This window comes from Calonectris borealis, chromosome 4 (assembly GCF_964195595.1).
Source record: "Calonectris borealis chromosome 4, bCalBor7.hap1.2, whole genome shotgun sequence".
Lineage (NCBI taxonomy): Eukaryota > Metazoa > Chordata > Aves > Procellariiformes > Procellariidae > Calonectris > Calonectris borealis.
In genome coordinates, this window is record NC_134315.1 from 12,278,074 (window position 1) to 12,350,162 (window position 72,089).

Consider the following 72,089-nt stretch of genomic DNA (forward strand, 5'->3'; position numbering starts at 1 on the left):
GGTTTAGTGGTGGACTTGGCAGTGTTAGATTTACGGTTGGACTCAATGATCTTAAAGGTCTTTTCCAACCTAAATGATTCTATGATTCTATTCTTGATGTTTCTTAATGGAAGTGGAAGTGCACAGATACAGTAAAATATTCACAGAATTCAAAACAATTTCAGCTAAGATACAATTCTAAAAATGGATATGTATGGACATGTGTCAATGCTTCCTCTTTCTCCCACCAATTCATTTTGTCTTCCTCTTCCACAACACAAGGCAGCAGGCAGAACCAGAATTCTAGGTTGCAAGACTCAGCTTTGGAATAAAGCTGACCAGATTTACCTCGGGTACAATGCAAAAATGTGAATGCAAAAATATGCTATTCTACTGAGCAACAAAATATATTGATTTCAGCAAAGTTTGTGTCAGGAGGTAAACAAACACTAACTAGCTTTTACACCCAATAGCTTTACGGCTATAATGCAGGTCTGAAATATTAATGGAGGAATGCTGTTCCCTCAAGCAGATGGCGCAAGAACTTGAATCTCTGTCTTCCATAACTCAGTGTCAAGTTCTTCAAAATACCTGGACTATGCCAGTTCTTTCCTCAGATTATTTCTACAACAGAGTTACTCCTGATTTAAAGGAATATTCAGGACTTGGGCCATAACCAGAATTTTTCATTTTACAAAGGTACAATTCTTCTGCAGTCTTGAGGAAAAAAAAAAAAAACAGTGTGTGGAGTCCTATTGAATCCCAATATAAAAGCACATGTAGCTTCCTTCCATTTTCATCTATTTTGTCCACTTCTTAAGGCTTTGGTATATCAATAGATTTTAACCTGACAGGAATAAAGATTAAAGTACTTTTTTTTTTTTGCTATTTTCCACAGTGCCTCACAAACACAATGGTTCATACTAGCAGTGCTGTACTACACCAGCTTGTTATAAAACTTATCAAAGCTGCAGGCATGTGGATGAAATTCCCAGGAGTCTTATACTGGCATTTTCAACAAATGTGACAATGTTTAGCACTCCCAGGGGCCAGCAAATATTAAATGGCATTTTTCAGAAACTGCTGAGGCAATTTATTTACTGTTGCAGTGAAATTCCAGGAGCCAACATATGAAAAAAACAGCATGTGTTCTTATGCTGTACTGTAGAACTTCTTTTCCTGACTTACTTGCTCAAATCCTCCCCCCCCCCCTTACACAGACAGTTTGATTCTGCTTTCCTTGAGTCAGTGCAAACCCAAGATAAGTCCCTTAAAGCCACTGGGAAAACCAACACAGTGGAAATGAAAGTGGTCAAATATAAGGCTGCAGAAACAGTATGAAGCTTCTATGATGGGAGCCATTTTGGTTATAGTTATTAGTTATATAGAACACTCTCGGCAAGCACATAAAAAAAAAATTAACCCCACCTTGTGCAGTGGAAGGGCTGATCTGACAGAGATCACTGCTGAGCTGCTCAGGGACAGAGATGTGCAAAGCCCTTTGGATGGCTGTAGAGGAAGGAGTGCATGCACACAGCCGAGAGCTCTCTCCTAAGCTGTTTGCTCAGGAGCACTTTATGCAGATGCTGAACCAAAGGAACAGAGAGAGCTTGGCTTGCGGGATGGACAAGTCGCCATGGGTTGAACTCAGACATGACCAGAGCAGCTGCAGCGGGGCAAATTGCTCTGGCATTATGGCACAGTGCCTCTCGGCTCTGCAAATCCCCTCCTATGGGATGGACATAACTTATCTCCTCATGGACATGCAGCAGACCAGTCCCCATAATTCAGGGCAACAGCCCTGTGTTGTACAGAGTTGACCCTGCTTCCCCTGGCCCAGCCCTTTAACCTTCACGTATTAATCTGTGTGCGGCACGTTCTTGCTTGAATACCTTAAGCAATAGTTTGCCTTTCCCTAAGCTATCACTGCAGAGAAGTTTCTTCACACCCCCGCTAACAGGTACAGCTTCTATTGGTGAAGGTAATCAACTGGCACCATCTGCTTCGACGAATAAATAGCAAGATATTTTCTACAGCAATTCTGTAATATCTAGGTACTGTCCTCTCATCACACCCATCCCTTTCCCCTGCCTATCCACCCATCCACCCACACCCACATCCATCCGCAGGAACATGTTCTTGCAGAAAAAACTCTGGCTCAGAAGCAACTTCACTCTAAGAAATTGAATTGGCAGGTAATAAATAGGCCTGTACTATGCTGCTTTCATAAAAACCCTCTCTGGGGCTAAGACATTTAAATGTGAACACAGGTTATTGTGCATGCACAGCTATTCCAGAGTCTCTATTATCACGCACCTTTCACTGCGTGATAATAGAGTGTATTAAAAAAAAACCAACATGAAAAAGCCCCCTTTTCATTAGGGTAAAGAAAGAAAATCAAGGTACTGCCAGGACAAAATTGACACTGTATAATGCAAACTCTGCGCACTGGCATAGCAGGGGTTCCCACAGTAAGTGATGTTGCTTAGAAACAATAATAACATGTAGCCCCAAATCATCCCCTCCGATTATGCAGGAAGAGAGCCTCAGTCTCCCACCAGAAGCATAGAAGTGAAGAATATCGCACCCCTCCATGGGTCTCACTCTCACCCTTACTTGGGAAGGGCTTTCATCTGGAGAACGTGGGATAAGTCAGTCCCCAGTTCTGTCAGGAACACTGCCACAAACAAATGCTGTCAAAGTCAATAAGATCTTCAGAAATGCACAGGAATGGGGAACTGAAGCACAAGCTGGGAATGATGGCCCTTTAAAGCCATTCCCCTCACCCAGCTCCACACCTACCTTTGCCCACCTATGTAGAAGGCCACAGGCTATCTTCCCCAATACACTATGGTGGAATAACCTTGCCCTGATCTCTCCCGTGTCTGTGGTCACAGGGACTTGAGTAACCCTTGGACTGGACTCTTGCTTGTTTCCCACATAACATTTTTGCGTGTTGCTTCCTCAAACTTTGGTCCTGAGGGAGGATGGTGGGCATGTACGTCTTTCACAGGTAGTGAAAGAAGAGATGTCACCTGCTCCTTCTCTCCACAAGGGCTCTGCGAGATTATCTACAGCTGAAGCTCTCTGTTGTACCTGGCTGAGCACAGCCACCCAAAAGTACCAGCAAACTTACCCTGCTCTGTCTGACCTTCACTTAGAAGCCCAGTGCAAATCAATTATTCTCAGACCAACATTTTTTCCTCCTTATGTTGATGAGGTCCCTTGAGTTTTGTAACCTCTGCAATTTCTTTGGAGGTCCGTTAAAAATTATTAATTTATTCTGAATTTAGAATTCTTATTTTTGATAATTATGTTCATTTTTGTGCCTCTTAAGGTCATTTAGGGTTTTGTCTCTTTCCTGGATAATTGTTTTCATTAACATAGCAGTAGCCTTGGAAACAGCTAAGCAGAGATTTGTACCCATCATCTAGCTTTATGTAATGAGTTAAGCAAGTAAAAATACACTGGTCTGTTGTCGTACACAGACCAGTTCTGGGCAACTGCTGTCTAGAGCTGCTGTGAGCTCTCCCTGCCACTCCAATACAGGCCCAGCTGCTGGTACTTTTGACACAGCAACTTCAAAAATAAAAGGAAAAGGCATCTGAAAAATGCCTTTATTCCTCACAAAAAAGTGTTCCAGAGTTGGGAAAGCTCTCTCACTAGCTGGGCTAATTCAGGTGTAAATCTAGGATAGGAAAACCTTGGGTTAAATTCCCTAATTTGCCCGAGTAATCTGGGGTAAAAAATATGCCTTGTTTTAACCCAAATAGGGGTCTGAGCCTGCAGAGGTCAGTAACCAAATTGCTGGGTAACAGAAGTCAGCCATTTCTTGTCTACGGTTTAGTGAAACATTTGGAAAGCTTTTATTTTGTTCTGACATTGAAGAGAAACAAATTTAACATCCTGAAATGTCTCACAAAATTGTTTTCTGTCCATTCCTGATTAGCACCCATCAGTTGTACCCTCGTTATCTTGTATTTTTTTATCCATCCTTACCCAAGCTCCCACTCCTCTCACTTACTTGCACAATTTGCTGTGTCCCATCTCATATTAACATCATCAAATCTATGTGCAGGAGAGATCAAAATCGCTGTCTTTTAGTCTCTGCCTATATGCCACTCTGCTAGGGGCCCCTATACATTAACCTTATAGAAATAGTAAATAATTATACTTCTCAGTGCTATTCAAGCAACATGTGAAATGCGCAAATTCCTTAAAAATCGTCTTCTGTGAGCATGAGATATTGTCATCTTTGGTTATGTGCCTGATCATTCAGGGTCAGTGATGGGAAGGAGGCACCGTACCTGGTGAGAAATGTGCCAGCTTTTGCTCGGAGCAGGAGCAGGTGGCACCCCGCTTGCTGGAGCTCAGTCATTAACCTTTGAGCGCTGCATTGGGTGGAGGGCAGGGAAGGACCTCAGACACGAGTCATGGTGGACTGGGAGTAAACTACGTGAAGTACAGGCTCTGCTGCAGAAGAGTAATCACCAACCATGACAGTATATCAACATAACCGATTGCTGGCCTCAGTAACCAGGACATTTATGAGCAGCATTTCTCATTGTTTATGAATGGATATATCTAGTAAAAATGTGCCAGGAACAGCTCTTCAAGCTCATTTTATAAAATCCTCCACGTTCTTTGAGATTCTGTATGTGCTATTCCTTTCCATTATATTGCATAATTATATTTGAAAACAAGGCGTTTGCTAACTTTAAATGGGTTTATGCATAACAGCTTAAAAGACAGTATTGACTTGAAAGTTGTGTTGGTTTTTTTAATTAGCTAATGTTAAAAATCAATGATCAAGGTATATTTAGAGGATTTATAGATCATAAAACCAAATAAAGGGAACAGCTGTGATAATTTATTCTGACATTCTGTCAAAAATGGCTATGATATTATCTTGTTTGGACTACAGCATAAATAAAAATTCAATCTTGATGATAGAAAAGTCTTATGCCGGGAATGTATTGCAGGTAATCTACCAAATTTGTCCTGGCTGATTGCTCTCACTGTTGAAAAAGGTATGGCTCATTTCTGAACTGCATGTGTTCAGCTTTAGCTTCAGCCAGGGGATTGCTTTTACATTTCTTCACCAGATTAAAGAGTCAGTTACCTAAATTCTGCTTCTGTAAACTAACAGATTAAGTTCACCAATTTCCAGTCCTTAATTTGAGCCCTCTCCAGCTGAACATGATCTTTCACAGTGGAAATCACAATTAAGCACAGATGGGCTCACAACAGGTAATACCCACCACGCTGATTATGGAGATACTCTGTTATATGCTGAAGACTTATATTAAACAACATCACCCTATGGCAGCAGATACAGCTGATTTCAAAGCTGCCTGAAAATTCTTGTTACAGTACTTCCTTCCCAAGTTCAGAGGGCTCTTTCTTATTAATATAAACTAAATTAAATGGCCCTACAGGTATGATTTTACGCTGACTGCTTTAAAGCATATACTGTATAGTACTTTTTATTTAGCTGAGTGATCTGGACCACTCTAGGTTATAGACCTCTCCTCTCCTCTTCATTGTTACTTGTCTCCATTCTCTTTTTGTGCTGAAGCTTTTATCAGTGATCCTATGTTATCTCCCAAGTTCCCGATCAAAGTATTAAATGTCACAGACCAAAACCAATTTCCCATGGTATTCTGTAAGAAACATAATAGTTTGATGGTATTTCTCAACTTAAAATTGCCTTTTATGTAAATTGCTTTTTATAATAACTAGCTCACAAATAAAAACTGACAACCTTATTCCATTGTTGGAGGGAAAAAAACTTTTATGAAAGTAATGATTGAAATCTGGCCATTCTTACATTCAGAATCTCCAAATGATGTTTTTGAATGTAAGTGACATGCAGGACGATTCTGCAGGCTATGAGGAGCAATCTTGTAACAGACACAAGAGTTGCAATCTCATAAAACAATATGTGTGCTGTTTTATAAGACTAGCATTTTTAAGATAACGTTAGTGGCTGCTGGAGGCATGGGGAGGCTTCCTGATCTGCAAGCTTTATTCCTGTTCCTTCTTGAATGTGTTACAAAACCAGTTTTGCATATTTTAATCTGATGAAATTCCTGATGATTCCAGGTAACAGCAAAACAATATGCAGATCTGAGGGCAGTGTTTCTCCCTCTCCAATAGAGAGGTGATCAGCTCATACCCATTCCCTTTTCTTATTCCAGGCTCAGCTGGCCGTGCAGCTTTCCAGCAGTGCTTAGGCCAGCGGCTCTGCTGAAGCCTCGGTTTTCTGGTTCCCAAAGGCACTCAGTAAGATTAAACTGGAGTGACTAAGCATGTACCTGCCTTTTCCAAGCAGGTCTACAGACAAGAACAAACCATCATTTCTGGTTAAACTGATAGCACTTCCCTCTGGTTTAAATAGCAAAAAAAACCCATGAAAACAAAATAATAAAAAAAATGTTTATAATCAAAATGCTGAATGTGGAAGAAGAATCTGTGTTAACTGGGAAAAATAATGTCTAAGTGATCCAGTTTAAGGTTATTTGGTTTAGTTGCTTCTTCACATTTTATTTATCTTTCTGTAGTTTGGTTTACTTTTTTTTTTTTTTTTTTTTTTTTGCTAGCCCTGTCCTCTGTCCTTGGATGATATAAGTAACAGAAAAGAAAAAAAAATCAGAATTTTAAGTCTTTTTTCCCTCTGTGAATGTATATATTTGGCCACACAGAGAATAAACTGCAGCATCCCAGCATCTAGTTCTCTCATCATTGATTGCCTTTAATTATTCTCAATTTATAGCATTAGTGCTGGAAAGCAAGGGGTGTCATGTTCAGAGTTCTTTTCAGTTGACTAAGCATTAATGGATGATGATTAACAAGAAAACCTCTCTGCGTTGCCAGTCCAGGCTAAAAGCAAATTGGTTATTTGGCCAATGCATGTGTTTATTGTCCACGTATCTGAAAAAATGAGTAGAAGTAGTAATGTAGCTATATAAATATATGTTGCATTAATTAATGGACTAACCTAGATGCTCTTTTTTGCTTTGTTCAGGCTAAAGTTCAGTTTCAAAACTGGTTCACAACCATTTTATCAAGCTGAATACATTGGAGGCCTCTTTGTTATGAAACTGTACCCAAATACTGAATACGGACTGGTAAGTGCTGTTCTCTAGTAACCAGCTAGTTGAGAGTTGGGTGGAGGATGGGACAGCAAACAGTCAGAAGATAACAAATAAGGCCATAATAGATCAAGGTACTCAATTGGTTATAGCATTTCTCATTACCTTAGGTTTGAACTCACTTGGTCCATTCCCTTCATGTCAGTGGAAGCAGAGCGTGTTAAGCCATTCACCAGAAAGACTTCACATTTTGACAGATCAAACCTACATTTTCTCCCCTCTTTTAAATGTGAAGCAGAAGCATCCCCCAACACCTATCAGTAAAAGCTGGCATTACAACACCTATGAGTACCTGATCACCTGCCAGCTTTTAACCCAATTTTTTGATGGTAAAAGGCTGCATCTTTTGTAGCTGCTACAGAACTCCCAAGATACAGATGTGACAACAAGTTTTTGCACATGGTGAAATAAGGTTAATGGGAGTGCAAATATATAGAGTGTCATTTATTATGTCGTCATGCTATACAGTTACCAATTATCAATGGTACCCATTTATTTATGCAGTATTATTCTTTAGTAAATAACTTCTCTTTCATTGAAGAGGAACTCAGATTTATCATAAGCGGAAGATGTAGCATTTGGGAGGGTCCTATGAAAAAACTGACATACCATAAGGTTGTATCAGAGTAAAACTACAGGGATTGTGTTTGTGTTTGCAAAATACACATTTTGAATGCTAAGGAAATTCTCAATAAAAAATATTCATTTTTACTTTTAGGTTTTCCAGTGGATTTCAGTGAGCTTGTAATGGAATAAAATGGCTCTAAATATTTTCAAGGAGGAAAACATATAGTACCTCTTCATTTTTTAGAAAATTCTGCAGGTTTGGCTGTTTCAGTCTTTCCTTGCAGTCAAGCACAGTTCAGTTCTTTGTTTCTTTGTTTTACTTCTCCGAATTTCCTTGGATGTGTTTCTGGTAATATGAAGAATGCAGTCTTTAGGAAGGTTATAGTCATCTCAGAGCTGTAGAGAAAAGGCATCTGTGTTACTCATTGTATTTCTGCAATGCCAAGAGGTGGCTCAGAGCTTCACTATACAAACTGCTGTTCCACCACACAACAGAAGAGCCATTTGTTTTTTATGTTCCATAGGAGAAAGAAGATGGTTTCAAGCAATACTAGTGAAATAATTCTGATCAGCATGGATAATAGCTAACATCACAACAAAATTAGTCCATTACATCATGACTTTGTATACACACTGAAGTCACTGGCTCCTTTTGCTCCTGTATCATATTGCAAAGTTTTGTATAATGCACATCTTGATTATTAGCAATAAATCATTATGCTTTTCCAGTCTTTTGCCTCTCATTGCATTTTTTATTATTAGGTTCCTTGGGTGGGTTTTTTTATTGTTTGGGTTTTTTTTTTTCCATCCAAATTAATCTTATTTCTAATCTCTTAGCCTGGTATTTCTACCCTTTTCAGGACTTTTGATGTCTAAATCTCAAAAAGGTTAATAAATCTCTGCAAAGCTATATATACTTCAGGCTTTTCAGATTTGGGTCTCTCTTTTCAGCTAATATTGAAAATGTTTATACTCTTAATATAATATAATGAGATTTGATTAGTTGCAGTCCCTACAGTATAAGCCACTAGACACATATCTTTAACACTGTAGAAGGAGGACTCTTTATCCCTGCCACATGTTTACAATCTGTCAGGCGGTTTTCAGCCCACATGAGTATGCTGCTATCCAAGCCAATCTGAATTAATTTAGCAGTAGATTTCATGAAACACAGTGCCAAGTGCTTTACTGAACTCTAAATATGTAACATCCTCAATTTTCCCTTCACACATTTATATTAAAATGAGTGGTGAGGGAAATTTTCGGAGACATGCATATTTAAGATGGAACCCATTAAGTTTCACTTACAGTTTTACTTTGATTTACAAAGGCATTTAGGGACCCAGTTTCCATTGGTGTCCTGTTGTGACTTGGAAAAAGTCATGCTTGCATCAAAAGAAGAAACCACATCTGCAAAGCAAGGGTTAGTCTTCCTAACCTTTCTCTATTCAGTGCCTTTCCAGCTATGCGATAAGAAGAAAATGGACTATCCGGCAGATCCTGGAATCATTTCAACCCAAAATAATGTGTCATATCCTCTTAGGAAAAAAAGCAACCATTCCTGATGGATTTTTTCCCCCATCTGCTGTGCAAAGAGGTAATAATCAGTAGGGTCAGTGTTTTGGAAAAAAAATCTCATCAAAGGTGCTTTTCTCTCTCATGTGTAATACCGGAGAAGATTGTCATAACTTCAGTGGTCCCTGCAGGGAAGACGAAGCAAACTGCACGGTAGTCTTCCAGGACTGGTGTGTCAGTGGTGGATATGCTTCACAGCATTTTGAACAGCACAAGTTAAAGCAGGGTGAAAATAATTAAATAATCCCCTGAGAACAGAGTGCGTGTAAGGTCAGAACTCTGACAGGGCACAACTATTTGGCTGAGAACCGCTGCTGTTCTTGCAGGAAGAGATCAAAAATAAATGAGTTTAGCAAGAGTAACTTTTAAACCACTCTGTCTCTTAAAATTACTATAACCAACTCCATGCAGTGGTTCATTATCAGCATGCAATTCAAGTAATGGACTTCACTTACATTTTCAACAAGTTTCCTTTGCACCATTCTGGCACCAGGAAGAGGGTGGGCTTTGAACTGAAGGTTCAAGTAGTCATTTTGTATCTCTTTCACTTCCCAGAGCAGCAGAGAAATGTTCTGACATAAATGAGAAGCAACATCCTGTTTCACACTATCTTGGTTAGGAGAGAAAATATTGTGGAGATACTAGTGGTGATTATAGATTCAGGTGGAGATCTGGGGGTCCTGATGGATGCCAGGTTGAACATGAGGCAACAATAAGCCCTTGCTGCAAAGGTGGCAAATGATATCCTGGGCTGCATTAGACAAAGCATTGCCAGCAGGTCAAGGGAGGTGATCCTTCCCCTCTACTCAGCACTGGTGAGGCCACCCTAGAGTGTTGTGTCCAGTTCCGGGATCCCCGGTTCAAGAGAGACATGGGCAGACAGGAGAGAGTCCAACAAACAGTCACGAAAATGTCGAAGGGACTGGAGCATCTCTCCTATGAGGAAAGGCTGAGAGAGCTGGGACTGTTTAGCCCAGAGAGAAGGCGGCTTGGGGAATCTTATTAATGTATGTAAATACCTGACAGGAGGGTGCAAAGAAGATGGAGCCAGGTTTTTTTCCATGGTGCCCAGTGACAGGACAAGAGGCAACAGGCACAAACACAGGAGGTTCCCTCTGAATATCGTGAAACATTTTTTTATTGTGAGAGTGTGAACACTGGCACAGGTTGCCCAGGGAGGTTGTGGAGTCTCCATCTTTGGAGATGGTCAAAAGCCATCTGGGCATGGTCCTGAGCAACTGGCTCTAGGTGGTCTTGCTTGAGCAGGGGAGTTGGATCAGATGACCTCCAGAGGTCCCTTCCAACCTCAACCATTCTGTGATTCTGTGAGTTTGTGACCACTAGAAAGTATCGATCCACTAAACCAAAGTTTTTGGCAGGATTGTGTCTGTTTTGATAAGATTTTCAAGCAAGAAGATCATCAAGGTTTTCTATCTTTAGCTTTCCTAGGTAGAAAGATCATCCTCTTCCTGATCTGCTGGACTGAGCTCTCAGGTACGATGAGAGAGAGAGAGATTTAAACTTCTGTTCTGCCTGATTATTTATCCCATATCTCACTTATCTGTCCTGATCACCACTACAGGTGAAGCTCTCTTCCTCCATTTTCTCTTTAAACCACCCCCACAAATAATAACATTTATTTTCAAGACCCATCAGAATGGAGACAAAGGTTGAAACCTCAATTTATGCTTGTGAGGTGTTTGTTCCTTGTTCAGCTGTATTTGTGACCTATAATTAGAGGCATTGTGCTCTCAATTTACAGGAGGATCCATATCTGTTTGATATGTTAATTGCTGCTGGATTTAATTTCTGTATTTAGTACAGTAACTTTTCATTGCATTTTTCCATGGAATTTTTTCTTGGCACTATTTAATAATCCTTGTATTTCAGCATTATATGTTTTCACTCTGAAGCCATGTCCTCATTTTTGTCACATTCCTTACACTGCATTCCTCCAGCTTAAAAACCCCACAATTTTTTGTGAAACTTTCAAATGCTGAGCTTTAGCTTTTCACAGGACTGAACCCAAGGTTGGGATTAAAACCAACAAAACCCCCAAAGTCATTGATAGAGTTAGTATATATGAAACTGAATTTCATGAGAAGTCAGTGGACTTGAGAAATCTCAGTAAAGCACATCTTTCTGATATCTTTCCAAGGTAGAATTCCCAAAACGTGCTCATTCATGTCAGCATTATAGATAAAGGCGTGTCTTAGAGGAAACACTGGGTCAGTAGTTTAGCTGTGTGCTTCAGCGATGTAAACAAGGCACAGAAGACACTATTTCCTGCAGAAATAGTGTTGGGGACCACATCTGAGAGAAACGGAAAAATAAACAAAAAACGGAACAGTGTAGTCATAGCACAGACAAAACACTGCTTGACAATAGTTATTACACTGGTTCTGGCAACTTGTATAATAGATTGCACTGGGCAGGGAGTCTGATGTCTGTCCATCAGTTCTTCTTTCCAAACCAGTTAGCCTTTCAGTAACAGGAGTCTCCTCTTGGGTCAGACTGCCAGGCGTAGCAGGTTATTGGGGTTTTGCCTTGCTGTGTAGTATGAAAAAGGACCCCACTCACTGAGGTTATTCTCCTGGTTATCTTCACCTAACAAATTTCCTGCTATTGCAGGCGTCTAGAACACTGGTGATGTCCTTGATGTCTCCTCCTCTCCTCCTGTGCTATACTGTGGTTTTATGGCTGTTGGCCTTTCATGGTAAATGCTGTAAATTTATTATTAAGATTAGGGGGAGTTTTCTGACTGTAACAGCTTCAGGGGGCAGGTATAGAAACTGTATATTTATGGAGCCTCCTGGACATCCACTTCATACATACAACAGCCAGTGACCGCAGGGGTGCATACATGGTACACGACATGAACCTGAACAGAATAGCGTTCATTCATCTCAGTGCTGATGGTCTGATCTACATTACTCAAAAATTCTTGACCTTTCAGCCAACTAGTATTCACTGTGTCACTTAGACATTTCATGTCTCCTTGAAAAATGTTTTTGAAGTTCTCCTATATATATGCCATCCTCACAAATCTGGACTCTCCTCTCTAATTCTTTGTACATTTTGCCTTGTGATCATCCACCCAGAAAAGTGTTGCTTCCATTGAAAACATATCATTTTTTATAATTCAGATCTTTATTATTTTTATTTCTCCTTTTTCTATCTATTATTCTTGCTGTAATAATAAGCACACCCTTCTGTGTCTGACCAGCTTTTGACATCATGGGTTTCTATTTCCTGTGCACAGATTGCAAGTTTAGAGCAGCTAAAAGACATTGGCAAGAATCATACTTAATAATAATAGCAGTCTTTTAAAATCAACTGTTTGGAAATGGGCATATGAACAGAGAAAATAAATATCTACAGCTGTAATGTTCCTGCTTCTCTAATTTGACATTTTCCCCCTCAAAATCGCTACCAATTTTCTATTCCTTACACCAGATTTTAATAGTTTGTTCTTTTCTCCTTTATTGCTATTAAAAGCTCTTGGGTTTTTCTTGATAATGCCAAAGCATGTCAGTCTAAGCATGTGCAAACAGACCCGATGTAAATCCATAGCAGCTGCAGAGCCTGGTGCTGTGCCTAAGTGTGTAAGGAAGCACATCTTTGCTCCCACCAGTGCAGGGAAGTATTATGACTGTGCTGACTGACCTACAGTCTAAGCAGAGTTACCTTCTACCTATCTTTCCTCAGTGGTGACATGAATTTAGCTTATCTCTCCTTACCCTCTTTAATAGAACTAGTAAAAACTTAACTATGGCCAAGACTTCTACTCCTCTTTCATTTTTGGTTGAAACTGGCCAATGCAAGTTATTAGATGGGAAATGAGAGACAAGTAGCATGACAGCATTTCCTTGGGAAACCATGTAAAATATTGAGAAAAAAAAGATCGGGTAAAACGCCAGGAGTAGGGGATATACATTGTTTTGAACACGCTAAAGAAATCTTCATATTTTCTCAGTTTTGCTCTTCCATTCCCTGGTCTGGAGAAGGAACTCTGAAAATTGGCAGAGCCAGGAAAAAGTGTGGGCAGGAAGGAGGAGAGAAATAATGACCCCCATGTGAATATCTGCCAGATATGGCCATCTTAAATGCTTTTGAAATGTGCATTTTGCCATGCCTAGTGAACTTGCATTTAGACAGAAATCAACCCCCTTTTGCCTCCCACAAGCTGGGCTGCTGCCCTGCCTCCTGCCCACAGAGCACCTGAGCGCAGAGCATCCCCCCACTCCTGCCGTGCCCTCAGAGCATCCCCCATCCAGGCATGTAGGTCAAAACTTGACTTACTCTGTAAGACAGATGTTAACAAATGCTCTGGGATGTTGTAAAGCCTGGTCCTGATGTTGAGAGCAGGAGCTTGTCTCACCCACGCTTTAAGGGATGGGCAGCCAGGCAGGGTGTAGGAAGTGAAGCATCTAATTTGGATGCTGAGGGCAGAAAAGCCAGAGCCAAGGAGATGAAGAAGAGCAAGTTGGCAGAAGGGGAATAATGAGTCTATTTATTAAATTGACGCCATGTAAGATGACTAAAGGTGACAGAATCTGGATTAATTAAGACAGTAATCAAAATATTTCCTATCAATTAGAAAGCCACCAAATTAGCAGCTGTAAAGTCCCAAGTATGCTAACATTAACACTGGGGAGCAGATCAATTGCCAGTTCAGGAAGCCGCACTTTCCCGTTTGTGAAAATGCCAAGAAACACATGGCCACAACATCATGCTGAGAAGTCCTTTACAGTTACACAGATTTATACATTTGACTGCAATTTCATAGCGCATTTCTTGTCTTCCTTAAAATGCACTTCCCCCCCGCCTTCAGTCAATTGCCTTCTTTTTTTCCTTAGGTCACTGATATATAAGGGCTCCGGTGCACATCAAAAACCTCACCTCTGTAGAGTGGTGTGAATTGAAGATTCTCCGCTTCCCTTCCTTCTCACAGAGATTTTCACTTTTCATTTTTTTCACTCCTTCTTGACATTACACATTTTCAGGGACATTACCACAGAGACACACAAACCTCCTGATAGCTGTTATTAACTTCTGTCTCTACTATATTAAAAGAAACTTCATAGCTCAGAAGAAATAATTTTTTTTCTGTGTATAACTATTAAATATTAAATTTTTCAAATGTGATTCAAATTTCTTTCCCCCACTTTTTTTGTGGAAAGCATCTGGTAAGAAGCTGCAGGCAGCTTTTCCCTGCCTTAGGCTAATTGCCTGCAAAATCTTATTGAAATAGCGCACTCTTTTTCCAAGCCGCTGACTCCAGCCTGGGAGCAAACACAGGGCTCTCCCCATACCACTCATGCCTTCACCCTCAGAATAGACGCTGGGCTGCAGCATGTGGGGTCTCATGACCCACAGTACTTTCCCACATGCAAGATCTAAGTATGCAACTCCCACCATTGGATCATTTATTTTGTCAGCTGTGCATGGAGTTTCTCCCCACTGCTAAGACTCTTTGAGAAGGCATCTGGAGGGCCATCAGGTTCTCTTTGTTTATTTTCATTCCCCAGGCAGTTGTTTAAAGACACAGTTTAACTTCCAGAATAAACTGAGAAGTGGGATTATGGGACTGGTTGTGATTGTATATATATGTATATATGTACATGTAGGTAGCAAATATATATATGTGTGTGTATGTGTATGGTTTTGTATACGTACATATCCTAAAGAATTCCTGAAGTTTCTCCTTTCCAGAAGGTGGACATTATATTCATTACATAGACAGAGATGTGAGTTAAAAATAACAAAACAGTCAAGCAAAAGGAAATCTGGAAGACAGGACATCCCTATGGCAGGCCCAGAGGCAACAAGCAAAGCCTCCTGTCTTGGATGATAACTTCCTTAGGGAACAGATGCCACAGATTTCTGCAGCTTGACACCTGCCTACAGGAGTTTGCATCCAAAGAGTGGACCATTGCACGTGACTCTTCGCCCTTCCCTTGCGAGGACTTAGAGACGAAAAGGTCAGATTCAGACTTGGATCTTGACCATTTAAGAAAAGTAATTGAAATTGTCAATTCATTCTGTTCCCAGCAAGAATGCTTCCCAGTTCCCCTGTACTGGAAAATGGAAAGGCAAAAGCTCTGCCTTTTTGTCCCCCAAGTTGTGCAGAAAAAAAAATAAAAATAATTAGAATTGGTTCTAGATAATGTTTGCAAACAAATTAAAAAAATGAGAAGGAAAAACTAGATCATGTGTAGACCATTAGCTTAAATTCAAGAAAGTTAATGTTTCTAATAAAATCAGATATACAGCCTGGTCTCTACCTCCTGCCTTTGAAAGCGAAAACTCAAGTTAACCTTATCATACAGGCTGTCTTCGTTATCATGGGTTTGCAAATATTGAGCTGAAGCTCAATAACAAAAAGGAATATCTAAAAATGCACATCCAATATTTTCCTCTTCAATCACAAAAATTCTCATTCTTAATAGCAAGTTTAAACAAAGTGTACAGCAGATACATTTATTTTTATTTATTTTAGTTTGAAAATTTTAAAAAAAATTGTAGAAGATTAATTTGGAAATCAGCCCCAAGCTGTTCTATAAATATATTTACATTATTGCCTCAAGAGTTCTTATAACAAACCTCAATCCACTTCATAGAGCTGAAACATGTTGAAACATGAACTGAAAATTCCAGGAAATTTTTCAAAATGTGATAAAATCAAGTATGGACGTCTTTTGTTCATGATTATTTTACACAGACATTAAATTAAAAATGTGACCTTTTTACTTCTTAAAAAAACCCGTATGCTAAGAAATTACAGTAAACGGTAAGAATATGTGAATATGAACACACAAATGTATGAATTTTGAATAGAATGTTGAAAACCATTTTTAAGAGTGTATAATCTGTTTTATAACTGCAGTGTTTTATAATTTGTTTCATACGCTACACATTTGACAACAGAGGAAATAATCCAAAGAATATCAAGCATCATTGGGAGAAGTTTTTCTTTTAAGAGAGAACATTTTTTGAGCAACAAAAAACAGGTAAGCAGTTCCACTCGGCTTTAGAAAAAATGTATTTTTCTAACGAGCTATATCTGAGTCCTTGATGCAAGTACACCCTTTTCCTCAATCTCTGTCCTGGCAGAGATTTAGCATATTATACGACCCAGGAGTGTGTGGGGAAGAACTGCTTTTATCACTCAGCAGCATGCTGGTAGCTATAAGTTGTTAGCAATAAGTGATGCAATTAAGTGTTTCTTGGAGTGATCTTCATACATAATTATGGTTCCATTTTGAACTACATGTCACTAATAACACTGTACCTGCTCTGTAATTAGGTGACTACCTTGTATTTCTGATGTTCTCACGAGCTGTACAGCAAGAACCAGCTACTCCACAGCACTGTAAAAAGCCATGTCTCACTGAGACACAATAGACACCATCTAGTCAATACAAAATGTATTTTAGCAGCGATCAGAACAACTCTTTTTCCCCCAACAGTATAATTACATTTCAAACTTGAACATCTTGTTGATTTTCAACAAATATTTTAATTGCAGCACACAACATTTCGCTATTTCTCAAGGGCACAAAGTGGTACTTATTATTTATTATATACATTACAGTGTACCCTAAAGAGAGACCTCATCGGCCTGCTGAGGAAGCAGCTACTCACACAGAGCATCAAAGACCCTGTACCTCTCATGGTGTGACATGACCAGGTGGGACCTACTATATAAGGAGCAGACCCATGGGATCTATATACCTATGATGCATTATTAACAGCTGTGCAAGGTATTTGTTAGATTACAATACTTCCAATAAAAAAGTCAACAATTAGCCTGAGAAGGACAAAGATGTTGGAAGATGTATTTTTATGTAGAAAACACCTGGGTTTCATGATAGGGTCTCTATCTCTTTCTGAGAAGAGTAAGGGAGAACTTCATTTTGCTAGAAAAAGTTGATTAAAAAGAATGTGTTTTCTAAACAGCTGAAGACTTGGGTTTTGTTCCAGTGCCAAACCAGTTCAATTCCAGATCTCAAAAATTGTTGCAGCTCATATTCCTCCCCATGCCCAGCAATCCCTCAGCAGGGCACCGTCCCCCGCAGCCCTTCCCGCACCCGGAGGAAATGCATCAGCTGGCACCGCATGGCTGCCACCAGCGACTGTTCAGGAGAGCTGAATTACCCCGTGCAGACCCATCTGTCAACATGATTGACTGGAAAAAAATGTTCCCCGAGAAGTGTCTGGGGCAGGGGAACCTCTTTTTGGCACTAACCCTGTTAAGATAACCGTTCTTGAGCTGAGGAGGTCTGCGGCAGGCAGAGGATGTGTGCTTCTGCAGCAGGAACACACCTTTCATCTTGTGATGTCTCTTCTCCCTGGCATTGCACACAGCCCAGTGGCGGTCACTCTGACCTGTGATCGCCTGGAGAGAAAAGCATGTCTCTTTTTATTTATATTGTCTGCCTCAGCTGTCTGCCTCAGCCCTGAATCTGAGTGCAATTTTTGTAGGTACCATAAACATTAATACGAGCAGTGAATATGAAGACAGAGTGCTGCTCTATGAGTAATTACAGGTTTTTCAAATAACATAATTTCCTAGTTAACATTAGAAAAGTGACTGAGAATTGCTATAAATGTAAACATATGGATGTGGGTGCCTCTTTCCTGATATCAGCATTTTCCTGAAAGCAATTTAAATGAGAGAAGTGCAAAAGGAATTTATTTTTAGAGTGTGCCTTCCATAAGTGTTTATAGGGCTAAATGAAGTAATGCAGAAGAAGTTTTCAGAATAAAGAGTGCAGTCACCTCGAAATGCTTTAAATAAAACTCACAGCTCCATATTAGCGCAAACACTTTACAAAATATTGAGCTGAATGGCAGAGCAGTATTTGGACCTTTCCAATTTATTGGACACCACACTGAGTGCTGCAGTCGACACACCTGAGGGACAGGATGCCATGCAGAGGGACCTGGACAAGCTCGAGAAGTGGGCCTGTGTGAACCTCATGAGCTTCAACAAGACCAAGTGCAAGGTCCTGCACCTGGGTCGGGGCAACCCCCAGTATCAATACAGGCTGAGGGATGAAGGGATTGAGAGACAGCCCTGCCAAGAAGGACTTGGGGGTACTGGTGGATGGAAAGCTGGACATGAGCTGACAATGTGCACTTGCAGCCCAGAAAGCCAACTGTATCCTGGGCTGCATCAAAAGCAGCGTGGCCAGCAGGTCGAGGGAGGTGATTCTGCCCCTCTACTCCGCTCTGGTGAGACCCCACCTGGAGTATTGTGTCCAGCTCTGGAGCCCTCAGCACAACAGACATGGACCTGTTGGAGCGGGTCCAGAGGAGGGCCACAAAAATGATCAGGGGGATGGAACACCTCTCCTATGAAGAAAGGCTGAGAGAGTTGGGGTTGTTAAGCCTGGAGAAGAGAAGGCTTTGGGGAAACCTTATTGCGGCCTTTCAATACTTAAAGGGGGCTTACAAGAAAGATGGGGACAAACTTTTTAGTAGGGCCGGTAGCGACAGGACAAGGGGGAATGGTTTTAAACTAAAAGAGGATAGATTTAGGCTAGATATAAGGAAGAAATTTTTTACAATGAGGGGGGTGAAGCACTGGCACAGGTTGCCCAGAGAGGTGGTAGATGCCCCATCCCTGGAAACATTCAAGGTCAGGTTGGACGGGGCTGTGAGCAACCTGATCTAGTTGAAGATGTCCCTGCCCATGGCAGGAGGCTTGGACTAGATAACCTCTAAAGGTCCCTTCCAATCCAAACTATTCTATGATTCTATGATTTTATTCTTTATAACCTGAACATTGGCTTTTTTGTGGGTCCATCGATTAGACCTTCACAGAAGAACTTCAAATGGCACGGCAGATCCAATGACATCCCAGTGCTTGTTTGAGGTGAAAGACACCGATGAAGGATTTTGCTGTGACCATATAAGATTTTACCTTCCCCTAAGCTATCTGCCTTTCTGCTCGCTCTGACTGCAAAGCCCGTGTTGCAGATTCAGGTGTATTTGCACAAATGCACTTTAATCAATGGACTATAAGTGGGAAGAACTGAGGTACTAGCTCACACGCCTCACTGCTGGCTCAGCTGTGATGTCCTTTCATCTGGGGCAAGCGTTAGGCTCCTTGCAGTTGGGCATATGGAGTGAAGAAAAGGGCAGTGAGGTCTTAAATCCACAGCTCAGAGATGTTATTTTATAATAGAAATTGCCAGAACTGCAGTTTATAGAGATTTTCCCACAGAACAACACTTGGGGGGGGAGGGGTAGGTGATGTCCTCGTGAGGAGGGTGGCCTTAGTTTGATACCATGTGGATTTATTTCATTTCACCAAGAAAGCTCTTATGGTTGAACACTGACTTTAGGAAAACCCTAAAGGCCTGAAGTAAGAGTTTTGCAAATGGAAGGGGTACAAAATACCCTGGGGACGGCACGTGATGGAGGAAGTGTGACCAGTTCACTTGTGTTACGTATGGAGGTTGACTTATTGGAACAAACAAAACCACAATTTTGAAACAGCTTCAACCTACTAATAATTTACATTGCATCAACAGAGCTCAGGCATCACCGGGAACACTTACTTTGATTTCAGTAAGTTTGGGATCAAATATTTCACATCCTCATCAGACCTGTTGAGAAATCAGGCTGACAGAAAGTAAACTCCCCAGAAACATGACAGTGCCTTAGACTTGGTTTAAAGATTAATCCCTTCTTTTATCCATGGGCTCCAAATGACAGAATTGTACCAATATTCACCAAAATAACAGACTTACAAGCAGGAACCTCAGGTGCTTTTTGAGTCAAAGGAATATTTTTGCCTTTCTTGGTCATTAACATTTTTTGCCATCAGTGGTCAGCGTCAGGTTTAAGTCCCATTGTAAAGCTTTTCTCACTAAAACCAAGGAAGTAAAAAAGAAAAGGGTAACTGGCTTATTAGGAACAATTATGAGTAATAGGAAGGTACAGTGGCTAAATGCAGTTTTGCTATTAACAGAAAAGAGAAACAAAGTCCACCCACCTGCTGAGGATGAACGGGTTGATGCTGTAATACAGACTGCTGCATCTGTCAAATCAAAATTTAAATTTCAGGATGCAGAGGTTGCATCAGGGAAGCTGGAGAGGAAACTGCTGTCTGCAGGTCAGAGCCCTGTTCAGAAGTCCACTGCGTTCCTATGACCTGGCTTCTCATCAGAGTTGAGGACCTTCAAAGGAAAGTCCAAAGTGAGGAAGCCTTACTGGTTTCCAAACACCTCCTTTAAGGGCTTCCACTTTATCTGTCCAAGTGAAATCCGTGTGGGATGCCATCAGCTGAGCCAATGTCTCTTAGCAGGAAGCTGACTGGTAGGCAGAGAGAAGACTGAATAAGCCGCTTGGTGTATTGGCAGCTCGTAAAACCAGGGCGAAATTGGAGTCATCGCAAACCAGAGTGTTCCTATGCTGAAGGGAGAATAGAAAAGGTCTCTTTCTGGAGACCTCTTCAGATGAAGTTAAGCTTCCTTTTGGGGGATGCAGAATCTGGATTCTGAGTCTGAAAATGAATACTGTGGGTTTGGTGGCATATTGTGGGACATGGAGGAATGGAGGCTACAACGCCATACTAACAAGACATTAACAAAATTAACAAAAGGACCTTCAAAAGATACAACAGACATGGAGCCCATCTAATGCTCTTTCACACAAAACTCAGCTGTCCTCAGTCCCAGTGCTGAGCTGAGCCAGAGGGTCACGGAGGCAAAGCTGGTATTCTTAACTCCCGACTTTGGACACGCCCAGCCCTTCCTGGCAGGCAGACATCTCCAGGAGAAGATTGAGAGCATGTAGGTTAGGCAACTGTTAGGCTATTAAATGAGGTGCTCTGAATCATGCTCTGCAGGAATGTACCTCTCTCCATTCTCTACCTGCGCAGCCTAGATTCCTAATTAAGCTACAGCGAATACCAACCTGAATAACTAACAGACTACTTACTGCTGGGCAATCATGAGCTGGGATTTATTCTTTTAGAGTCTAGTGTAAAGCCCGGGAAAATAAAGTCTGTTCCCGAAGATACACTGGTATGAAGTCAAAAAAGCCACTTGAATGAAGATACACTGGTATCTTCAGGACATTCGAGTAGCTTTTTTGACTTCATTGTAATGACTTATATGCGTGAAGTGTCTATAGAACAGGTGCTTCAGCTAAAGTTATAAAAATACTTCACAACCAATAAAATATGACTGCTGCTTTTTTCCAGATAATAGCATTCATCAAAATCCACAAGCAAGACATATAACTCAATCTGTTAACCCAAAAGAGCATTGTACTGCTGCAGTAATTATTGATAGGGTGTTTGTTGGTTTTCATTTTCTGATTAAAATTGTATTTTTTTATTCTTTCATACAGTTATACAGTTCACTAATGAGCTGGACGTTGTCCTGGAATGAAAAGAAATCCAGTTCTATTATTTCATACTCAATTCATCCAGTTCATCCTGGTCATCACCTGTTTGTCTCCTCTTTTTGTCTTTTTTTGAGGATCTGTATTCTTTGTGCATATGCACAGCAAGTTTTCCTGGGATGCTCACCAATGAGTAACTTTATTTACAGCAGAAACAGCCAGACAGAGAGACTCACGTTGAGATTGGGCATAGGCAAGCTTTCTTGGCAGGAGCTTGGCATGGCTGCATCATTCAGAAGCATGAGCTTCAACAGCATTTGTTTGTATTTAAGGCACAAATATATTTTTCAGTTCCTGAATTCCTGCTTTCCAGTGTACTTTAACAAACTGTAAAACTAAACGAAGCCAACACAAGATGGTTATAAAAATAAAATTAAAAACAATGTGTATCCTGTCAAGATGGCACGCGGAGTATCCACTTGTAGCGCAAAGGGTCCCAAACACCACCCCCCATTTATTCTGTAGAGTGCCCATGCTCTCTATAGAAAGAAAATTTTAAAAATGACAGAGAGAGATTCTTGATTAAAGAATGGCTGGTAGAAATTATGATTGCTTAAACAGTGCATGCTTTAAAGGAACAAACACCATGATGAGCTTATCTAGGACATTCAGTTGCAGTGAGGTTGCTCTGCGCCAAACTGCAGCAGTCAAGGAAAGGTTTTGAATCTTCTTTATTTCTGTGTCAGAGAATGTGACAACACACTGGGTGGCCACAGGGAAAAATGTTTTTTTTGTAACTGGGGAAGGCCAGGACAGAAGTCCTGACTGTGCTTTCAACCTTGTCTGGGAGAAGGGAGAGGTGCACTGCCCCTCAGAGACTTACCGCTGCTGGGAAACATGCTCACTCTTACATGCATCAACCCTCCTCATTTAAAAAAAAAAAAAAAAGGACAGTAGTTTCTGTAGATTTTTCTAGTTTCTTGTATCTTATTGCTTCCAATGTTTTTATCAAGTAAATTAAAAAGCAGGATTATTGACATCCACCTGCCCTGGAGGTGCTCAGGACCCATGTGCCAGCTCTTCTGAAAAACCCACCTGAGTCTGGCATAAACACGTGAGGAAGCCAGCCCTCCTTTTGGCTTGCTAACAGAATGAGTCAATGGTGTATAGTGGCTGATTGGAGAGGTTTAATGTATTTATCGCTGAAGTGGACTTTCAGCCAATTTGTTTGGTTTTGCATGTTTTTTCTGTGAGCTTCACTGAGGCAAGGTTAGTGCTCAGCAGCTGGTAATTATGTGTTATGTGACCCCAAATAGCTTATTATCATTCTTAACACTTAATTCTTAATCTAATACTACGTGGATTCATATTTCTTTAGAGAGAAATTAAGCCCACTGAACTACTCAAATTTCAAGGGAAGAGGAACAAATTGGTATATTAAAACTTGCCCTTTCATTTTAGTGTCTTGGATAAGTCTACAACAGGAGCACATCCATTTGCCATGTCCTTCCAAGCAGGAGGCAAGTGAAATTGTATAGGAATGTTGCTTTACCATATTTTGATGTAGGTTTTTAAAATGGAAATGCCTTATGCTGTGAGATTTCCATCATACAAGGTGGTTGGTATCTCAATTACGTGTAGATGAGGCGCTTAGGGACATGGTTTAGTGGCATAGTGGTGTTAGGTTGACGGTTGGACTCGATCATCTTAGAGGTCTTTTCCAACCTTAATGATTCTATGATTCAAGAAAACCAAGAAAATAAATTTTCCAGTCTTGCAAGAGCTGTGTGATCCAGAAGAGCAGGAGTAAGTATTTATTTGCAAAATAGATGATGCCCCAAAATCTCTGGTGAGCATCTGTCTGCTGCTGCATGGCACCTAAGCTGCCTTTTCATCCTCGCTGATACCCGGAGGTGGAGTGCTGTGGCAGCTCGGTTTCCTACCCCATCCAACAAGCGTGGGGCATGTCCAGCACAGCGGGATCACCCCCTAAGACGGGGTTGCAGTTGCTTTCTCCTTACAACCTAGCCAGTAACAGTAAAACACACAGAGATCTGGAGGCCAAGGAGGGTGAGATCTGAATCAATGTGTTTTTCTCGGCTTTCTGTTGGGACTGAGCACTAGTGTGGAGGGGGCAAAGAGACTGCTCGCTTGGAAAAGGAGAGAAAGCACACGGCTATCTCCTCATGATACAGACACACTGGTTCTGTGGGCCTGAATTCAAAACACTTTGAACATTATACATTCAAGAGTCTTTGAATACAAAGACAAAAAACACACCTTGGAAATAACTTGGAAGAGAAACTCATCTAAGGTATCTTAGTGTCTTGTATTCATAAGACAAGCTATAAAGCCATTTTCCACTTTTTTCTCCTCAAGGCTATTTTATGACAAGCATCCATAGAGCGACGGGAAATACCGCTCCCCATAAATGTACCTTTTCTCTGGCCATTCCGGGAGGCTGCAGCTGTGGGGTTTTTCCTCTCTCAGACTGAAGGAGGACAATAAATGTACATATACATCTCTTTTGCAAGAGATACTGCCATTAGACAGCTATACATAATAACCAAAAAGGCATCATAGGGAAAAAAAAAAAAAAGAAAAGCCCCAACTCTTCCTTAGTTTTTCCAGATAACTGACAAGGGTTACCATTTGCATGGTAGGGAGCTCAGTGTGGGTTACAGGTGACCCTGAAGACTTGAATCAACCTACGCTCTGAAGAAATAAGGGATTTCAGTGACATTCCTATCACCAGTTTTTCATACTATCTAACTTTAGGCAGCTTCTTACCAGCTGCATGGGGATTTCAGACCATCCAGAGGTTTTCTGTAAACTATAATATTTAATAATTACAGTTTTCTGTAAATTATAATAATAAACTATAATAAATAATTTGGGTTTTTTTATATATGTATATGCAAATTACATATATAAGGATGTTATCTACCTAACTCTGGATTTTAGATACTGTCTATGGACTAAGTGCTTAAAACCAAGGTACCATGACACTCCGATTTTACCCTTAATCCAATGCACAGTTCTATTTATCCATCAAATGTAATACCCAAAGATAAGTGAAGAATAATGATGTTTATGAAAACAGTCCCTCTAGGCTGCATGGAGTATTCTATGTGGAAAATTTTTTCCTCATCAAAAGAAATCTAATAAAAATCAGCAACAGTGGAATAAGTTCCTTCACTGCTCTTCCTCTTACTCAGCAGGAAAAATGCACTGGGAGGAGAATGGTGAGATATTTTGTCTGACAAAACATTTTTCAGCTGTCAGACACAATGAGAAGTATCATTTATATACAGGTTATAATGTATAGACAGAGTGAATGAACATTTCAAAATTGAAAACTTTAGAGTAGAAGTAATGTGTTAGTCATATGGCTTTGCAAAAGGCATAGTAAATACAGTCTTCATTTTTTCAGTCTAGTTTATGCATTCAGCTTTTAATATTAGGATCAAGATTAAATCTCTTTCTTTGAAAAATAAAGTCTCTGCTGTCTGTGAGCCTGATACAGGAATTACTTGCTAATGCTCTGTTGCCTGTATTTTATTTTTGTTTTTTCATGCAGGAAATCAGAGTAGGTGATCACAATGGTCCTGCCAGGTTTAAGATCTGAATAGAAACGAACAAACCTGACATTATAATGGAAGTTGTTTTTTTTTTTTTAAACTTGAAAGGCAAAGAAATGCAAATTAAAACCTAGGACAGTGTAACATTTAATGTCTGAGCACCTAACTCTCTTACATCCTAGCTATTTTTTCCTGTCATTTAAAAATAAATTGGTTCCAGTTTTTGCACTTAATAATCTTCTCACATAATAATTTATTTCTTCAAAACAAAAGAATACCTATATTGAAACAAACCACTGAAAAATAATCAGACAGAGTTTTCATTAAATAGCATTAGGGTTCTCTGTACAGCTTGAGACTTTTTTGGACCCAGGAGTGTTGAAATCTTGTATCAGTCCCTGGGATGGCAGGTTGGGACCCCAGAGACACATGCAGGTGGACTTCTGTGTCAGCTGGAATGTCACCATAGGATAGAGACCAAAGTGGCTTTTAGTCAAGACATCATTCAAAAGAAGTGCTTCTTGCTGCCTATCAGAAATTATAGCCTTTTTTCAGGACATTAACTAATGAGAGTCTGCTCTTGTTGTTCAGTGCAACTAGTTCAACAGCTGACTGACATTTGAGTCTTCCCTGGCAACTTTACTGGGGACTAGATTTCCAGGAAAATACATTATTTTCTTTTTCTATAAATCTAATTGCTAAAATCTCTTGCTAAATACTCTAGCATTTTTTTTAACTGGACATATAAGCACAATTGATCCAAACATTAAAAGGAAAGACTGGAAATAACTATATGTTTCTTATTTCACAGTATAAACGGGGAGCATTATCAGTGTTTTCACTGATAGCACTATTCAGTATTTTCAGAATTATTAATTCACTATTCAGTTCTTTAACTCGTGTTACCTTGGACTCCATCTCTTACTCAAACCAGGGATGTGTTTTTTTTTAACTAACGACATTATGCCACTTTCTTTGGCCATGTAAGACTGACTTCAGAGGTCAGGCACAATCATGCTAGGACCACAGGATTTGACTCATGAAATATCATCTGCAGCTACTCTTGGATGTCTAAATAATGAGACATCCCAGACTAAAACCTCTGCCACAGGAACCCAAAGACTTTTAACAGTAATAGGCAGATTTGAGGAGGTTTTGCACATTTACAGCTCATGCTATTATAAATGAATTGAGAAGTCAGCTATAAAGGCTTAACCCTCAATACAATAAAGAGGGACAATCCTAGCAAAGGCTACAATTTATTCCCTTTTCCTCCAGTCAAACTCACATTGGCTTCTGTCACATTTTTGTGTCAAACTCACATTGGCTTCTCAGCGTATTCTGCAAATGGAGACTTGCAGAAGTACACTGGTAATGGGAACAAGTGAAAAATAATTTAAAGAAATGAAGAACAAATTTTAGAGTGTTTCTGTTGGCGAAGGATGAAATGGAAGCAATAAGTAGAACAAATAAAGAAACGCAATAAGTGAAATGGGAGCTGAACATGTCAGCTACGGAGTCCATTAAAGCATGGGGGGGATGTACATTATGTTTAATAATGAAAGCAGACATGTCTAACCTGCATATCATTGACAGCATCATTACCAAATAAAATCTTTAAATTTTAATCTGTTTTTTCCTCTTTTTCTAGAAACCTCCTGAAGTAACTAGTCACTTGTAAGATGAGAAGTAAGGACAAAGATGAATACAAATAAGTCAATACGACAGGATCATTTATGATGAAAAAAATAGGAAAACGATGGCCAGGGACAGGCAGGTGCAAAGGCTCAAATTTTGATTCATACATTTTCCTTAGCAGGATAATGTGTCTGAATCAATACTCCTGAAAGTCTGAGTTGGATTTACAAAGACGCTCGGTTTGTTGTAGACTTTGCTCTGTCAGAGACCACTGGAAAACACAACAAACGGTGCGGATGTGCTAACATTTCTTCTGATAGACATTATCACTGACAGATATATTGTTTGGCTGAAAGTAATAAGTATTTTTAGAGATGCTATCATTCACATTATGGATAATGTTAATTTATTAAACCTGAAAGAAAATTTAGAATCAGCTGGTTCTTCATTATTTGTGGGGTTTTTTATTTCTTCTTAGTTTACAGGAATGGTAAACTGGTTTATGGTTTATAAGCAGCTTTTAATCAATGTGCCTGTAAAACTGGCATTGGAAGAATTTAAAAATAACCACAGCTGTAAATAGTGCTAAGAATATTGATTTAATAATGAATGAAGTGGTATTAACTGTAGTCAAAATGTAATCTTCCTTGCTGTCTAGGGACAGCTCCAAAAGAAGAAAGGAGGCAAGCTGAAAGCAACACATGGTGAGAGTGAGAGTCAGCAAACCACAGGAAAATCCTCTCCTGTACGATGCTGAGCAACTTTCACTCCTACCACCATCAAGCGGTGCAGAGCCTCCTGTCACCTGATGGGAAAACACTTATCAGGCCGCATTGCAGGGCTGGACTGCTGCTGGCCAGCGTGGGACAGTAAATTTAAATATCACCAATGTCATCAACTGTAACGGGTAATTCATCCACGGGTCTGCCCACAGGTTCTCGCTTCCATTGATTTTAAGATGATAGGTGTCAGATTTCCTGCCCTACAAAGCAAACTTCATTATCTACAGCTATTAACTGACTGTTCCCTGGCAGTCTGTGGGTTACAAATTTCTGGACCAAAGCCTACTGGTTGGATAGGTCAGGAATTTGTATCTGAAGGTTGTTATAAGATGTTGGAAAACCCTTTGCGCGCTCTGGCAAGTAGAGGCAGCACATCCTTTTGAGTTACATGCCCAGTGCAGGGCTTCCTGCAGGTGCAGGAGAAAGGATGTGATGATCTTTGTGGTCCTTTTTGTTACTGTGTTCTTATGTTCTCAAATGAAAGAGAAATCAGATTTCTCTTCTGTGGACTCTTAATTGGTAGTAGGAAGTACTAGTAGAAAGCACTGTTCGATTAACAGACAGAAACTTGGTACCCAAGGTGCAGAGCAGCTAGAAGAATCAGAATAACCCACATGGCAGAGAAGCATTTATGGGAGGGAAGACAGGAATGGTGCAGAGGGACTGAGTATAGGAAAAAAATGTTAAAATTATACTTTTTTAAGAAATGCGCCAGCACTTTATCCTAAAAATAGTTAAGAATAATTATATACAATTGCAACTTCTAGAGTTGCTGTAAGTTACTGCATATTTACAGAGAGATGAGTCTACAGATTTTGTATTTATTAAGATACTATCCGCAGTATAGAAAGTTTGGAAATTCCTGACTAACAGCAGCTTTACAAGATGTCAAAATGACCTTGCCACTTCTGCTTACTTATTTGTTCTTCCACTTTGAAAATGCCACTTCACTAGAGAGATGCTTATGGTTTTTATATGTAGTCAATGAGCTTCTACAATCCAAATCACAGTCTAAAGCACTTTCATGGCACCCTTCATGCCAAGAGCCACAGAATTTATGTAATGAATTTCAGCAGTGACCCCATCACTTCACTGGTGTTGTACAGCCTGAGAAAAGCTCTGAAGTAGCTTGTGTTTTATTAATGGGAATTCAGACAGGGTCAAATTTACTTCCTCAACATTGAAAACATTTGATTCTCAGCATGTTTCTTTATCCACAAATTTAGAATCTACTTTTCACTGCATATTGAACAAACAGAGTCCAAATAAAAAAGAAAACAAAAACCAACACCAAAACAAAAAACAACACCTGAAGACTTGATACGCCACGTGGAGGTTTTATCCACAGTTTTCATGGAGCATGAGTCTCAAAAAGAGACTGTAAGAAAAAACTGCTACCTGAGCCAACGCAACAAGCAAGCTAATTTGGGGATAATAGACCCTCCTGCTTTCTCCAACAACTAAAGTTAATCTTATTTTAGCATTCGTTCACTACTCACTGACTCGTGGAAAGGCCTCATGTCTTCATCCTTCTGAAAAACAAAACAAACAAAACAAAACAACTTTAAATTGCTGTCCTATGACTAAGAATATGTATTTTCCACCCTTTCTTCCTCCTGGCATCTCAGGGATACTTGTCACCCTAGTCAGCAGCAATATTTTTCAAAGTTATATTCATGTTCTGAATGCTGACTTTAGACTTTCACCAAAACCACCTTAACAGAGCATAGTTTTTTCCTGAAACAGGATGAGAATAGATAAGATCTCTCAGCAGTTTGAGGCAGCTCACCTAACCTTTCAGTGTATCTATAATTCAGCACACTGCAAGATAAGATGAATTTTGACAAATAAAAATAAATAATGCATGCTTTCAGGGAAAAAGAAAAGTGTATGGAACAAGACACAGCATGCTTATGAAAAAATTAACCAAAAGAAAAAAAGAGGGAAAGATCGTTTATCAAATATAAGAAGGTATTGAATAGTGTAAGTTCAGAATCCTCAAAATAATCTATTCATAGCCCAGTAATTGGGATAGTCCTTACTACACGTCAAAAAAATTTATGTTAGCAACAGTGAGAAATGTTGTATTTAGTGAAAATTTAATCCTTGCCTCTAACTGGTGCAAAATTCAGCCTGAAATTGCTACCAAAGAATCTGAGCTAAGCTGATCCTTTTGCACTCTCCCAGCATGTTTCTGACTGCTGGTCAAAAGCCAAACATGCTAAATTCTTACCATTAAACACCACGTTAATTCCAGATAAACACCAGAAATAGATGCATTACCTTAAGAAAAAAAAACTACTGAGTGTTCAGAATTTTAACTATTGCTAATGTATATAAGAAATGAAGCTGATTCATCCTTTGTGGAACTCTTTGACTACTATTTTACCTGTATTCTATGAAAACTCTCTACATAATGGATGTGACTTTTAAACATCAGTTGCATATTCAATTACTTATTATTATTCAGTATTAATGCAGATGTACTCAAAAGGGAAATTAGCATCTGGTACCTAGCCCATGTAGTTTATAGTCTAACGTGGACAGAAGAATAGTTCAAGGTTGTCAGTCAACATTTTCAGATGTAGACAAATTTTTCATATTTATTTTGCTGAAGCAAAGTAAACATATCTATATAACAAATGGTAAAGTCCTCATTTCATGTAAGTGCTAAGGATAAGGAAAATAGTTTCTGCATGAGGACTGATAAAAATAGATGAGGAGTCTATACATTGGAAAAGACGTGACTGAGGAAGAAATACAACAGGAAGAGATATTTCAGATGGGAGGGAAAAAGTAAACAGAGTATGGATGTTCATTGCCACGTCCTGTAAAAAGACTAAGTAAGCGTAAATTAAGAGAGCAGATGGCAGGGTGAAAATCATCTGAAGCAATACCAAAGGAAGCTGTGGAGCTCCTTGTCACAGGGGAGCTATCACAACTGCTAAAATTTTGTCTTGGTTCAAGAGAAGAGCATCTGAACAACCTGATCTAGTCGAAGATGTCCCTGCTTATTGCAAGGGGGTTGGACTACATGACCTTTAAGGGTTCCTTCCAACCCAAACTATTCTATGATTCTATGATCTAAATTCATTGAAGAAAACTGCATTAGTAGGTCTTCAGGAAAAAAAAGACAATGCAAATCACTGGAATTGGAGATTAGTCTGCAGGAATATCAGGTCTGTCTTGTTCTGATATGATTTTATGTTGAGCATGGAAATGACTTCGAAAATCCACTGAACCTGGATTTAATGTGAAGGGCAGAAGAGGCAATTCTAGGTGTGATATGACCCAAGCAGAACATTTTGGATGGATTTGAAGTCCGTGCCCTAGAAAAGGTTTTTTAGTCAATCCCTGGAGAATGGGAAGGTGTCAATAGGCAAGAGCCAAGGCACAGACAACGGAAGGAAGAAGTGGGTTTTGAGGGCAAAGTAAACCTTAGTGGGGACTGAAGAGAGCCTGAATATGAGAAATGTTTTTAGACACTACATTTGCATGTGCAATGACTAAATGGCTGTGATAGTTGCTCCCCGTGGTGGCAAACTCCAGGAAATAAAATGGGGCTACTATGTATATAATAAACACATTGTGTCTTAAGAAGATAGAAAACACAAGAAAGGGACTGGAATTCACAGTGGGTTTTTTCTCTATTACACACCAGATGATTAAAAAGAATCCCATTTTAGTGAGGTAAAATACCAATGTGTATTGCAGAATAGATTCTAGATTGTATTCATAAGACAATGGTTAGAGAAATAAGTATTCTTTATATTGCTTTATAAAGACAAATATTTATGTTTACAGACCCATTTTATCCAAACTGAGATTGAATTGAGGAAGAACCAGCCAGTGACCAACTCCTTCAATTTTGTATCCAAACTGTGTGTTAGTTGTTAGATCTGTGCAATGAAGTGCAACCGGCTGTTCCTTCCCTCTGGCCACTGTGAATTATTAATTGCTGTTTATCTCTGAATTTGTCACTCCTTGGAGGATTTCATTAAAGAAAATGACACAATGAGAACGAATACTTGAGATACCAAGTCCTCCACTTCCAAGCCTGTTATTCAGACACATCTGTTCACACAATAATGTAATTTCAAAGGCATTAAGCTTTGTATTAGAAAAGGTTTACAGCTATGAATCTCTATGAAAATAGCAATTCACAGGTGTGACACAAAATTGATTAAGCCATAAAGATTGTACACTGTAGGGGCAATTTCAAAAGAACATGAAACAAAATGATTGAGTATTTTAAGAGAGTTCAACACTTCAAATCCTTTGATAATCCATTGGTATCTGAGGGAAAATTTAGACACTACTTAGTTTTAAAACCCCACTTTTTTTAGGCCTGAAAGCTGAGCTCGTGGAAAAATTTGAAAACAGGCCCATTGTACACAGATCTCTCTTCACATTATAAGAACCTGATTTAATATTTCAAAAGGAATAGTCTTTCAGCACACGCTATTTTCCAGTGTTGAATTCATGTTTATTTGTATCTCCATAAGAAGATTAACATGATGTAATGACACAGAGCGCAGAAATAATGAAATGCTGTTTACTTGCCAAGCCATTACAGAGAAATCTATTGCTGTCCAAGAAGTAAATATAATTCCACATAAAGTTTTCCCAAATGTAACAGCAAAATAAGATAGGATGATTCCAGCTTCAAAAAATATTTTCTTATTGCAAGAATAAGAATAAACCAGAGCAGTTCATCTCTGATTTACACTTGACTGATGATACATTTTGAAAGTATAAGGCACTAATTTAATTGTCATATGTGAAACAGAAAATGCCAATTGCTACATTCACCAAGAAAACATTGCTCAAGAAAATTTATTAGAAATGCAGTCAGAAGAACTCTCATTCACTTCCTTGAGACCCTAAGAACAATTATGTAAGATATAGGATTATCATTTGCTTTAGATTCCCCTGGCCCAGCAATACAGTTGTTTCACTGCAATCCTGAGGTTGTTGAAACAGCCACATAACTCTCCGTGCTGAAATAATCAAAGCTCCACAGTAGCTTCATGACATCACATCATATTTTATGCAGTTAAGCAAGAACTTGCCTCTTCAAGAAGCCTAGGAGATAGTTAATAATTGAATCTTACTCACTGCCTGGTGATTTAAAAGCAGACTTACATCTGACCACTTCTTAGACATGCTTATCTTAGCTCCAGCTTGTGCTAAGAAGAAACGATTGACATAGATGGTATCAAGGTCAGATCTGTGTCCCTGCTGTATGAGAACCGCATCTTCCAACATCATTACTTCACCTTCCTCAAACTTCATTTTTTTGCACCTTTTGGAATTTTGCCCAAGTTAGAAAATATCAAATGAACAGAAATCAGGAGACTTATCTCATCTTTCCACTCAACACCTCCATAATAGCTTCAGGGATCCAGGTCAGCCTGGTTAAGCCTTTGCTGCCAGGATTCATCAGCATGTGTAGCCCATGTTTGGGAGCGCAGGTTAGTGGGCAACCATATGATACCACCACACTGGGACACAACTACCATTGCTTCTCCTCCCAGACCCAGTGAACTCTTCCCCGTGCCTGCAATACTATTCTTCAAAGGACAGCAATTCAAACAACTGCAGAAAACCAGCTCCTGCTTTTGAAGTGAAAAGCAGAGCCAAAATTCCCAGTCCCCGTAGAAAGCTTTCTTCTTTATTTATTTTTATTTTGTAAAGAAAACAATGTAGAATCATAGAAACATTAAGGCTGGAAATCTAGTTCATCTCCTTCTCAAAACCGAGCTAACTTCAAACTTTGAGCACTGTAGGGCATTACCAACTGCCCCACTCTTTGCTGAATACATTGGCAGTGCCTCTGGTATCACCAAGGATTGAGGAATACAAAGCACAGACCTGGAAGAAATCTTCTTGGTCAGCACAGCTGGTTCCCCACCACTGCAGAAAACAACCACATAAACAGCTTCAGAAGTGCCTCAGGCTCCATTTGGAATTCAGTTTGGTTCCTGCTGCCAGTATTTCTGCTGGAAAGTCACTCCAGAGTCACACTATTATAACTTTCTTTTAATATTCATCATTAATGCAATCGTTAAGACCACATCTACCCATTAGTACCTACCTTGCCTTCAGCTTAAATAGCCTTTCCTTCGCACAACTGCCATTTAGTGCTTGTACAGGCTGCCTGTCTCTCCTTAATGTATTTATAGAAGACAATAATATCCTCTCTCAATCTTTACATACTGATATTGGTAGGACAGATAAGTGGGGGCATTGAGTCATAAAATAGTCTTGCACTACCCTTACAATTAAGATTGACTTAAATATCAACTAAAGGCCTCTATCTGAAGAAGAATGGTCTAAATTAACATAGCCATCCATGTACCACCCGAGTGGGATGGACGTGAGGTCAGCACAGTCACAACCCATAAGGAAAGACATTGAGAAGAGCAGACCCTGGACGTTTTCATGACCTTCAGCTGTGGGAAGAGAGACTTGTGCTTTGCTGCAGCTGAGCCCAACTGCGGACAGGACTGAGAGGCTTCAGTTGTGCTGGCTGCAGAGGCAGAGATGGCAGAATATCTGCACAAGACATGTTTGAAACTGCCTCTAAAATTAAACTGGTCCCAAAAGCCATATGAACCCTTCTGTTTTGTTTTATAATGGCTTCTGTTTTCCTTCACCTTCAAACCAGGGTGAATTAAACTGAAATACAACACTTTTGTAGACCATAGCACGGGTTTAATGGCATTTCCCAGTGCACCAGTTCAGCTCTGTCAAATAAAAAAGCCCCTGAAGCATAAAGATAGGGGAGTATCTATAAGGAGGGCCATCTGAAACAGCTCCTGGGGAGAGGGCACTCAGCATTTTAAAACATATGTAGAGGAACCAGCTTTATGAGAAATTCTGATACACTTCAAACTAGGGGGCTGATCAAAGGTAAGCACATTCACCACTCAAGCACAGAGGAAATCAAGCAATATGCCGTGAAAGAACAAATTACTTGTAACATCCGCAGGTTAGCTGTACAGGAGTTTTCATGGACTAAAATACATTGAAAGAACCACTTGAGAATTTAAGGTGTTGAGGCATATGAAGGTAGGAAGATGAAAAAATAAGAAACCAACAGGAATTTTAATGCAATGGGGAATGCAGTAGTATCCTTTGTCTTAGTCTGATTACAAAACATATGAAAGAAGAAATAAGACAAGAGTATAATGTATTGACTAAGTTAAAGGAACAAAAAAATTGTTTAAGATCAGACACTCTGCTCTGTTACAGAGTGTTGGAACTAACAAGAACGTAAAAGAGGCTGTTATTTAGATCCAGATTTCCCTCAGAAAATTCAATTGCCAAAATTGACCTCTGAAGTGACCCAAATATGCCTCAATCAACTCTTGGGTTTATGGTCTATAGTTTCTGAACAAGAGTGCAATGGAAGACAAGTCACTAAGCAGAGACAAAGTACCCAGTATTAATTGCTCACTTTAGAGAAAGCCCACCAGGGATCTGAAGTCTACTTTTAGCTGTAGTTGGCTCTGAGAATCAGGGACTATAAGAGTCTTCCCTACATGTTTCCAACTCTACTATAAGGTTAATGCAGTAAGCTGTGGACTAGACTCTCTACTAAATATACTGATTTATATATTTTGTCTCTGTGTGTGTGAAGGGAATAAGATGAACTAGTCTCTAACTAATGAATAAAAACAATCAATCATAGCCAGAAAAGGAGGACATCACCACCGAAAGAACCATCATGGGAAGGGCAGAAGAAATTTTTCATTTTTAATTTGATCTCAGCACTATCTTGAAAATGAATAATGCTTTCTTTATCACTTATATAATGCTTTTTTATCAGCAGAGTGAAGGCAACACCCAAATGAAAACAAATTTTGTTTTTTCAGTTTGTTCAATGTAAATCAAGATGAACCAAATTTGTTTTCAGTATTCCTATTTACTGAGCTGCTCAGTAAAACACAGAAGTTGGGTGTTTCATTCTCCAAGGCACGGAACAGCATCCTGTTGGCTGGAATTGGCTGAAGTAATTTCAGAACAACTAATGATGCTTATAAGACTCCAGCAATGATAGCTATAGCACTGAAACACACTATAAAGTCAAAGACCATGCATATCTTTAAAAAGAAGAACAGCAAAGAAAGTCTTGATTAGCCAACTATTCCTTAGCAAGGAAACAAGGAGCATATAACACAGAGTTGTTAAGTATAATCTTTTTTTACTCTACCAAAAAAAAAAAATTTCTTTGTATAACAAGATCATCAGTCTTTGTGGATGGAAAGACGAAGTAGGTATCACATATCTACGTTTTGGTAAGTCTATTAACTTTGCCTTAGGACAGACTCCCAGTGCTCTAAATGAAAATGCTAAAAAAGAGTTTGGCTACTCATTTCCAGAGAGTAATTCATTGGATTCACTGACAAAATTGAAAGACTTGTCAAGCAGGGTTCTCCAAAAGTCTGTACAATATTTCAATTTATAATCTGGATGATGGATGGTCAGTACGCCTATTAAAAGTGCAGATAATACAAAGCTAGAAATGACTATGCATAGGTTGTAGGATGGGATAACAACTTAATAATGATCCTGACAAGTTGGAAGAATGGCCCAAAACTGGGATGAAATTCAGCATGTGTGAAATTCAGCAAGTGCAAGTTTCTGAAGATAAAGAAGAGTAATCAAGTGGACAGGATGAGGAACAACAGATTGTTGGCTGTTTTGCAGAAATGTTCTTCAGAAATAGAGTGCAGAAAGAGAGGAAGTCCAGAGAGAAGCAATGAGACTGACATAAGTCTGGGAAATATTGCTTCTGGTTGCATGCAAGGAACAGTTGAATGAATCAAAGTTGTTGGAAGACTGATGGGGAACTGTAAACCATCTGAGTTCAAAAAGACCCTTTAAAGACTTGCAAGACCATTTTTAAGGCCCTTTTGCAAAAAGAGAAGGTTATAAAGTGTTCTCCATATCTGTGGTAGGTAGGACAAAGGATATTTAGATAAGACACTAGGAAAACTCTTTAATTACAACCTCTGATTTACAAGGAATTTCAATTCACTGCTTGTGGAAGTCACAGAGTTTCCACCCCAGAGGTCATGTTAAAGGTTAGGCAAACTTCTGAAAAGAATGATAAATGTATTGTTGATCCTGTCTTTGGTTGGGGAATGGACTAAGTGTCCTTTCCATGTCATTTTCAGCCTTGTTAACCACAGTTTAAAGTGTCAATTGTGAACATCCTGAGTATTTGCCAGAAAATGTTCTACTCGTAGAGAGTATTCACTTCTTTGATGGATCAGCTGTAAATTAAGTAAAACACCACTCACTGGGGTAAGAACAGTATACAGATCTTCTCATTCCCATATTTTGGGAGTCATTGCAAAGTTATCAAAACATCAAAACCAGTGTGGATGTATAACATGTCAGCTGCCTCATAGTAACCACTCCCTGGAACTCTCCTGCAAGGTAGTTTACATGCTTTGAATCACAGAATCATTTAGGTTGGAAAAGACCCTTAAGATCATCAAGTCCAACCGTAAACATTGAGAAGCAAGTTATCCCAAATTTCCTCATATTTTTCAAGAGTAAAAGCGTGCAACTAGACAAGTTCCACAGGCAGCTGATACTTTTTAAGTGCACAGCCTATCTTATCTCGCAGTAATTTATTCATGTAGTCATACCCCTGCGCTCAGTGGAGATACAAGGTAATGAATTCAAGACTCACACAAACTAAATAATTAATTTGACTTGTAATACCATACTGAACTCTTTAACATGCACCTGGACAACTATCAGAGACTGCACAGAAATGTTGCAAGGAGCAACTCTAGCAAGCCTGCATGTGGGTCACCCCGATCGGAGGTCACAGACCCATTTCCACTACCCCTACGCACTGCTATTGCATTTTTATCTGAAAACTGCCCTCATACATGCTCAGCCAAAAGAGATATTTTTCTTTCTCAAAAAAAAGAGTAGTGACAAAATACTCTGTACATGTGAGAAAAACAACTTTACAAGAGGACTCAGTGGTCATAGCATGAGATGTTGCCAGGTCACATCTCAGGTATATTCCTATAAAGCCACTTTTCTAGCCCATTTTTTTCTTCATTATTTTTCTTCCTCTTTTGAACATTCTACATTTCCATCTCACCTGAATATTTTCAAATAATTTATCTCAGTTTGTCAAATACAGTCTTTTCCCAGCATATGTGGCTTCTCTGGTGACATGGAGTATTTTAGTACTTTTTGTTATATTTGCATATTGAACGTATTAGAAGGAATTTCATGTAATGACAGTGACAAACTACACATGAGATTCAAAGCCTTATCTAGTATGCTTACATGTGAGTAAGAATCACTCAGGTCTTAAAATTTACTCAAATTAAATAACACAAAACCTCTTAAAAATCTGTGGGACTACTTGTTGGGTAAGGCATGAGGCAGTAAGAGTATCATAAAAATATGAGTCATTCCTATCATATATTGCTTTCCTATAAAGTGATCACTAGCAAGTAGCTATGTATGCTACCTTAAAAAAACACCTGAGAAATTTAACAAGTGTGTTTTCCTATTTTGTTCAAAAGGGTTTTTGACTGCAAGGAAGAGGCCCTCAGAATGATACGGGTTCAATACAGAACTGACATTCTGCCTAGAAAGCAGCCAGGATTCATATGTAAATTCTCTGGTGTGTTTTGATTTTTACTTTTAAAAAGTGTATTGTTCCACGTATAGAATGAATATTTTTGGAACAGTTGCATAACATTAAATTTTCCCTTGATGAATTTTTCTTGGTTGCCTGAAATACTATTTCTTCATTTTAGTTCTTCTGAAATGACAGATTCATAAATGCCCAAAGGCCTTTATACGTTAACTAGTTAATATGAGATGTCACCATGATTAATGAATGAGGGTTTTTTTTTTTAAAAAGCAGTACTTTCATTACCGGTTTTCATGACAGGAGCCTGACATGACAGTACTAAAAGTTGCATAAGAAGAGAAAGAAGAAAACTTCAAAATTTTGTAGGATGAAGGCAAACCAGAAAAATGGAAATACATAAAGAAGAATGGCAAGATAAGTGAATTACAGTGTGAGATATGCTTAGGTTTATTCTAAAATATTGAAGAGTCATTTCTGATGGTAGATTAAAAAAATGCTGAAAAACAGTTATGAAATTGTTTGTGGACAGGTGAACTGGCAACAAGGCAAAAATGCACTTTCACTTATAATTATTAGCCATGTTTATTTACAGATGACTAGAGGAAACAAGAAAACAAGTGTCCATGGAGGATACTGTGCTGGAAGGTACTAATGGTTGACATCAGAAGAGTTTAAGACCTAATATTAGAGAAAGATATATAAGTCTAAGACGGAAAAAGCAGGTTACATGCTAAAACATTTTCAAACTCAGAACAAGCAGCCAGCCCCACCTCTGTAGTTAGAAGCAGATATGGACAGAAGGACTGACTGTGGAAGGTAATATGCCTGCAAAAAAAGTGTAGATAAACCAGGGCTAGTAAAAAAGAATTTTTTTTACTAGGAAAAGTACAGGAACCAGGGCTTGTTATTACTGGAAGCAGAAAGTCGGTAAAAGAGGAGCTATCACTATGGGCAGAGGTAGATTTAATGGAGGAGGAGAATGGTCAGACATGTCCGGTCCCACTGCATACCTGGAGGTGTAGTGCAGCAGCTTTGCTTTGCGTGACAGGTAGAAGCTGGGCTGTTGTACAATTTCTTCCGTTCATCTGCCATGACCCTCTTTACACATGCAGCCCATATTAAATACAGAGAGATCACAAAGAGTATGCCAGCTTCTAATTTCTGTCTTCTCAACCCCAATCATAAATCGCTTTGCAACACCTTCTAACTTAGCTCCAAACACTGAGCCAACCTAGGGGTACAGAAGATGGGACTAGCCGACGGTCTTTTCTTGAACTGTTCACTAAAAGGCTCTTTACCTCACATGACTTCATATCATTTGGAGGAGAAGGTAATGTGCTTTGCAAAGTCATGCTGCTGAAGAAGAAAAAGAGAAGAGAATGACAAGTTATGAGAAGAATGATCAGAATTTATAGGCACGAACTTGGGAAAGTCTGACATCTCAGTCCCCTCCTCCTCTCCGGTTACGCACTTCTACAAAAATTGCTGGAACTCTGTTTCCTTTGAGACACCAAATCAGGCTGAAATCAGCTGCTGGTTTTAACACGTTCTTGGCAAGAGGACAGACATCTCAGAGAGGCTGCTTCAGTAGGAGACCACAACAGCAAACTCCTTACAACGGTCACTTGGGGTATGAGAATAACTCTGGGCAATTCAGCTTGTCCCCGGCAGTGGCAGAGCGACAGAGGTATTCAGGTTCCCTGAAAGGAAGGAAACTACCAATCACTTCAGATAAATACTCCCAACTAAGCTCAACCAAAACCCTTTTTTTTTTTTGACAGAAGTTGCTTTTTCTTTCTTTTTTTCCTTTGAGGTCTCATCCCTATATGCTACACTGGTTCTCTCTTAATTTCTCACTGTCATCTTCCCTATCCAGGACATGCTACTGCAGCCTGTGCTTTCCCTCCCTCTCCACCAGTGTCATCTCCTGCTCCTCAGGATCTTTGAACCTGTGTGACACCTACTTCAACGGCACAGCATCACTATGGCAGCATCACTTCGCTAGTGTCAGGGAATAAAAAGTGCCTCATCATTTCCGTGTTAGAAATTTTTGTGGGAGGGAAAAGCAGTAGCTGCTGTGATGCTCACTCATCCCCCAGCACACCACAGCTCTCCTCTGGGACCACAAGAAAAGAAAGTTAAAGAGAAGCCACTCAGCCCGACTCTGGGATGTTTACTCTTTTCAGCAGTGATTTCCATAGATGAAACATTACTAAAAAGTTAATGACACTTTGACATTGAAATGACTTTATTTCAACTATGCAATACAAGATTTCCTAGAAATGTGGAATGATGCTTTTTAAAATGGCCCAGACTTTTTCAGGATTTCCAAAGGCATTACGAATCATTCTGCTTCAGAAGGAAAACAAGTTTCCAAATGTCAGAATTTCCTACGAAACAGAAATTCAGTTAAATTGAGCTCTTACTGCCATCCTCACTCACAATAGCTTAGAAAGTGCAGCTGAATCTGGCGGTACCAGTCTAGGGAAGTGACAAAGACATTTCCCCATCTGATGATGTTGTCTACAAAGAATTAATACCCTGTCTGCCTCTTGAGTTAAAAATTAAAGTCTTAAAGCAATCTTAAAAATGGTTCCAGAACAATAATTAAAAGTGATACATGCTATTTACATGCTGCTTAGTCACCTAAATCAGAAAAAGCTCAAGAATAAGTCTGAATCCAATGATTACTGAAACTAAAGACCAAGAGAGAGTGAGATGAGTGAATTGCCACCATTTTGCAGAAATAAACTCCCCGGAAACCATAATAAGCAATCATGGCTCTTACAGAGTACTTATTCGTCCACCTGCATAATGTATTTATGGCAGTTTTTAAAATACAGAGGACCAATTTGTAGCTGTACCAACTGAAGTGCATGATTAAGTTTTTCCCCTGGATTTCAAAAATGCATGTGTGAGTGGGAAGGCAGCTAAGGCATTAAAAAGAGTAGTTGTATGCCATTTTTAAATTCAGATGTTTATAGACATGGTTAAATTCAGATGTTTATAGACAAGCTTAAAAAGATCAGCTTAAATCCCATGTTATGTGAGTTTTAACTTGTGTCTATGAAATAAGTGCCTTAACTCCTTTCTTACACAGGCTACAGTGGAAGTACGAGCGCGTTGTTCATTGATGCTGCCTGCTGTGGTAAGGCAGCACTGATCTCAGGTTCCTGACCTAGCCTGCGGTTAGGTGCTCTCTCTGCTTTTTAACACCCACAGCAGTGTGGGACCCAGGCACCAGAGCATGTCATCAGTTGTAGTAGTAGGACAGGTCACTTTCCTTACCTGGGTATATCAGTAGCCCCAGGGGCTCACTACGCCACAGCAGAGCAGCACCGGGCTGGACGTTAGGAGAAATTTCTTTACTGTAAGAGTGGTCAGGCCTTGGAACAGGCTGCCCAGGGAAGTGGTGGAGTCACCATCCCTGGAAGTATTTAAAAGACGAATAGATGTGGCACTTAGGGACATGGTTTAGTGGGCATGGTGGTGTTGGGTTGACGGTTGGACTCGATGATCTTAGAGGTCTTTTCCAACCTTAATGATTCTATGATTCTAGGATTCTATGATTCTAGGATTCTATGAGCACACAGTTAAGGTAACACACCTGTCTTCTGGATGCAAAGCAGACACGCCAGGTGCAATGCTCTCCCTATGGCCTCTTCTTCCTTCCTCAGCAACATGAGCAAGAGGGAGAACTGGAAAATAAATTGAGTCTATTAATGATTCATTTTCCTTGATGGGAGATGATAGAAAAAGCAACTTTGTGGGGAGACTTGGGACAGAGCTAGACTGACTTTATTTTGGGGATCAACCACCAAATTCCATGGTTTACAAGCCAAGATGCTGCTGTGTCGAGGAAACCTGTGGGTGCTGAGAGCTGCACCCCTTGCAGTGCAGCCAAGAGCCCTGTTAAATTCAGTGGTTTTGTCCTTGTGTCCTTGACCTAAAGCAAGAGTAAAGCTCCTGCTTTAAAGCTGGTTATGCCGGTTTCCTGTCAGCGTGATAGTCTGCCCCTTCACCATTTGGAAAAATGCTGTAAGGACCTGGAAAGCATCTATCCCCTCCTGGAGTTTGGCTGCTGGGGGTTGGGACCAGCTTGGGGACACTGCAGCCTGCCCAGCTGGTGTCCCCCTTGGCTCCCAGCCCTGCTGACCCCTCACAGCATTAAGTAAAAGGGTCTGTACATTTATGTAAACATATGTACTTATTTCTCCCTTCTTTGCTTTGATTAACTGGATAAGCATCCTTGCTCTGCAGTGGAACAGTAACCATATTGCCCATTAAGTAATGTTCGCCTTCACTCGAAGACTTAGGCATCACAAAAGGACATGAAATAAAACCAAGGCAGGCTTAGAGCAATAGCCAGAGACACAGCCAAGCTTATAATGAACAAAACAATGCTGGCTGGCAAAAGAAGATTATATTCCTACCTTCATCTCAGTGAACAGTCCTGTCCCAGTGGAAGGACAAGCCGAGGAACCACAAAAATAGCTCTGGCAACTTGCCTTGGTCTAGTTCTCTAGAAAACTTGGGTATAAAACTACCTCACCCCGGGGGGTGGCCTGTGGTGTTGGCTTCAGTGTAGATCTGTGTTTTTTCACTGCTGATATTTTCATACACTGAGAATGAGAAAAAAAAATTATGACTAAAGTCAATCCTGTTGTTCATCCACAGGTTCTCTAATAGACATGTCCATCCTAATGAGTAGTTTACTTTCAACATCAATTATTTCTGCTTCTTTCCCATGAGACAGCGCCCGGTGTTTGAAATGATGTTTCTTTTCCCAGTGCTTGTCATTCTCATTTAGTCTAGACTAGCTGAAAAATAAGTAGTCAATTCCCACTTCCTTCCTTTGCAGAATTTGCAGTAATAACCTTGAATTACAGTTCAACATCAAATCTTTTTCAGCAGATGGCTTTCAGCAAATAAATACACTCAACTTGCCAAGCTTTGTCCTGAAGTACGAAAGCTATCCACATCAAATCAGAATTTTAGGAGTTTTCATTTTCACATCGCGGTCTATATTTTGTTCATGAACCATACTGTGTGGCGAACTCCTATTTGTTCAAATTCTTGTGAGGTTTTTCTTATCAGGTGCAGATTTTAGGGGTAGGGGGTAGGAGCAAAACAGTGTGTGAATGGGCCAACCTTAGCACCAGTTTTTACAGCACCTACTGTCTTGTGTTATGATATGTTATGATATGTTATGAAACAATAATCAGCTTCTCTCTACCTCACCCCTCTTTATACTAAGGATCTGTCTGCCTTTGAGAAATATAAAAGTGTTTTAGGAGCTTTTTAGGGGTAACAGAAAATCCAAATGCCCCTAAAACACACACAAATGAACTGGGGAAGGAAACATTTTCTTACATTCACTGCATGAGACTAATGTATCAAAACCAAACCAAAACAAACCAAAACAAAAAATCACCCAAGACCATGCAATGGTACCAGTAAGATCTATAAGGCACCAGCTAAAGCACAGTGTAATTCAATGGCTGGCAGCTGAAAGTGAAGCTCAGAAAACTCAAGGCAGAAATGAGGATTTGAGATTTTCAAGTGAGGTTAATTACCTATTAGAACAAATCAACAGGGGACTGGAAATTCTCCATCCCCCAGCTGACTTTTAGTTCTGGTCTCTTTACATTGCAAAAACATTCGGGTACTTCCTTCCCTACGAGTGAGTCTCCGAATACTTTTCTATGGTGGTTGCCTACCACCACAGTAACACGTGGGGCTTTTCCTTAAGAAGCCTGAGCAGATTCAAGTTCACGTTCAGGTTACTGTATGTTTACCCAGACCGCAATAAATTCCCAAACCTTCTGCACATCCGCTTCCCTCACCACTGTCTCCAGGCTCTCTTCCATTTCCTAGGACGACCTCCAAAATCACTTACACTCTCCTTAGACTGTTGTGAACGCCCACTCATTTGGCAAAACATCAAAACAATTATCTACCTTGAGAGTTATTTCTTCTCTGTTTCAGCCCTACTTCATTCCACCGTGCACTTGTCCCTGCTGAGCAGATGTATGGTCTCGCTGGTTAGTTTTCTCCCTCCTCCGCTCCACTTTTGCCCTTTCTGTCTCATCATCTTCTCTGTGGCTTTTTTTGTTTCATAAGCTCTACCTCCAGGGAGTCTATGCTGCGTCTTCGAGAACTACAGAAGGAGATGTCCCTTAACTTCCAGCAAAAGGTCTTGCTAGAAGACAAAGAAACTGTGAACATAGAAAATCCTTTAATTTGATGGTAATGTGAATAATTCTCTGGGGTTTAATTGTTCTCTTAAAATGTCCACCAACACTTGCCCAGAGCTAAACAAGAACATGGATACAGCATTAGTACATGAGAAAACGCATTCTGTAAAATTCTGTATTACGCCTGCAAAGCATCTCCTTTTAAGAAAAAAAGGTAATGAGTACTGAAATCTGAGGTGACAAAAAAAAAAAAGATTGTGCTCTGTACCTGATTTTACTTGATTTTTAATCGATTATGGAAGTATGTTGTCGTTCTATATCCCAATACCATAAGACTTTCTCCTTTAGCTGCATTTTACAACAATTTTACTTTTATCGGATATACATTTTCATCATGATATACATCATATGAATATTCACCTTACCACACCACACAGTGCCTGTGCTGCAGCCGCAGAGGTGTAAGTTCGTCGGGCTGGGCACGAGCAGAAGCCAAGTCTCAGGCTCCCCCTGGGCTCTGAGCTGCAGATGTCTCCTCGCACGTTCCTTTCTTGCTGAAGAGCAAGTGCTCGTGAGGTGTGCTGTGAGGGTGGGATTGCGCCTGCATGGCTCTGAGAGACAAATTTGTAAGTTCCTGTATTGGAGTAAGATCTTTCATTCATTTTTAACAAGCATGCATCTTCGTGTTAGAGGGGATGTTTTTCTTTAGAGGGCAAGCATTCGGGGCATCACAACCTGGAAAAATGTTTCCCAAAGCCATCAGATCTATAAACTGACTAGTATTAGAACTTCTGCCATCTGTAAACAAGTTGGATTTATATATATGAGAGACCTTTTTTAATAAGAGGTTTTATGTACTGGGCCCATAATTTGGAAGTGGGGGGAGGTTTAAAGCAGCAAGTAACGTAAATGTTTAAGGATGTGAACAATTGCAGTACACAGAGTAATATACTGGCTTTAAATGGCTCCATACCTGGAAGGTCCTGTAACCCCAGTACAGGTATATGTTCGGCTGGTTTCTTTGCAGCTTAATAGACCTGCTCTCATTTTCAGCTCAGAGCTCTCAGGTGCTGCTCTTGTTCCCACCAGCAGGAGCAAGGGGCCAAACTGCAACCAAGGGTCAGAATGGTTCAAGGCTACTCCAGATATAGGTCCTGCTCTCTCACTCACTTTTCCTTATTGCACCAAGAGAAGAAGAAAGCACCTCCCTGACCTGTGTAAACATCAGATACCTTCTCTCCAGAGGTGGCTTTTCCTGAGCTACTGTGCGGGGGGGTGCCACTGCTATCACCTGGGTGTACAGTCATGCTCAGATCACATATTGGATCAGAGAGAAGATACCTGGGGTTCAAAGATATTATTATGCACAAAGCAGATTCCATGTGAACAATTATTCAGATCCCTTCACCCATAAAGGTGGACAATTGTGGCTGGTAGAGATGTGCTACACACTCCCTCTCTTCCCCCCGCCCCCCGGGGACCGATGCTTGCTGGATTTGATCCAGCTCTGCTCTGGAAGTAGCAGAGCTGAGACAGTGGCATGGTGCTCAAGATAACACACACCCACTGTTCACATGGTGAGACAGCTTCTGGATGATGTGGAAACAACAATGATGGATGACAGAGCTTCCTACTGGATTTAGCCAGAGCAAATTCTCACCTCTCTGCTCCATGTTCTGCTTTAGAAATTTAAACAAATCTTGATCCTTAAGCAGGCAGGTCTAGAGATATAATATCAAAGTTAACTGTCATAGATACATTTTTAAGAGATGTGTGAGATAACTCTCTGAAGAGCCATTGGTGTCCAGCACATTTGTCAGAGTAATGTCCATGAAAGAATAGAGACTCTGTGGACTAATCATTTTTGATGGAAAGCAAGCTCAGCAGCAGAACTGTGAGGACCTGGCAAAGGACCCCTCTTGTCTCCATCTCCTTCTCATCTTCTTCTGAGAATATAAAAACAATCTTTAAGAACAGAAAGAGGAGGGAAGGCTCCACAGCTAAGGCACCAGCACCCAACCTCCTTTCATCCAGTGCTGTAACCTCTGTCTTCCAACAGCCCAAGCACAAGAGCACTCACAGAGACCAATTCCTTCTGCATAACACAGCAAAGCATGTACAAAACCTGGCATAATTAGGGAAAGTAATCTAGATTAAATGATTAATAACAGTGATGGTAATTCAAGTGATTTTCCCCAAACCCCATAGGCAAGGTGTCATGGCAGAAGCAGCACCGCAGCCTGGCACTGCAGGCAGGAGAGGGACAATCCTGTGGGTGAGGGACCTCCTGGGGTGAGGGAGCCAAAGAAAAACCATGGTGCTGCACCACAGGTTCTCGCTGCCCTCGCAGCAGTGCTGCGGCTGGATCTCGGAGGGGAGGGGTAGCATGTTTACAACCCCCTCATACCCCTGTTAGGTGTATGCCTATCTGCTGTTATCCAGGAACAGCACTCTAGGACAGATGCATCTCCCCTTTGAGTGAGGTGCTGTCAGACAAGACCTCTTCCTCTTCCTCATCAGCCTTCTGCAAGAGTGCAGCCTGCAGATGGGCTCCCCAACCTCACCGCTGCAGGCTGGCTGGCTCCTGCAGGCAGGGGAGACCTCAGCAAGGATTGCCTTACCAGCAAGATTAGACTAAAGGAAAGCAGAAATTATATTGAGGCTGTAGGGATGAAAACAGAGAAAAAGAAAAGAAAATAAAATACATGAGAAGTGCATTAAGGTACCAGGTCACATGCCCTCACAGATGCATCCAGTGCCATGCAGGATGCTCTTGGTGAGCAGAGATCTGCACAGGGCTGGCAGAATAGCCTCAGGACCTACAGGAGACGTAGGCATGCTGAGCCAGAGCTGGAGGCTAGGTGGGATAGCCTAAGGCATCCCAGTTGGTCCTCAAAACCTATTTTAGGCAACTGATTCAAGGAGAAAGGATTTTTTTCAAGAACTAAAAGGAGCTCTAGTCATAAAAAAATATATTCCTTATTTGCTTATCATCTCATCTGCTTATTTATTACTGTATAAAAATATATGTCCAAAGCTTGACCAAGCTCCTGCCTGCAAATGATAGCAACCTAGTTCAGGTAAAAGCAAAACCAAGTGTCAAGCAGGCAGGATCAACACTTGCAAGCCTAAGAATGGCTTGTTTAGAAACATATAACAAAACCTGAGATAGGGAGAGAGACCTTCCCAGGGATTTGGAAAGGGCAAGAACATGCTAGGCCAAAAGTTTGATGTGAAAGGCAAAGGACGGCCTTGACTGTGTGAAATTTCCAAGGGATAGGAGTGTGTCTTGAAATAATCGACGAGCATAAAGAACAATATAAGCACAGAGTACCTGGAAGACTCTGGCAGGCGCTTTTCAATTTAAGGTAGATAATGGGAATTGCATTCTAGTTGGATACATTCAAAACAGAAAAAGTCACTGAAAAGGAACTGATAAATCTAACTGGGTTTGTTTCATAGCTCTCACTACTTTTGTCTGGAGTGAAATGACCAGTTACTCCTCCTTCCTTCCCAAAGTCTTGCTAGAGAAGAGGGACATGTTTCCAAATGTCACATTAAGATATTATGGCAGGAACTCAATCTGTGCCAACTAACACCAGTGAGGATGGAGAGAGAGAACATGTCTGGGAGGAGAGACCCAAGTCTCTGTCAGTTATTCAGGTTTCAGTACATCGTGGTGCGTGATGATTTTCTAAGCCAACAGTTCAGTTTCCAGTGTGCTAGCTGTAGAAGTTAGGAAGCCATCTTTGCTTTGCAGACCTTTAAGTTTTGAATTTCAATGCTACAAAAAGCCACATTTCTAGGTTTACTTGCTACGGGTCTACTAACCGGCTTTACCAGGAGTTTGCAAAAGCAAGTATTGATTAATGAGACAAGGCAGTAGTCAATGAACGCAACAAGTGGGTGGGCTCAGGAGGACCGACTCTTGAGAACTAATTAATGTGTGGACATGCCATATGGGCGGGTGGTGCGCAGTGTAGTTCACTACCTGCTGCCACTCTTGGCACTGCACCAAGAAGGATCAGAGCATCTGTCAGTCCCCAGGATCAGTAACAGCAAACTGCAGTGCAGAGAGCTTCAAAACAAGCCTTGAACATCAAAACTCTTTGGTAAATCCCTAGAATAAAAAGCCTAGAAACAGTGTAGAAATAACTGTATTTAAAATAAAATATGGAATTTTTTCCTATGCAAAATAAAGCCTCACAAGCCTGCCCCTTTCCCTATTTCTCCTCTTCAGCTGCAGACTCATCTCTTCTCTTTAAATCTCTTTTGATTATTTTAACTGACATCACAATCATATGTTTTCTCTGTGAATGTCTTAAAATAAAGCTTCAGATTTTCTGCTTCAGTCTCCAACTTTCCCTCCCGTCTTTCCTAATTCATTTTAGTAAGATCCAGGTTCTTTCCAAAGAGGTGTTGTAGCAGTTAGGAAAAAATATAATATGAACAAGTTACATCCCACTTAATTGTCATTAGTCTCCAAGGATTTCTTTCTTGAAAAACAAACTTTCTCTAGCATTGCTGGTTATTTTGCCAAAGTGCAGGGAAGGCAATCGCTATTCTGCTTCACTTTGCCAGCTGAGAGACACACAGCCTAGTTACAAGATACTGGCAGGAGTTGACACTGTCACTCTTAAAAGGGGAAAATTGATTTTTCAGTCTAACAGCGAATCACACAGAAGCAGCGAGCTAACCAGTGCTACCTTGTGCTCTTGTGCCCAGCAGAAACCATCGACTGGGTTCAGTGGATGGGGTTTTGTGGGGTGGGGAGTAAGTGTAAAATCAAGAATCCATGTCAAAGATTAAGATCCTAGTGCAAGCAAAATGCTTTGTCCTAATCACTGTAATATATATTTCACAAGAGGTAATCTGAGTTTCACTTGCTGACAGCTATATTGCAAAAAGGCAAACAACGCAGAACTCTGTGAATAAATTAGAAAAAATGAACAAGACTACCATGTTTGCTCCTCTTTCTCCCATGCTTAATCCTAAATCAGACATTCATTCTGATCTTACTTTCTGAAGTATCAGATTTAACATCAGCGAACGGATATAAACTTTGAATAAAAACCTAGCCGGCATTCCCTCTGCGTCAGTGACCAGGCACAGCTGCAGACTACGCCTCCATCCGAGATGAATGAACGAAGCACTACTAGGAGTGTACTCTGCTGGCCCTGCATTAGCCTTTCTCGGGGCCTGATCCAAATTACTGGATCCTTCTAAATTATTGGAAAATATTCTGTTAGCTACAATAGACATTTGATTAGGTTAACAGTGAAGAAAAACGGCTATCTGCTTGGATTAAAGAGATAAACAGTCCCTGCAATATTTGCTTCAGAGAATGAATCAAAGAAAATACAGCTTTCAGCTGAGATGTTTATGTCTGTCTTATGCATCAGTACACTTGATCATAGTGGAACTTTAATGAGGCATTTGTGCAGAGCAGTTGAAGTTGTCTAATTACAGACTTTTCTAGGAGCATCTTTTGTTCCCAGTGGGACCTGGCCTATTTTCAGAGTAGTCTGGCTGGAAAGAAAGGATTAGTTTACCTGTCTCTATTACTGAAAGCTAACATGACGGAAGGCAGTAGACAGTGCCCCTTTGTACTTGCTGAGAAAATTCTTTCCAATTAGACTTTAAGCTCAACTTAATGCTTTAATTGTCGGACACTCAGAATGTGTTTGATTGAAGTTCAGCAATAAGAAGAGATGCAGCTGACGGAAGCTTGTGGGCTCATTGAAATTTAGAAAAAAAAATACTTCTGTTATTCTCAGGCAAGAAAACTTGAAAGTTTTATCTGAGTAGATTATGCCATTCCATGTCTTCACAAATAAAGAGAACATCATAGGGTGAAGACACCATGGTGATGCAACTTTCTTTCCTATACACAAAATGTTGACTATCTTATAAGCCACTAATTTTGCTGGGAATATGATGATTAGGCCAAATAACTGGGTAAGGCATCCACAAGAGAAGCTCCTGAAGAAAGAATTGAGCATGGCGTTGGGTAGCTGAACTCTGAGTTGTGAAAGAGAGGAGATGAGATGTCCTAAAAGAGTATTCAAAATGGCCATCAACCCAAAAAGGGTTGCTTACAAGAGGGAATAGTAGACCAAGAAATGTATGCAAGTCAAATTTCAATGAAAGCTGAGTACTTTGCGTGCAATGACCCTTCTTCCGTCAAAATGTTGGCCTTACCCTGCCAGGTCTAGGAACCTTTTTTGGGAAGAAGTAGAAGTGAGGTCTTACTGCTAGATTTGCTCTAAGGACTAGGTTTTTTATCCAAGAGGGACACCATCACTGTCCACGTTTCCAAGGAAGTTGTTGCATCTAGACTCGATGAAGGACTCTATTCTATGCATGGCTGATCAGGCCCCTCCGGGAAAAAGTGAAGAAAATCCCAGTGTTGCAGTGCTCTGTTGTGCAAAGATACTGGCTTAGAATAAGCTAGATAAGCCTGGGGAAGTCTCATAGCTGTATCAACTTAAAAAAATCCACCCAGACAAATCAAGTTTGCTTCTCAGGAAGTGTGGTTAGCCAGCGTAGAGCAGTACTATTAAGTGGCTGGAGCTCATCAAGCATCTAGGCATTTCTGTGTGCCTCTGCCCTGCACTGCATCGGCATCTTCTGAAGGACACAGGCTCAGCTAGAGCTGTTCTGGGCACACACACACACGCAGAATTATGGGTTTCTGGAGAGCATTACAACCAGCCAGGTTTGGCAGCAGCTGAGTGAGATACTCTGGATATCATAGCTTCAATTCTGTTTAAATCATGCTTTTGATGTTTATGTCCTGTGTAAGATTTAGCATGGGATCTTGAAATATTAAGTCCATATGTTTGATCTAGCTAAGTACCTTCCCCTCAGTAAAGATGGTCAAAAGAAACTGTAATATTTCTGCTAGAAAGTAGCAAGAAAAAGTACTTGCCAGCATATTTTTTAAAAACAGATTCTGCAGTTATTACCAATTAATGTAGGTTTAAATTAAAATTTACCACCCCATACTAACAGGAATGGGAGCTGAACCTCTGTTCATAGGTTTTGAATGTCTGACACTTTGCAATCAAGTCTGATGTTTGCAATCTACAAGCATGATACTGCAACTTTTGTCTTTGCCAGTGTGGAGGAAGGAGATGGATAAGGAGATATGGATTCAAATCTCCATGGACGCATGTGCATTGAAGAATGAGCAAAGCAGCTCAGCAGAAGGACCAGGAACCATCCAGAGATTAAGTATAGCAATTACCAGACATGTTCACCAGCTATTTTCGAAGCTCTATGGGAATATCTGATAACAGCCATTTAGCCTGACACATCACTCTCTGGCTTTTCCTGCCAGTAGAGCCAGTCAAAGCACAGCGGAAAGTTTATAAATGTAGGAGTTAAAAATATCTCTAGCTTAAGGGTTTGGTCAATCCAAGACTGAGATGTGTGTCTGGTCGGAGGGCTGAGATGCAATACCTATACCACACTCGAGCAATATAAGTGCTATTTGGGTTTCACCTACTAGGGCATCCTTCCATAAGTGTGCTTTCACCCTTCACTAAGAGAAGGAGTTTCCCATGTTTGGAAAACATATTCCATGTTTGCCAGCTGCCTAGGCTTCTCCAAACATACCTGGGAGTCAGTCACAAGCTATAGCATGGCTGTTGCACCACAAATGGGATTAATAAGAGATTAATTAGAAAAGGTGGTAGCTGTATATCTAGAGGAATATATGCACACTTTATTTCATTCTCATATTAGATTTTCCTCTAAAACAATTCGTAAGAAGTTTCTTTTAAGTTAGGATATGGAAACCAGCCTAACATACATATCTACACTCTTACAAGTCCTCTTTGCCATGTGAAGTTTGTCTTCCAGATTGAGTCCCTCTCCTTCATAAGGGAATTGCATTTTCTGAAACTTGTAATCACATTTTTACGCAAGATTTTAGTGGTCAGATATTCCTACCTGTAACAAGTAAAAAATGTCCATCCCATGCCAATAGGAATTGTAGAAGCTGAGTTACCAGTACTCAAACTCCTAGAAACCTGAACTGCTACTTATGCATCCTACCTTCCATATATTGCAACATTAAACTGTGTTTGCCATTGTCTATGGGGGAAATATGGGTTGGAGAACTTGAAGTAAAATCTTCTTTTTGCCCCAAACCATGTCCCAGCCTTCACCCTCTCCGGCCAACCATTGGCAAAGTGAATTAATGCCCCATTGAAGGCTGTTCCGCAGAAGTATGGTAGAAGTATGTTTTCATGATTTCTGCAGCATTACCAACCTGCACCTCCAACATAAAAGGCTGGGAGGCTTGAAAGAAATGAATAAGGAAGATATCTGTCTTAGAAACACAAGATACAACATGGCAACAACATTCTTATCAAATACTCTAAGCATAGCAAAGTAGATTTATACGACCATTGTATTTTACTTTCTCTTTCCAAAGGTACCATACCCAGAATTACAGGACAGTCTGCTGTGAAGGTTTATAAAAAGACATGTTCTTCAAGTTTGTAAAGGATGGTATCTTCAAACCACCACATTCCTGAAACTGTAATTTCAGAACAAACCTCTTCATAAATTAAAACTCAGAAGTGTTCTCAGTGGGACTGAGTAAAGACAGAAAAAGAAAAAATTAGTTTCAGACCATGGCCCAATGGGCTTCAAAGTCTTCACTTTGGTCTGCTTGAGGAAGACAGTTCAGACTGTAGATATCTAAGTCTGAGGTATCAGGGTGTCTATGTTTTTGCTGCAATCAATATTGACTCTAGGTAGTGAGCCCACTGAGGTACTCGGCTCCCCATGAGGTGAGACTGCATTTGATCAGCTGAATAACTCACTCGCTGTCATGGGCAGCATTGGTGAATCACATGCAGTTGACTCAGCAAGTTCATTGTAGCCTCAAAATACCCCAGGTCTCCCCTCCCCTTTGCAAGTTTCAGGTCAAGGTGACTTTAACTCTGTGGAATTACTTCCAGTGTTGCCATTTTGAATCAGAAGACCATCAGTTACAGACCACCACGTTACACAGAAAACCTTATTATAATCAGTTAACAAGCTACTTATTCTTATGAGTGTCATTCATCCAAAACCATGCAGGCTGGTGTAATGGTAAAAAGACATGGAATTCCTAGTGTTGACATAGATTGCACAACAATGGTAATAAACCCTACCACCAATTACTATTAAAAAAACCCACTGAACAGAAAATTATGTTAATGATAATGAAAGAAATCAGAAAGCTTGAAGTCAACTACAGTGTTTCAATCAGTCTGCAAAACAATATAGCATTAGATAATCAGTACATCATTTCTGATCCACTGAATGAAAGCTGATATCTGCCTAATTATTAAATTGACAGACATGTTTTCATAAACAGCAGCATACTTTTGCATAGGCCCCTAGCTCATGTGGAAAGAATAGTAATATCCTACTTTGTAGCCAGAAGCTGTTTAGATAAGGAAAGAAATTCCCTATGTACTGGCTTTCAATATTCGTCTGAGGAGACCTAGCAACATACATCTCTTCTTGACAAGTGATAGTAGGCTGTACAGAGAAAAATAATCAGTAAGCACATTTTCATTGCCACAGAAGTCAGAAAACACTCTCTGCTAGACTTTATAGAGAACCAAATTCTAAAAGCAAGAGTCTTCATTTGAAAATGAAGGTCCTCCCCAGCAGGACTTTTCACTGTAAAAAGCAGTAGTTGTAATGTCCCAAGCATTTATTTTCAGCTCATATGGAGTACTAAGTGATCTCAGAGATAACCAGGAACAACATATGCACAGATTTAATATGAAATATTTTAATTGTTCCCAGAAGAGGAGTAGGAAGCCGATGTCACTGACTTATGAAATATAGTCTTTACATTGAACAGGAGTACATTTATACTCAGATAAAATAAGAGCTGCATGGCAGGTTACCAAATTGGGCAAAGCAGTTGGGCTCGTATCTCCTGCTACATTGCAATGTCCTGTGTACATTCACACGCAGCTACCCCTGTAGCCAGCACCTTCTCCAACATTCATTAGGTCTTGTAACATGTTTGTCACTTGTCTGTTCACTCAGTCAGTCCCAGCAGGAGAAATATTTGCAGTAGGGTGTCTTCTGTAATAATCCAGCTGGTATTTAGAGTCAGCAGACCACTTTTTCCCTTTGCTGCAGAGAGTTCAGTTGTGCGCGGGTGGAATTCATCTTACCCAAATATAGTCCACAGAAAGAAACAAGCACTGCTGGGTAAGATTTGTCTACACTATTTTAGGCATTGACCTCAGGATGAGAAGATTTCTGCCATGCACCTATTTCTCTTCACTGACAGTACAGCGAGCCTGTGATGACTCACTCAGATGTAGGAGTCTACATCTGGTCTGATGAATCCTGCCTGGAGTCTCTTGAAGATAAGGGCAAGACCTTATGAAAAGCAAACGTAAAAAAGCAAATGTGCATAGCAGGTCACGTATTGCTGAGGAGATTAACTACATTGGGACTGAGGCACTTACCGGCTATTGGTGGGTTTTAAAACATCCCCGATACAAAATGTTCTGTGATTCAGAAATACCTGAGCTTGTTCCTGCTACATTTAATCTTGTTCTGGTGTATATTTCTGTCCAAGTTGGTGTTACACATCGCTAAGTGGAGAGCTTGATGCTTCAGTGATTAACAAGGACTTGTTTAAATTTGATAGCTTCTGATAAAGACAAAATTCATTAATTTAAAAGGCAACAGCTATTCCTAAATAACAGCTTATGTAGACAAGAGGTAGATGGGAGAGCACGTCATTGAACCTCAGCACCGTAGCAGATAGGCTCTCTACCTGCCCAGTAAATTTATCTGATTAGGACATCTTTCAGCATCTCATTTGTAATAACCTATATCAATGTTTTCATAGAAATCTTTTTTGTATATTAGAGGACAAATAACTACATATTTCAGAGTATTTATCAAAATATTATCTTAAAATGCATTCATGCACCTACTCCAATATATTTTTTTGGTTTTGTTTTTTTCTTTTAAATCAAAAATCTTTTGGCTTCTATTCTATATAACTACAACAATGCCTTTCATGTCTGCCAATTTTTCCCAAATGCTTTTATGTAGACTGCAACATTCTCAGCATTCATCAAGGCTGTCACTAGTGCCAGCAACCAGAGCTGACTGTAGACAAGCCATTCAAAAGGTAAGTTTCTTCGACGGATAACTAAAAAGTATCTCAACAATCCAACAACAGATTTGAAACTCAGGAGAATCTTGGCCAGGAAATGGCTTTAGGACTACTACCCAAATCAAAACAACAGTGAAAAGCCTAGTACTTCTAGGGGAAAAAATGCATGAACTGTCCATTCTTTGTTGAATAGGGATGGGTATATTCCCTAAATGGTAACATACACAATCTACCTCACAGCTACATTGATGTGCGAAAATAGGAAACATTTCACACAGGTCAGGAATCATACTCTATAACTAACATCTGACTTCTGAAAACAGACAAGAGTTTCTTAAACTCTTCTTAAAGAAAAAAGTTGGAAATCCTTGTGCAGATATTGTGCACCTTTGCCTTATTCCAAGAAACAAAGCTACTATATTTTGGAAAGCAGAAACTGCAATGACATAGCTAGATTCCTCTTCCTCCAAAACTTCATTACAGCTGGATGAAACCTATGGCATGGCATAAGGTATAAAGCTGAAACCTGAAATCAAACACTGAAATGTATTAAAAGTTAGGTTGAATAGTTAGTTGAATAATTTAAATGTTTGCATCATCGTACTCCCACACATGGGCACTGATTGGTGCTCTAGTGCTATTAGGCAAAAAAAGCTAATTTATTTCTTTCTATTTTAATCATAGCACTTTCTTCTCTAAGCGTACAATATAAGCGGCACTCTTCAAAATCAGTGGGCCTCATTTTTAAGGGTTTTTTTTAAAAGCTTCTCCAACTGCAGAAATCGGCCCACTTTCCTCATAGTGAAGATATCTTACAGAGCCAATACTTTCTTTGTCATAGCCACAATACAGTTTAGAAGATATTTGGGCAAAGAGGCAACCTTAATTTCACTAATTGCATGTTTGATGAGAGCATTGCACTCCAATTTAGTTCCTGATGCCTTAAGATTTTTACAGTTACTTTTTCCAAAATGGACTATATTCTCATGAATAGTGAGAATGACCTGCAATCAATTGATATGATTTGCAGAGTTTTGAGTAAAATATTGGACTTCATTTGCATGCACAGTTGCATTGCGTGCCCATTGCACAAGCATGATCATGATTGTGCATTCAGATATGATCACTTATTTATGGACGTATGCAATTGAGCTTTCTTCAACACTAATGAAATGTTGGGGTTTAGTGGTTTAAGACATTTTTGTTCACACAAATTGTTTCTTTGATGCTTCTACTAACACTTAAAATTGGAGTACCTGAAGCTTTGTAGTAAAAAAATTGACTGCTAGGAAGCAGTAAGTAGGGAAAAAACAGCCATACAATATAGAACAAATACATGAGCTTTTACTTGTTTAAATCCATGCAGCATTTTGTGCATGTATTTCACATGCAAAGTGTCATCATTGCATCTCCAGGGTGCTTTCAAGCCACCCACTCACTCTCCTGCCTCTGTGGTGCGTTTCCCTAGCAGAAGTCTTCCCTGTTGGTCTTCGACATACATGTCAAATTTGAAAATGACATTTTCTGTGATTTTGCTTCCCCTTATTCCATGCTTTACTGGAAGTCGATAGGTTCCCACCTACTTTCTGTTTTAGAAAAAAAGAGACGAGAGAGAGAGTGAGAAGAGAGGAGAAGGGTGAAGGAAGAAAAAAGTAAGAAGGAAAAAGAAGAAAGAAAAGGAAAAAAAAAGTAGTTTTATTAAGATCTGAAGGTAGCTGCATTTTCACCTTTTACATGAAAAAAAGATGATTCTATACATGAGTAGATGGCACTCCAAGGCATGGAGTTAGATACTGATGTCTCAATATTTTCCCTTAGAAAATTGAATTGAATTGCATTCAGCACAATGCAATATTGCAACATTCATTTTCAGTCATCTTTCGTATTTTTGCTTAGCTGAAAAGAGAAAATTATTCTGTAGAGCTGAATCCAAATACAAGACAAATGTATTTATTGCATTTGCTTTACAGGTAAAGTACTTGGAATGCCCATGTAACAGAAAGTGATTTGTTTAAATGGAAAAGCCTTTGTGGTTTTTTGTGAGACATGAAAATGTATGTCTGAACACAAGAAGTAAGAGGTGAATGCTGAAGTAAGAGATATTTGAAGCACACTAACATGCCACATCTCCTGAACAGGCAATGCTCTTACAAACATCCAATATTTCAGAGGTGTATGAAGTCCTAATTCAGGTTCTTTTTAAATAACACTTCCCAAGAAGCAACATCTTTTAAAGAAGCTTTTAGCCACAAGTTAAGCCTCACTTGACAAAAGCAGAAAGCAACTATGAACTTTCTTCAAGAGCTAAGTTGTAAGCCCCCAGCTTTCAAAAACTGAAATATCTGTGATCACGAGTTGATCCTACTGACGCAACGAATTCACATTGGGCAGTACAGCAGAGCAGAGCGCTCAGCCCAGCACTCAACCAGCCGTCTGCAGCTTCAGCAGCAGCAAAGCCCCATTCCAAGGCAACTGCCTTGTCAAGAAGCAGTATTAATTAGTCCAGTATAATGTAATTCTAACACAGCTCTACTGCTTTCAGGACTCAAATTACTATTGCTAGTTGACTTCAAACTCGCTTGGACATCACATTGATTATTGTAGACAAATTCTTTGGGGTTTAGAAACCACAACCAAATAAAGAACAGCATTTGCACAAACACTTAGACACCTAACTGTCTTTAAAATCCAGCTCTGAGACTTTTGCCAGTTGCTCGTGGTAGCTGGTTCAGCTTCCATGCCCGCAGCAGTATTAACTAGTTCCTCTCTTCCCGGTGTGTGTATCAGCTGTTAACAGATCAGAGTGATGCTATTCCCAGAAGACACCCAGAGCAGTTTAAATGTGTGCCAGCCTTCTTTCCCAGGCAAAAATCAATGCAAGTGATAATATATTTCATTTATAAAGTTAATGCCCAGAGACGCCATTCAAAATCGAAACGTTAGTAATTATACTGATTTTTTTCTGAAAGAGATCAAACCTGAGGAAGAGCTTCCAAAACCTACACTGTGACATGTTTTTCTACCATATTCAAGAGGTTAATACAAATAAGATCTGTTATTATACTGTCTGTGTCAAAAGGTGATAAGTCTGGAAATAACTCCTGTCCGATGAAAGACAGGAGCAGGGTTTTTTTATTTCAAGTAATTCTGAGAAAATGACCTCGACACTGTAGATTTAGACAGATTAAAAGGTAGCAGTGCAATGAAAACACATCTAGCTAAATATTGGAATGTATTTCTATTTTTAAGGGTACCCCAGTTAAAAGTGACTTGAGTTTTGTGGTCAGACTTTTTCTAAGAGGCACATTCTTGACACGTTTTTGAGGACTACCTTGAGTAACAATGTAGAAAGGGCAAAATCAGTAGTAAACAGTAAGGTTTCTGACCAAGTATGTAAGGAAAGGAGCAGATATCTTTGCATTGAAAAGAATGCGAATTGTTTAATAATTGTTCCTTTGACAAACAAATATACAGTGAAATAGGAACCACTGTTGTGAATAAAAAGACTTTGAACAGTTCAGTTGCACTTCTAAATACTTTTACTCTTGGAATGTCTTGAAAAGACTATTTTGTTAATTCAAGTTATTCAGGAGAAGCGTGAGATAGTTCCTGGATTATGTAGAGGCAAGATGCCCAAAAGGTAGTTCATTTTTTGCTTTTACAAGTATACAGAAAGAAACAAGGAAATATTCAATGAAAACATTCTTCAGAAGAAGATAAAAGGACCTGGTTCATCACTGTGTGAGACTAGAAAGCTAATAAACAACTTTATGGTGTTATCTTCTGTTTTGTTTGGTCTTCTCTGGACTTTAATAGTAATCAAATGGCTATGACAATTAACCTTAGTAATAAAATGGAATGAACTTAAGTTTGAATAGGAGGGGGAAAAAAACATGGGAAAAAAAGCAGAAAATGCTTAGATAAGTTCAAGTTCACCCTGTGAGCAGGAATTGCAATAGAGGACCTCCAGAAGTTATTTGTAACCTAAATTATACTACACTTCTCTAAATTGCATTTCCTGGCTCAGGCTGACCAGGTGGAACTCACATTGACACGTATGGGGAACTGAGTGATGGGATCTCACAAGTTTTGGCTTTGAGAATTATGGGGGACAGGTGAAAACAGAAACCTTGGAAAAAGCATGTGGTATATCTATTTAAAAAAAAAAAAGGCTGGAGTAGGAAGGCAAAAGTGTCAGAAGTGTAACCTAGACAGCCTAACTCCAACGCTCCTTGAAATACTGCAACAAAAATACTAATTTACAAACCCCTAAAAAACCAGCAACAGCAACATGAATTTCTCAAGGCCAACAATAATGTATTTTATTCTACAATGGATCCAAAATACTTGAAGGGAATGGATGTGATGTGCTGTATTTTTACTTAAAACACCATGAAAAGCCCAATAATCTAACATTTTTTCAAACCAGCTAGAGGAATGTCCTGTAGATCAGGGGTTCCCAGGCTTGATTTCCTAAGCTACTACTGACAGTAATGGCAAAAAGTCCCTGCCTCTCTGCTGGGCAGCATTCAGGTAAAAAGGAGGCATTTTGCTGTCTAACAGTAAGGTTTTTAAAGTAGCTTGAATACTCTACTGGAGGTACTTACACCGTGTTTTCTAAATGACTGCCCTAGCTGAAATTGTTATAAGCTATATACAATTGCCTGAAAACCTTATGCCAAAAATTATCAGTGTTCACTGTCAAACTAGAAGGATGTCCTGTGGCTTTCTGCAAAAATCCAGCTTGCTTCTGGCATTTCTCAATATTTCCATTAATGACTCATACGAGAGCGGGGAGTGCTCTTTATGAAATTTGTATACACTCTGAAGTTTAATGTGAGTTGCGAGCTCTCTGGATGTAGAATTAAAAGGAAAGAAATATCTTCATTAGCTGGAGCAGCAGTCTGAAATAAATAGGATGCAATTCAGCAGGGACAGGTGAAAAGTAGGAATAATCAGCTGCACAAACAGAAGATGGGAAAGAACTTAATAAACATTAAGTTTTGAAGAAGGTCAGACCTGCAAACCAGTTTACAGTGTCACACAGCTGCACTGTATCTATCCACCTCCCTCCTTCTGGCACGTAGAGGCAGGTGGGCTTTATGCAAGACATGAAGCAATCCTCACCTTCCTTCCAGCTCTGGCATGGCCTCAGCGGGACTCCTGCCTCTGGTCCGGAATACCATAATTAGGGAAAGACGGGAGCAACCGGCATGTCAATAAGAGAGCGACAAGGATAATCAGGGCCCGAGGAAGCATGGCTTGTCAGGGGCAGTTGAAAGAGATGTGGTTGTTTAGCTTAGAGAAGACTGAGAGGAAACATAACAATCTCGGGATACAGAAAAGGCTGTTGCAATTACTTTGAGAGCAGTTCCTAGTAAGGGATGTATCTCCCAGGACTCTGTAGCACTGTATTTCTGATAAGCAAAGCAAGTGTTCACCTAATATAAGCCTAATTTTAGGTACTGAGTGGATCCGTTCTGCACAACATAAATGCCTAAGCTGTCAGTACAGCAGTGTTTCTCATTACGGTTCACAACGCAAGGTGATCTACAGACTGTTGCAAAATACCAGTGTACGTGCTCAGTTACAAGCGAGTAAGCAAACAGGCTGGTGAAAAGCAAAATTTTCCAGTGAATGTAGAGTGCTGTGTATGGAAAACATCTTTGCCTCACAACGTGACCCACAGATTGTAACTAGAAGAGGACACATAGCCTGCAAAATTTAAAGGCTGGTTATACGGCTATTTAGTCAACTGATGGTGGTAGTTGTCTTCATAGGCCTCCAATCCATTTTGGGTATGTACTTATCAAGCTATATCAAATGAAAACTGAGAAGGAAAAGAAGAGGAAAAGGAGAATGAGGAGATACATGGCAAGAATTCAACTAACATGTGAGATGGTGCAGACTGAGACCCACCTGCCTTTTTATGGCAGAGAAGCTCCAGGGCAAATGCTTTCCCTCAACACCTATCTCTGGTCAGCTGCACCACCCTCTCGCCTCCACTAACTTTAACAGGCTTTTAAACACCTAGTTCATCAGAGACATCCACATGCCAGTGATCTAGCTGGGTGGCTGAAACCTACCCTGAGTGCCTGCAAGCACCTTCATGGTCCACCCATACATGTTCTTCTTGACCCTTTCTTGTTCTTACCTTCCCAGTATTTTCTCCTGCTTCTTTTGCTTCTTTGCTCCTTTCACGGAGGCAAGCTTTCATATGAACAGTCAAAAACCATCACCCAGATACTCTTTGCTGGTGCTATGTGAAATGCTGGAGTAGACACCCTCACTAAGCTCCAGAAAGGAGCTGAATTACTTACAAGAGGTCTTAAATAGATGAACCCAATTATAAATAGACTTCCTTTGCTGAAGGACTTGTGCATGTGTATATTTTAATGGCATGTTTTCTAGTGCTGGGGACAAAGATCGTGAGGATGAAGGAGAGCATGCCTGACAGCTGCATCTCTCTCTTTTTCCACTGCTGTGGAGAGGGAACATCTCTCAACAATTGCATAGTAAAGAGACTCCTGTCCCCATCCTGAGTTGTCTGCACTCTGCTAAGACATGTCCTGCCTTCCCATTCAATTTATTTTGTTTAACTGAGCATCATTTGTTTGCACTTCCTCTTGCCCAAGCATCAAAATAGCTTTGCCTCCCATCTTTTGTAAAGAAACCACTTATGCTTTTGTAGATGTCATAAGCTTCTGCGGGGGAGAATAACATTTTCCAGCAAAACAAAGAAGAACCTGGTCACTGATTGAAGCATTTAAATTCCAAGTGTTGTGAGAGGGAACAAAGTGTAAGCAGAAAAGAAAGTGCTCTTGCATTCAGCATGCATTTTTCTGCAAATGCTCTTCATAACGCTGGGCTTGAATGGCAGCTGAGTAGCAGCACTGTTTGCAGCTGAGAAGCAGCAGTGTTTATTTCCACAGGCAAAAGCTCTCGCTATAGCTGAGGCCTCTTTTTAACTTTTGCAAAAACATTGTCAGCCAGTATGAAGACATTAACAGAAGGATCAAAGAATGTGCAGAACAGTAAATATTGGTGTTCTGGCTGCAAAACAGACAAACTAAAAAGACCTAACTACTTCTTTGAAGTTCTTGGAAAGTGAATCCAAGAGCTGTGAACCCACTCAACAAGCCGATCCCCTGAATGTCTGTATGCAGGCAGTTTGTTTCGTTGGCAGCACAGTATTAATCATAATGAAAGCTGACTACATTGCAGGCACCCTATTACAAAACTGCACACACATACAAAGTTCAGTATTTTCCCTCCATTTATTAGATCACTTCCTACAAAACCCACACGCAGAAAGGCTCTTGTCTGGCAATCACTCAAGATGAAGTGGGAGTCTGTCCATATAGAGGCCTGCTACAAGAAAACGCAAACAGAAATGATCTCATAGAATGACGTAAAAGAACTTTACATCTGTACTGTGGCCCAGCAAATCCATGCAAAAGCATCTCTCAAACTGTCTGAGGGGTATTCGATAAACACAAGATGGGAGGGTAGTTTTCTAAAAAGCTAGTTCGCAATTTTTAACCGGATTTCTTTTCCCCCCTACAGGAATATGCCAATTCAATAATTTGCATATTTAGCAGGGACGCACTGGTTTAATTCAGCCTTCCAAGGGAAACGCACCTGCCCTTCCACCACCTGGCCTGCACTGCCTGTGGCAGAGCCTAGAAGATGCATTTCACAGGCTGACAGACGCCCCGCCGTGCAGCCAGGTGCCTAACAATCCTAGAAGTCTGAGCTTGACTGGTAGTTGCAGAAATTACAGCTTTCATGAGTTTGTCTTGCAAGTATTTTCAGCTCAGAATCACTGGGGGACCCTCTTCATTTTGCTTTCAAGGTCAGAGAATATGCTTGACACCTGAAGTAAGAGCTCTGGTCTTCTCCACCCCATAAACCTTTAAAAATGAATATTCCAGTGCAGACCAAAACATCTTTATCGCAACAGAATAACCAAGTAGGGGATCCTATGTTCAGACCTGTCCAACTTCTCAGGGTTGTTACATATCAATAGGCAGCTGATGATAAGTACACAGGAGGCAGCAGAATCTTCCCCAACAGGAGATTTTTTTAAGAACAGTGTAGACTCACACTTGTCAGAAATGGTCTGGGAAGAGCTGAGCTTGCTGCAAGGCAGGACATGGACTACCTGACCCCTGCAACAAGCTCCTCTGAGCCACATGGCTTTTATTCCAGGTCACTGGACAGAGCGTCTTGTTCCATTTCAGATTTCTGGACACTGTTTACATCCTCTGCATTTGAAGCTTTTGAGATCCAGACTGCTTTTAAGCATGTTATTTCCAAAGCAAACCTTCAGAAAAGGGTGGACAGGTTGAGTGAGCAGTTTGCAGAGGAAAAGCAGTGTGTAACTCTTCAGCAAATTCTTGCATTAGCACTGGGCCCACCCCTTGCTCTCTCCTCCAGTGGAATAAATCTGCTCTGCTCGCCAGGAACCTACAAATGAGAAAAATGCAAGCAATTTAAATGGAAAAGTGGGGATGAGAAGGGAGAGCGGCTGCAGGGTCAGCTGCCTCAAAAAATGTATAAACATGTGCCCTGCCAGCTATTAATAAGAGCAGGTCTGAGGAGGTTAAAGTATTTAGGTCTTTCACCCCTAGATAGCCAGGGCTGAGAAATAGCTCGGTGGTATATACCTTGTTTAAATGATACGAAGCTGAAAAACGTATGACTCCTCCTGAGGATGCAGCCTGCAGCATACTCACACCGAAGTCAGTAGGCTCAGAACTGATCAAACGGGGAAAATGCCAAAGATACTGCCTACAAGGCCAATATGACCCCAAGAACAGCTCCCCATACCCAGCGTCACTTTAGCCCTCTTTTTCTAGGGGCCCTCAGAGGCGAGTGGAGATGGGATGTGGGCCAGATAAAGTCATCTAGCAGCCCACTATCTGCCACCTTTCTTGTCTGCCACCTCTTTCATGTACTAACAAGAAGTGGCCAGAAGCAAGAGACCTCATTCCAAGCCAATGGGCATATATTTATGTGATGGAAGGATGCCTGTGTTCAAATATTCATGTCTGCCTGTGGAATGCTTATAATTTGCTCATAGAAGAGGTCCACTGAACTCAGTGGAGAAGCAGGAACCTAACCAGTAAGGACCTTAAATATTTAGTTGAAATTGGACCATTCCCTTTTCTTTATTTTAAGAAAACTCCTCATTTAATGTTAGAAGTAGTTAATTCTTTACTGTTTTATATAGCAACCCATACTTCCTCTCTCAGCTAATTTTTACTAGTATGCCGATTTTTCACCCTCAGGGCCCAATTCTGATTACCTGCATATTGATGCTACATGGCTGTGTAACAACACTGGCTCTAATGCAATAGCTCTATAGTCATTGTGGCATAAGCGAGATAGGAATCTGGCCCTCAAAGCACTATTTAAACTTGACCTAGATGATTCATGCCTTTGAGATCTCAAAATGAGATTACTGCAAAGTGCTTTATAGTGGGCTGCCAAAAGGGCTAATCCATTCCCTGAAGCTAATGCACAATACAGCGACTTGATTGTTATCAGTGGTGGGCAGAGAGGGATCTGCCTACTCACTACTTGTCTGTCAGCATTTGCTGCTTTTTGGTGCCTAGAAAAGGTCTACAGTTCTGCTTTTAGCTTTTAAAGCTATTAACAGGCTGGAAATTGATGTTGCCAAGGACATCTGTAAATGTGCCTTAGGGACTTATAAATACTTTATAATATTGAATTGTTCCCGCTTTTGCTAGCCACAGGAATCCTATCAGACCTACGAGGGTAATTTCCAGTGACTCCTGTCAAAATGAACATGAAAGCAAAATGGTGGGCTCTGCCGTGCCTTTCACTTGGACCAGCTCTGCAAACGGCATGCTGTGAATAGGCAGGTAACGAGCTGCCTTTCTGACCAGAAGCCCTCCATCAGTCTTTCATGATCAGATTTAAATTAATTCGAACTTGGATCTTCCCACGTGATTTTTCTCCTTTTGCTACAAAATTGAAACCATTTCTATCGTATTAAAGTTCTTCTCACATTGCATTTTTTTTTCTGAGAAAAGAGGATCAAAATGCAAACTCACACAACTTTGCATTGTACTTACATGACTCCAGGCAGGCTTTGCTATGTGCTCCGCAGAAGCAGCAAGTGCAGCAGAGGTGTATTCCTGCCTCTGGCATGATTTGCCCAGAAATCCTTTCCTGTGAGACCAGGGGTGCAGCAGTCAGCCCCTCTACCCCCGTGCAATGGCATAAGGCTGGATGTAGCTGTGAAAGCACTGGGAAACACACAGGAAAAAAGATAAATTGAAGTATTTGCTGCAATACAGAAGACAGTACAGTGTCAGACACAGGAGCCGGGAAAGTAGGTAGAGGTTTGCAGATCTACTGTAGCGCACTGAATTTCCCCCACAGCGCACATGATGGCTTTCTGGGAAGCTTAAATTAGTATGCATTTTGTCAGCCCATATTCTTTAATAATGTCTTTTTTAATAGGGACAGCTGGATCCAAGGCAATGCCATCAATCAACACTATCAGCTGTGGCTATGGTATTTACACTGTTGATTCCTGTCCACAGTTGCAGAGCTCATGACTTTGGAATTACATGCCTAGTTTCAGGCTTCCGAATTTGAAATGCTTGACAGCAGGAGATTGGTGAGATTTGCTGTCATTAGCAGGATCATGGGTGCCAGCTCCAGGATGTATCTTCACTTCTACTGCATTCAAGCGAGGCAATCAACCGACACCCCTTAAAAAGTGGCTCCAATCCTTATACTGACCGGCAGTTTGCTTATAAAGGCTGACAATTGCAAGTGTTAATGGTTACATTGGTCCTCAGTGGAAAATATTAGCAGCGATGCGTAAGTACAATATACTCCCATGATTCAAAGCCAGCAAAAAAAAAATATCTATTTTTATCTCCATTTCATGTGTGCCTGAAGTTAGGGAATTAAGACTATGCTGTCATATCAGTGATAATGCCAAACATGCAAACTTACCTTTCTTCCACATCCTCTGCTATTTTTCCTACTTCAGTGTTTAATTTGTTGCATTTTTTTGCCAAAGCAAAAATCCTAAATTATTTTGATTACAATCTCCACTTCTAATTAATTTTTAATTATGGAATACCTTGTTTCAGTTATGAAATAAGGATATTGTGGCACAAACTGTGGAAGCCAATAAGTAAACCCACATAATTTACTTAGATTCATGGCTCAGTTTTCTTCAAAAAGGAATTAAAATGATACTATTTATTTATTTATTTATGGAATCAGGTTTTGGATCATGCTGTGATCTTAAAAGAATGTCCCAACAACAATTTGTCATTACCCCCTCTTTGGCATTGATCAGGCTACATTTCGCACACTGTGTCCATCTCTGGGCTCCCAGTACAAAAAGGAGCTCCACAAACTGGAGCAGGCTCTGCGACAGGCAGCCTGGGGCTAGAGCATGATGTGTGAGGCAAGGCTGAGACAACCCAGCCTCTTCAGCCTGGCCAGGGGCAGTCCTAGTTGCTGTGTTCAACTATCTAATAAGGGGTTAAAGAGAAGACAGAGCCAGACTCTTTCCAGAGATGCACAACAGCAGGACAGAAGGCAACTGTGACAAGGTGCAAAAAAGGGAAACTCCAGCCAGATACAGGGAGAGAAAATTCACAAGGAAGGAGATCAAGGGTGGAAACAAGTTGTGAGAGAGGCTGTGGAATATCCAGCCTTGGAAATATTCAAAACTCATCTGGATGAAACCATGAGCCATCTGACCTAAATCTGAAGTTAGCCTTGCTCTGAGCAGGGTGTTGGAGTAGATGACTGCACAGGTCCCCTCTGACCTAAATTACTGTATGACTCTGTGTATCTGACCCTTTTTGTTTAATTGCTTTTTGAGATCACCATATTGGATAAAAAGCAAGAAGTGACAAAGGTCTTCTTTCTGGAAAGCAATCACTGTTAATGAAATTAATACCTTTCATTTAAGGAGCATGAATGGAGAACACAAATGTGCACACACATGCATGTGCACACCATTACCTTACTGAAAATGGAAACAGGGAAAAAAAACCAATGTATTTTTAAAAGCCAACACAAAAGTCTTGTGATTTCATCAAATCCTAGCAAAACGTAAAGGAGCTTGATCATAACTATCATCATTTTTCGTTGTCAAATCCTCAGATGATCCTTGAGAATAAGGAGTCATATCCCAAAAATAAGAGTTGAGAGAAAGGTATATGAGAGATTGCTGGAGGCCTGAGGTTATCTCCAAAATGTTATTTTACGGTGTTTCAGAACTTTTAGGCCACATGATTTTATTTGTTAACTTTTTCCTCCCTTCCCTTCCTATGCCTTACTCTGCATTTGCCTGTGGAAGCTGTACCTTAGCTGTTTTGCAGAATTGTGCCAGTGTCCATGTCTGCAAAGCAGTGAATGCATGGCTCCCCAAAGAATGAATCACCTGCAGTAAGCTACGACTGGAACAGCACCAAGTTTAGGAGTCCCAGAAATAGCCAAGATCTTCCTAAGAAACAGGAGGCAAAGAAAAATACAACCTAGAGGAAATGGTAAAATATAGGGTTGTGAGAACATCCACGGCATCTCAGACCAACATTTTTGTTTTCTACAGATGCTCTCCTTGACCCTTCTCCAAAAGAATTTTGAGAGCTCGCTGCATAATAACTATCTCCAAGGCCTAGATGGCATTCAGAGGTTTTAAAATAACCATCTCTTACACAAGTGGTTTGCATTTTCTCTGTCTTCATGCTCTAAATATTTCCCAATGGAAGCACAAATTCTCACAGAATGGGAGGACCTGAGGGACACTTGCATAAGCCCATCACATGGATGGATTTTTTCTCCATTACCTTTCACATAAGACTCTATAAAAGGAGCTCAAAAATACCTGAACATATGAAAATTGACTTGGAACAAAGACAGAACCAAACTTTAGCTAGACTAATAGAAACAGCACTTCTCAGTTCTCCCCTAAATGTAACTAGCAAGAACTTTAAAAGCAAGCGACCGGTCATAGACAACTTTCATGATTTTCTCATGGCCTCTCCTGATGAAGCACACAACGATGGACTCAGCTGTGCTCTGCCCTTTGACAACAACACACAAGACACAAAGTTTTTCAGACAGTGCCATGTGTCCCAGGTACTGAGAAAATAGCATTACTCTAGTTTGTGATGTCCCAGAACCGCTTGGACTTTCTCCTGTTCTTTTCCAACAGCGCTTGAAAGGATTTCTCCAGGCTCCTAAATGTATTTTTGCATCCCAGGCACGCTTCTCAGATATCCTCCCACTCTGAAGCTATCTATCGTACCAGGCTCTGTGCTTTCCCTCCTGAAATTCCCCTACTTTCTGCAGATGGGATTTTCCTGTAAAAAAGGCTTTTTCATGCCCAGAAAAGGTTAAAGACTTACCATGCGGGCTGTGGTAGCTTTTCACATGCATGTTTTTAGCTTGTGCTAAATGCAGCACAACTCAGCAGAGCTCAATGCCTGTTTATATTACCCTTAACTCACCATGGGTTAAGCATATGCATGCAATTACTGATAAACTCTTAATCTTATCATCTGCCAGTCCTCAGAGAAAATACTGCTGACCTGCACATTGATTTATAACTAAAGATTTGGACCATTCATTTGCCTCGCACTGGGGAGAAAGCCAGTACACTGAAATCATTGCAGCTATTCACGTGAGCAACTGCTTGCCAGCCTGAGCAAGGGGTTCATGGCAGGGACTCCTATCAGTCATCATAATCGGTCTTTTCAATAGCAACCTGGTAACAAACAATGTTTTTGCAGATGTGATTTCCTATTGAAATTCAATGTGTTGCTATCTGCATGCCAGATTGGTATAGCTATGGAAACATACTTTGTATCTGAAAAGCATTCATTTACTTTTTCACTGTCCTTGCACTTTCATGGAGTAAAGATGACTTAGGGGCATCTGACATTTTTTCTTGATAGAGAAGATTTAGCAACAACTTTACTTTGTGGGCTTAAAAAACTCCACAAAGACCCAACCTCTGTCTATGTGCCTTGTATTTAATCCAACGTCCTTGTGGAGAAGATTTTTACATCGATAGAAGTGAAGGTAATTTTTGTTTAATGACTGCTGAAGGAGTTTTAGACCATATCTTTCTTTTAGGGCCAGGGGACCATGTATTCAACATAGCTAGGAAGAGGTACTTGAAGCTGTGCTGAAAGTTAATGTTTTTGAACTTTTCAACTCACTAGACCTCCAACCCCATATATCCATTGACAAGAACTAGGAGGTGCATGAGATAAATACAAATACATAGAATGCAAGTTCAAAGCCCAGATTTTCTTCTGCCCATGGTGAAGCCATAATTATGCCTCTCTGATTAAAAGAAAGCCCGCAATAGCCAAGCACCGATACTAGCTTGAACAGCCTAATGACTTCTCTAGCATGTGTCATTTGATAGCAATCTCTAACAGACCACTGATGATACAGATCTCTCTTTCTGGAAGGGAGCAATAAAAACTCCTGTTCTAGCAGATTAACTTTTCCATATCAAGCCATGACCCAACTGCTTCCCAGCCACCTGTGTAAGTAAAATGAGGCTCCACTGTTGTAGTAATTTAGCTTCTAATATTTTCAGGCTGAAAAAACCAGACCATCTCAACTAATGGGCAAATTTTACATAATACTTATTTTTCCAAACCAGCCTGTCCACCTTATATTGCATATATGCCCTGCCTGTGTTTACTACCACAATGAATGATTATATCTCCTCCAGTGTGAAGATCCAATGATACATAAGCATAAGCATGCCCTTCTATTGTGTTTCTACAGATAAAAATTCTCTCTCTATTTTAATTAGGAAACAACCCTGTCTTCACCTAGAGAACCAGTAAGTTCCAACAGATCTTAAGTTCATAAATAAATTTTGCGTAATTTTAAATTGAAAATATTTCTTCTATGATAAAGTGGTTGGGACTCACACCTGTGCAAGTAGCTACCAACACATGGACAACAGTTCTCACCTTTTCAAACATCACTAACAATCTCTGTTTACTTGTGCATGGTTATCTGAGCAGAAAGCCATGAAAAAATAATCCCACAGTGGCTATGAACTGACTCACTCAATCCCAAAATGGTTTGAACATACACAGAATGTGTATAAAACAGTCCTTGCTTTCTAAGCATCAAGTTTATGTTCTGCAAATGTACTCACTTTCCATCATATGAAAAAATCTGGCAAAAATCAGAAGTATGGAATTGAAGTGGGCTAGTTTTGTCCTTCATTCCCATGTCCTTTAATATAGTAATAAAATGGAAGTAGTTTCATGCAGGATGATGCAAAGGCTATATGGCAATAAAGGCAATTAAAGTTAAATGGCAATCAAGCCTTTGAGTTACAAAGCAGGTATGTCAAAGGCTTTGAGCTGCTCCTAAGGACAGAAAACATTCAGTAATGCTCTATTTGTACAATCTTGAGCATAAAAAGCATTATCGCTGAGGAAATTACACAAACAAAAACTTAGTAATTAACTAAATATTCAAACAAATAAGGTGATTTCAAAAATCAGGCAAATCCTAAACATTTATTAATTACACTGTTGAACCTGAAGTGCTGATTGCATATTTTACCTCCTTAAAGAAGATTCTGAAGTTAGCTAATCAATAGTCAAGCAAACCTCTAATTTGTTACATAAATAGAAATGCATTCACCCACTTTGCAGAGCACAAGGAAAAAGTGACGTTCCCAGAAAGTTGGGTAGGTTGAAATGCTGCAACTCCTGGTAACAATAATTTTGAAATTCTGCCAGCTGGATGCATAAGATAACCTTGCATGACTTGATTTCTAGAGGTAGTAACTGACTGATTTCTTTCCCTGCAAGAGATTTATCCAAACACAATGTTTTTGCCAGTTTTTCTACTGAAGAAACTGAAAAAAAAAAGAAAAGCCAAGAACTTACTCTTTTGGGAGAAAAGAGAGGAAGTATTGCAAGAAATATGATTAAAGGCAGAGTGGAAATTTTAGAGACAGGTTAAATTATGACTGTATTTCCTCGGGAGATTTTCGATTTTCTTCAATAACAGCTAAGTAAAAAGTTTCATTCTGGGCCTGACTCTCTGCTGCCTAACAGCCTGAACATTTACATTTGGACAAAATAAATACAAAATGCCACCATCTAAATTTGATGTTATTTTAAATCTTCGCAGATGGAAACGATTCCACAAAATATAAGGCAATTTGGAAACAAAAGTTGATGTCTTACATCCCCAAGTGATCATCCCAAACGATGATGCTCAATTTAACCAGACTACCCAATAGAGAGAGATGCCCTTTCCACCTGAGACAACCCACCTCCACAAAATATTTTAATCTGTTTTTAAAGGAACCAAACCCACAAAGCAAGACTCCGTGTGTCGGAAAAGGCAATGAGTTCCCCTGTACTGGGCAGTTAACCCAGGAAGAAGGGCCAGA